The sequence below is a fragment of the Podarcis cretensis genome (assembly GCF_951804945.1).
Source record: "Podarcis cretensis genome assembly, chromosome: 2".
Lineage (NCBI taxonomy): Eukaryota > Metazoa > Chordata > Lepidosauria > Squamata > Lacertidae > Podarcis > Podarcis cretensis.
Genome location: NC_137171.1, coordinates 70,198,761 through 70,259,708, shown reverse-complemented (window position 1 = coordinate 70,259,708; position 60,948 = coordinate 70,198,761). Strand labels below are relative to the sequence as shown.

At 46.0% G+C, this 60,948-nt stretch overlaps 6 protein-coding genes across 6 annotated transcripts; 1 reads left to right on the top strand and 5 right to left on the bottom strand.

Moving 5' to 3' along the window:
• The first annotated feature begins 1,658 nt into the window (after positions 1-1,658).
• LOC307210601 (uncharacterized protein) lies at positions 1,659-9,102 on the top strand. Its single transcript, XM_079966596.1, has 5 exons — positions 1,659-1,855; positions 2,921-3,271; positions 5,593-5,803; positions 6,918-7,020; positions 8,553-9,102. Exons 1-5 carry the CDS (start codon positions 1,806-1,808, stop codon positions 8,990-8,992), a joined length of 1,155 nt encoding a protein of 384 aa, XP_079822722.1. The 5' UTR covers positions 1,659-1,805; the 3' UTR covers positions 8,993-9,102.
• A 409-nt stretch (positions 9,103-9,511) lies between these two features.
• Positions 9,512-16,113, bottom strand: B4GALT7 (beta-1,4-galactosyltransferase 7). The gene is made up of 6 exons (XM_079966600.1): positions 15,963-16,113; positions 14,385-14,735; positions 12,264-12,489; positions 11,842-11,925; positions 11,587-11,691; positions 9,512-10,363 (listed from the first exon to the last, which is right to left on the bottom strand). Exons 1-6 carry the CDS (start codon positions 16,010-16,012, stop codon positions 10,208-10,210), a joined length of 972 nt encoding a protein of 323 aa, XP_079822726.1. The 5' UTR covers positions 16,013-16,113; the 3' UTR covers positions 9,512-10,207.
• A 378-nt stretch (positions 16,114-16,491) lies between these two features.
• TMED9 (transmembrane p24 trafficking protein 9) lies at positions 16,492-22,539 on the bottom strand. The gene is made up of 5 exons (XM_079966601.1): positions 22,303-22,539; positions 21,886-21,986; positions 20,799-20,924; positions 20,517-20,663; positions 16,492-19,463 (listed from the first exon to the last, which is right to left on the bottom strand). The coding sequence occupies exons 1-5, from the start codon at positions 22,454-22,456 to the stop codon at positions 19,314-19,316; spliced, it is 678 nt and encodes a 225-aa protein (XP_079822727.1). The 5' UTR covers positions 22,457-22,539; the 3' UTR covers positions 16,492-19,313.
• Positions 22,540-24,973: 2,434 nt separating this feature from the next.
• Positions 24,974-32,003, bottom strand: LMAN2 (lectin, mannose binding 2). Its single transcript, XM_079966599.1, has 8 exons — positions 31,712-32,003; positions 31,040-31,158; positions 30,795-30,912; positions 29,957-30,036; positions 29,362-29,523; positions 28,728-28,842; positions 28,364-28,483; positions 24,974-25,940 (listed from the first exon to the last, which is right to left on the bottom strand). Exons 1-8 carry the CDS (start codon positions 31,986-31,988, stop codon positions 25,780-25,782), a joined length of 1,152 nt encoding a protein of 383 aa, XP_079822725.1. The 5' UTR covers positions 31,989-32,003; the 3' UTR covers positions 24,974-25,779.
• Positions 32,004-34,061: 2,058 nt separating this feature from the next.
• Positions 34,062-41,085, bottom strand: LOC307211214 (ADP-ribosylation factor-like protein 3). Its single transcript, XM_079967669.1, has 6 exons — positions 40,454-41,085; positions 39,226-39,369; positions 38,041-38,157; positions 37,237-37,287; positions 36,536-36,721; positions 34,062-36,401 (listed from the first exon to the last, which is right to left on the bottom strand). Exons 1-6 carry the CDS (start codon positions 40,469-40,471, stop codon positions 36,354-36,356), a joined length of 564 nt encoding a protein of 187 aa, XP_079823795.1. The 5' UTR covers positions 40,472-41,085; the 3' UTR covers positions 34,062-36,353.
• A 2,509-nt stretch (positions 41,086-43,594) lies between these two features.
• On the bottom strand, positions 43,595-59,532 carry LOC307211212 (uncharacterized protein). The gene is made up of 18 exons (XM_079967667.1): positions 58,618-59,532; positions 58,020-58,198; positions 56,609-56,814; positions 56,107-56,244; positions 54,494-54,677; positions 52,744-52,837; positions 51,855-51,953; positions 51,558-51,648; positions 50,573-50,779; positions 50,111-50,213; positions 49,736-49,832; positions 48,504-48,598; positions 48,155-48,279; positions 47,723-47,882; positions 47,399-47,511; positions 47,208-47,301; positions 45,974-46,048; positions 43,595-44,995 (listed from the first exon to the last, which is right to left on the bottom strand). The coding sequence occupies exons 1-18, from the start codon at positions 58,718-58,720 to the stop codon at positions 44,948-44,950; spliced, it is 2,211 nt and encodes a 736-aa protein (XP_079823793.1). The 5' UTR covers positions 58,721-59,532; the 3' UTR covers positions 43,595-44,947.
• Positions 59,533-60,948: the final 1,416 nt, after the last annotated feature.

Below are 60,948 nucleotides of genomic sequence, written 5' to 3'. Positions count from 1 at the left end.
CTGTCTGAGCAATTAGAATAATAGAATTGTTGAGCTGCAAAGGACCCAAAGAGTCATCTAGTCCCGCCCCCTGAAATACAGGCAAGAACTGAACTTACTTGGCCACAAATCATCAGTGACATAGTAAATTGATGCCAACCCTAGGTTATCTGTTAACAAAGTTGTTTCCAGCTCAATAATTACACAATACTTGCCTCACCATGGGGCTAAACACACAGAACATTAAGATAATTATTGTAGCCATGGCATATCGTAAATAGCATTCTTTAAAACATAAAATATTATAATTACACATCTGGAAAATATACGCATAGCTCTGTATTGTTTAGGGTTTGCGTTTTAAAGATTACAAGCAGTACGAAGACTCCAGAAATCCAATAAAAACTCCCAGAATACTGGTGGTTTTATTTGCTCTTCTGCAGTTACAAGTGGAACCTTCAACAAAATTGTGCAATATTTCCTCCTTCCTAAGCAGAGTGTTCCTATTGTGGGTTACAGGCAATATTCTCTCTGAGCAGGGCATTCTGCTACACTGCACCACCACTTTCCATTTCCTGACATTCATGACTACTGAGCATGCTCAGTCCTTATTTGGATGAGTTTTTTGTTTTGGCAGGGGGCGACAGTTGATAGCTTTTGGTTGTTGTTGATTTTTTTAAATGGTTTTGTACTTCTGTAAATTTCAGGGTTCTTCTGAGCATGGTGAAACACTCTTGTTTTGCCATGACTCCATATTGACTCTAGTCCTGTAGACACTGATTTCACTGTTTGAGGGAGTGAAGATTTCAGTTTTCATTGCAGAAATGACAGAGAAAATAATACTATGTATTATATTTTTCCAGAATTACTCTTGGTGGGGGGGCGTTAATTGTTTTGTTTGGTTTTCTTTTTACATTTATCTTGTAGGGGATTCTAATTCAGCTAAACCAACTTGATCTCTAAAGCATCACATCTCCATTTGAAACACACACAGCTTTTTTTCAGCTGGAACTTACCAAAACTCAGTTCCGGCACCTCTCAGGCAGGCTCCATTGCCATTATAAGAGAACAAGGGAGGCGTTCATGGTGAATTCCGGCACCTCTTTTTCTAGAAAAATAGCACTGCAACACACATATGGGCATACAGACTTTCCCCTGAAAATCTATGCGAAAATGTTGGCCTAATTTTATTTTATTTTAGTTTTTTTTGCTCTGCTTCTTCATACAGGTTTAGAACTGTTTTAGTTTTTATTTTAAATAAACAATCACCATCCCTCAAGGCAGGGGCTAGGATTTAAACTGTGATTACTGAGCATCACCACTAGAACCCTTAGCAGCTGAACGTTAAGTAGAAAAGGTGGGAATTTTGTACTAACAACATCCAGAAGCGCATGTAGGTTCCCTTGTGCCCTTGGCATGAGCTGTACCAGCACCCCCTGCCCCTGGGTCCCTTTTGCCTTGGCAAGGAGATGTATTGGCATCTCTGAAGCTGCAAGAGACTATGGACCAAAAACTCAAAAAGTTTGCTTTTTGGGTTCCACCAGCGCCTTCCTGTGGGATCGTGTAGTCAGGCGGACTCCTAGTGACTCTAAGTCAGAGTGGAGAGGTGCTATTTTCATGACCACCAAGGCCTGCGCCCTGACAACAACAGAGCAAAACATACGGAATCAGAAAGAAGAAGAAATTTGCTGGATATAGGGGTGTGGCTAATAAGAGCTCCGCCCACCTGATTGTCAACCTCAAATTCCACATTCTCGAATGGGCATTCCTTGCTTTACTCTAGGTGCCATTAAGGCAGTGACGTGGATGTCAGTTGAATTGGCTACATGGAGCTGGATGCAAACCAGGAGGGAACAAAGTCCTTGCCGGTGATCGGGTAAAGAGTTGTTCCATTTCTCTAGATAGCTATATGTTGACTCAGTCCCACCTCAGCCTAAGAAGACCAGCTATTATTATGTTTGTAACTTCACCCTCAAAGACTTTCGGGGCAGCTCCAATGGAGTTTCCCCAGGTTAACCTCACACTAACCCTGCAATTTAGATTAGGAAAGGAGATTTGGATGGGGAGAGAGCTGGGTTCAAAGCTCTGCCGCAACAGGAAGCTCACTGGGTGAACATGGAGAACTGGGCCAAAACTAGCGAAATGAATTCCAATAGGGACTAATGGAAGGTTCTGCACTTCTGCAGGAATAACCACCTGCACAAATATAAGAGGTACATCTGGATTGCCAGTAGTACAAATGAATAGGGAGGGTATTTGTAGATCACAAGCTCAACATGCGATGCAGCAGCAAAAAAAAAGTGAATACTATTATAGGCGATATCAACATGGTATAGTGTCTAGATCAAGGGAACTAATAGCACTGCTTTGTTCTGCCTTGGTCACACCACACCTGCAGTACTGTGTCTATTTCTGGGTGCCACAATTTATGTGAGGAGGATATTGACAAGCTGGAATGTGTGTGGAGGAGGGCAACTAAGAAGATCAGGGGTCTGGAAACCAAGCCTTATGTGGAACAGTTGAGGGCGTTGGGTATGTTTAGCCTGGAAAAGTGGCAACTGAAAGGAGCTATGATATCCACCTGCAAATATCTCAAGGGTTGTCACATGGGGGATGGAGCAAGCTTGTTTTCTCCTGATCTGGAGGGTAGGACTCAACCAATGGATTCAAGTTACAAGAAAGGAGATTCTGACTAAGCATCAGGAATAACTTTCTGCCAGTAAGAGCTGTTAGACAGTGGAACGGACTCCCTCGGGAGGTTGTGGACTCTCCTTCCTTGGAGGCTTTCAAGCAGAGATTGGATGGCCATCTGTCATGGATGCTTTAGATGAGATTCCTGCCTTGCAGGGGGTTGGACTAGACGACCCTTCAGCTCCCTTCCAACTCTACAATTCTACGATTCACAACCGCCACTAACTAATAAAAGGATTTGTCTTTGCAGGGTGGATGAGGACACAGAAAAGGAGCATGCCTGGCACCCTACACACCTGCAGCTGACTGTCCTGCGTGCCTGCTCTCTACGCTCCAAGGGCGCCACTGGCACCAGCAACCCCTACGTTGTGATTCAGCTACAAAAGCAAAAGTTCAGGACCTCTGTAGCACTACACAGCCTAAGTCCCGAATGGCATGAAGAGTGTACATTGCAGCTGCCCAGTGTGCTGGATGACTCAGAAGAGAATGGCCTCATCCTTACCGTCATGCACCAGTCCTTGCATCATTTCAACCAGTTCCTCGGCAGAGTATGCTTGCCTCTTGCCCAACTTTTTCAGGACAAAACAAAGAGAAGAAATGAGTGAGCATCACCTGCCAGCCCTGCATCCATCTCGCGAAATCAGGCTATGGATAACCAACACAGTGTCTTCCAGATGCAATTTCCATCAGCTACAGCCAGTTTGGCCAGTGGTCAAGACTGATGGCAGTTGTAGTCTAGAGGACACCATGCTGGTTAAGCCAGAGTTCACATTTTTGAGCCATGGGGTGGCATCAGGCAAGAAGTGTAGGAAGATATAGTTTGGAGGTGATGGTCCTTAAGAAAATGGTCAGCGCCATATGCACCAAAAATGTGGCAAAGCCTTTTAAGAGGTGCATCATTGCACAGCCCAGGCAGCAATGCAAATGTCATGCACACACAAACATGTGCATACAATAAGATATTGAACGAAAACTGGCTGCAAACTAATTAAGCCATAGCTCCCATAAAAATGCACATATATTGAAGGGCTATGTAAAAGTGCCAAATTTTAGCTGGGATTATAATATTAGTAGTACTTGGGAGGAAAGGAGAGGGTCTTTTCCATAGGGGCTCCCCATTTGGTGAATGCTTTCCTGCTGAAGTCCACCGGGTACCATAATTAACATTCCTCTGGCTCCAGCTAGAAACTTATCACTTTCCAGGCATTTGATAGCAAAATTGTAATAATCTATCTATTGATGGTGTGCTTTTGCTGCTCTTTAATTGGTTTTATTGTATGGCTTTTCTTGTAATGCATTCCCCCCCCTCCCAATTTTGAGCCATGCTTTATGCTTTTAACATTTTGTAAATCACTCGTAGGCTCCTTTTGTGGCAAGCTATTAATTAATAGCTGATTGGAGAAGCAAGAGGGAGGATTCTGTCTTCTTCAGAGCTGGTAGGGAAGTTTAGCATATGGATGATATTTAATACACTTATCCAGTCACGCTCTTTGAAATGCCCAGTTGCAGAATCTGGCAGGCTCCACCTTCAGCAAACCACCCAGGCACACCATTTTTTTTGCATCTCCAGTGCAGAATAAGGCACTTCACATTTTCCAAAATGTAAGTTGCAGCAATTAGCCTGTAAGCAAACAGGAAACTGGTAGGCCGAAAGATCCAGCCAAGTGCTGAGGTCACTGCAACACACACCCAAATTTGAAATTTAGAGGAGTTGCAAACTTCTCCTCAGCAGCTGCCAAATGACCAGTTTACAAAATGGTTACAGTCACACTGTGGTAAGTTACAACTTGGTCAATATTCAACCGCAGCACAGTGGTACCTCGGGTTAAGTACTTAATTCGTTCCGGAGGTCCGTTCTTAACCTGAAACTGTTCTTAACCTGAAGCACCACTTTAGCTAATGGGGCCTCCTGCTGCCGCCGCGCAACCAGAGCACGATTTCTGTTCTCATCCTGAAGCAAAGTTCTTAACCCGGGGTACTATTTCTGGGTTAGCGGAGTCTTTAACCTGAAGCATATGTAACCTGAAGCGTCTGTAACCCGAGGTACCACTGTATATGACAGGGGAAACCAACAGTGCCCTCCAGATGTTGTGTCGTATGACTCCCATCACCCTCAGCCAGCACAACCAAAGGCCAAGAATCGTGAGTGTAGTCCAGCAACATCTGCAGGGCACTGTGTTGGCTACCCCTGCTCTAGAGCATCCTTCTGCAACCCAGTGCCCTCTAGATATGTACTGCAACTCCCTTTAGCCCAGGGTTTCCCAAACTTGGGTCTCCAGCTGTTTTTGGACTAAAACTCCCATCATCCCTGACTGCTGGTCATGCTAGCTAGGCATGGTAGGAGTTGTAATCCAAAAAAACAGCTGGAGACCCAAGTTTGAGAAATACTGCTTTAGCCCAAGTCAGTCGCCGTAGTACAGGATTGTGCAAAACATCTGGAGGACACCAGGTTGAAGAAGGTTGCCCTATTGTGTTACCACATAGGTGCCAAGAAACAACCTGGTGGCTATATTCTGTCTCTTCTAACCTAGACAGTACGCCTCTGAATACCAAAGGCAGAGAATCACAAGCAGAGAGAGCTCTATTTGACTCTGCTCCTGCTTTTGTGCATCTCATAAGCATCTGGTTGGTTACTGTGAGAACAGGATGTTGGATTAGATGAGCCTTTGGCTTGATCCAGCAGGGCTCTTGTTAGCTTATTGGTACTGCAGTGGTAGCCCATAGAGCCAGGGTAGACTGTGTGCAACTCTTCCGATCTTTCAGGCTACAGTTTGAGTCACCCCTGCTCAGTGGCCAAACTGGCTGGTTCTGATGGGACTTGTGCTCCACAACACCTGGAGGGCACCATGTTGCCTCTCTCAGCAGTAGAAGAGTGGCAAGTTAGACACCTGCCATAGAGGTCATTGTCTTATCTCTCTGCAGGTGGTTTGTGCTGCAATCTCGACCTGGCAAGAAGGAGAAGACAAGAGGACAGTTGCAGCTGGACATTCAGTTCTTACAGATCTCATCACAAGCCAGTGAGCCAGCGTTAAACTCTCGTGGGCCCTGGGCTTTCTTCTCCAGATTCTATGGGAGCAGGAAGGGCAGACGGTACAAGGTGTACAAAGAAGCTCCGTCTCAGTCACCCAGCTTGGTATGTGAAGCAGGACAGAACCTGTCCCAGTTACTGAGTTCTCTTCCGCAAGGGGTGCAGGCACTTTCCTTTTTCAGCCAGAAGAAGCTGAATGCTCTTGGGCCGTAAACTCCGCTTTATAAGTAGTTCTGTAAAGAACTTGCATAACAGGCAAAGTGTTCCTAAAATGCAAAGGCAACCCTGTTGGCCCACAACCATCATTCAGAGGGCCTTCTTGGTGGTGGCGCCCGCCCTGTGGAACACCGTCCCACCAGATGTCAAGGAAATAAACAACTACCTGACTTTCAGAAGACACCCAAAGGCAGCCCTGTTTAGGGAAGTTTTTAATGTTTGAAGTTTTATTCTGTTTAATATTCTGTTTGGAGCCGCCCAGAGTGGCTGGACTATAAATAATATTTATTTATTTATTTATCAATAAAAAACCCACATTAGGATAATACTGTTATGTGGCCAATCAATATGTCAAAAAACGGTGTGCAAGCTTTTCAGTTCTCCAGAACTCTTCATCAGGCAGACAGTAAGCAGAGCAAATGGTGGGTGGGAGGAGGTGGCGGCTGGTGGTAAAGTCATCACTGTATGAGTCTTTAGATGGAGTGAGGTATGAAACCGCAGACGTTCAAATGAGGCTGCATTAGGTCTTATGGAGGCATCAGGTTGCACTATGGCCTCTTGGGAAGCAGAAAACCCTCTTGGTCTGCTGCCTGAGGCTACAGTCCTATATACCCACTGACTAGTGGTTAAGCATCCCTGGACTTAGGTGTGCTGGTCAGCCAAGTAATCCTGTTCCTCAAATAGAATAATACTGAGCAAGACTTCCTGAATAGTGACTAACCGCCAAGGCCCACTTTGTTTCCATTCCTTGCAAATAGTGACAGACTTTGCTTCCCTTTTTGCTGGTTAAAAAACCCAAAACATTTCTCTAATAGGGATAAGAACATTGGGAAGAGAGGAAGCCTAGTCAACCACGTCCTAGTTCTCTTTATCAAGCATCTCACTATAAGCATCATTTCTGGCTGGGGATGGTAGGCAGTGACCCTAGTTGGGCATATTTGAATAGTGGTGAATTAAGCTTCAGAGCTGCTGCCTTAACTCTGTATGCTTCCCTTTTATACAGACAAATGACGAGGATTCATCTTCCTCCAGTATGACCACTGAGCTAGAGGCCTCATCAATGAAGTCTGGATCCAAGTGTGGCAGCTCCTTGCACATGGTAGCAGGTGACTACGGAGAGGAGGAAGTGCCCAAACTGTATAAGGCAGCACTGTGAACACCTTACCTACTGGAGGGAGTTACCTCCATGTAGCGGTTGCCAATGTAGTACCTTCCAGATGTTGTGGACTAGATCCCACCATCCCTGGCCACTGACCACGCTTGCTGGAGCTGATGGGAGTTGGCATCCAAAATGTGGAAGGCACTAGAGTGCAGGAGGCTGCCCTGCGAGATCGCTTATCACAGGCATGCACTAGTTCCAACCTTGCTTTAGAAAAGGAGTAACTAATGTAGTAGACCTTTAAGATCTGCAGTACAAACTGAACTGAAACATAGCTGATCCTCTTTCTCTAGGGACGTAGACCCAAACTATCGCTTAGCTGATCAAATGATTGCTAAACTGTGTTATCAGTGGTGAGCCCCTGTTTATTTCTTAAATGAGACAGCACCCATCTTCAGCAACTGGCCATTACTGTCGGCAGTGCATCTTCCATTACTTTTAGTGTCAAAGTGCATCATCAGAGAACTTATGGTGACAACAGTCTCAATTCTAGATCAACTTCCACCATTAGCTCCCAGCAACTGCTATAGTAGCTTTACATTGCTGAAAAGTGCCACCAGGGATGTCACCATGAGAGGGATGGGCCTCAGAAGAAGTATTGCTCTACTTCCTTTGTGTTAAGGGAAGGATTCGGATGACAGTATGCATGAGGGGCCATGTAGGCTAGCCCCACCCACCACTGCTGGCCACATTCAGCAATGGAGAGGGTCTTCAAGTCAGTGCCAACCCCGTCACATATCTCTGCCTGCCACAGGTGCTCTATGCTAATCTATGCATCCGCCTCACATGTGGTTTCAGCACATGAGGGTTTGCTCATTCAGATCAGTACCTACTTCTCTAAAGTTTGAGGACAGGCTGACAAGCCAAGAGTTCCACTGTGCACTCTCCAATTTTGCCCTGGTTCTTTTAGCTACAGGTAAGTGGAAATTGTATGACATGCCTAAAAATAGCAGTTTGTCACACATACACACAGTATGTGACATGGGAGAATGTGTGCTAAGGGAACTTTGGTTTTGCACTCGGAATAAATTATGCATATCAGTTTGAGTTGTGTTACTCAACTGCACTGTGGATTGTCTGTAAAGTCTGGAAGATTTAGACAAGGACTAGATTCGTTGGGAACAGCAAAGCAGTCAGCACATATAGAAGCCTAGAAGTGAGGGGAAGTTGCTAAAGGTGCACCACAGCCAGCTGAAAGTCAATCTTTGATTTCCATGTACCCGCATGGAATGGATTCTTTTTTTAAAAAAATAATAATGCCCTGCACTGTATAGCAGATATTGGGAATGGGCACACTAAGACATGTATGGCATATTTTGGGAGCTCTTTTCACAGGGTTCTAGAATCTCACACATCATCTAATACATCACACTCCAGCTGCAAGCAATTAATGAAAAGTTTTGTTAAGTGGGAACTGCTTTTGGGCTGTAGAAAATCACAGTTCTGTAACCCTTTTGGCTCTACCCCCACCCTTTACAGCAACCTCGGTTGGCAAAAAATCTACCTCCAAAACTCAGCTGCAGAAGCTTATTTCGTGCAACTACAAAGAACTCGCCCCTGATGCTAAGAACCTGGCAGCCAACTCAAGTCAGTCTGAGCACCCAAGTACCCTTGAACAGTTCAGCAGCATATTTACTCAACAGCTCAAGAAAAAATCTAAGCCTCTAAAAGAGGAGAGGAACCTGGAGGCGGCAGGCATTTCTATGGAGGCTTGGCAAACATCTCTTCCACCTCTCCACGTTGCAGGGCCCAGTGACATCCCTCCACGAGCACAGACCCTTCACCTGTCCACAGTCAGCCTCCAGCAGACAACCAGCACTGCTACAGCCAGCTCTGTGACCCGGCACTTCCACAGATGCCGCATGCACCTAAGTAGGAGCTATCAGTTCTTTCGCAGGTGTTTTGGCCTGGTTCCCTGATGCTGGGGGGGTCTGTCTTTTGTCTCTTGTTCTCTTGGCGAAGGAGATTTATTGGAATAGTCACAGTGTACAAATGCATCATATTCAGACAATATATCTCTTTACTTGTGTGGCTCATTTTTTTGGCGTGCCAGGCAACATCAGGGCCAATCAGGGATCTGACGAATGGGTTTGGATGAGGGTTCTGGATTAGAAAGTTTAATGGGCCAGAAAAGGGAGAAGGTGCAAATCAAAACGCCAGATACAGTGGAACCTCGTGTTACGTACCGTCCTCCCTGCAAATGCTTTGGGTTATGAGCTCCGCTAACCCGGAAGTAGATGCTCCCGGTTGCGAACTTTGCCCCGGGATGTGAGCGGAAGTCACACACCGGCAGCAGTGGGAGGTGCCGTTAGCGAAAGTGCACCTCATGTTATGAGTGGTTTTGGCTTAAGAACAGACCTCCGGAACGAATTAAGTTCGTAACTGGAGGTACCACTGCACTACTTACAGCAATGCCTATGTGCACACACGCACACTGATTTCCTTTCATGAGGCACTCGCCTTAATGGCTTTATTGAAGCAAACCAACAGCTTTCAGTGTCTCAAAGACCCCAATAACAAGACCCTTTACCACGATGGGTTTAGGTCCGGTGGTAAGTGACGATGCTCTCTGAGCCAGAGCACAAGTGTCCACTTAGCAGGAGACCTCATAGGAAGAGATGGGGTGCACAAGAGCTTCACAGCAAGTCTCTATACATATTTTGAAATAGGAGAGCAGCAAACTTCCAACAAGTTTACCTGATAGTGATTCTGTAAAGTCCTTTAAGCATCAGCCTGGGCAACAAGTCTATAGGTCCCACTGCCTTGTTATCATGTAGTATTGGAGCACTGGCTGATATAGGCAGGATGATTCAGTCACTGACCTGCCTCTTAGTTTCATATTTTCTTCCATCCGTTGAGATGTAGGCTGCCAAGTCAACATCCTTCTGAACAGGCGCTCAGCCCATTTAATCTTGCCAGTGTCTCTGCCACCTTGCCTGCATCCACATGGAGGTCATGCTCTGCATCTGACCTGTCAACTGATGTGGATCCTCAGACCTTTTGTTGTAACCATTGGACCACAGGCTTCCATGCCCTGTTGCTGGCTCCTGCAGAAGGGTCTGCCTTTGGAGAGTCCAGGCACAATTCTGATAACCAGCTGCTGCAGCAACGCAAGAGTCTATGCAGGAGTCGGCTCAGCCAAATGTGCACCAGGGAGTCTCACTGGTGTCGCATTCTAGGAAGATGTTGAGGACTGTACAGGGAGATTCTCCCACAGTCAACCGAGTTCGTGACTCCACTCTGTACTGGAGGTTGGTCAAGCCTCCGTGACGGTCCACCTTGAACTGCTCCTACATGGGAACAAAAATGCCACACATCATACACACAGGTCCAGAGTAGGAGAGCAAAAAAAAAAAAAAAAATGACATCATGAAGAGGGCTTGTGTGAAGCAGAGCAAGCAGGGAAGGAGGCTTAAGTGTTGTGAAGGATAGAGTCACAGACTTAAACCTCAGTTATGGCAAAGGGAGGGGGTCTAAGACGATCACAATCAATGGTTCTTCTATTCTGCAGCATCAGAACACCAAATGTGCAATCAGTAAGTTATGCAAGTCTCCATAAATTCATTGGCATTGCACAATTCCTATTACTTTGTTTATGGGAGACTTCTGCTGAGTTCCTTTTAAGAAAAACTAGGGAGAAAAGTAGAGACACACTTACACCCAGCTGAGAAGACCTGACCATAGACTATTAGGAACCTTGGACTTTATCTACTTTCAGCAAAATCTGCCAACTTTGATTCAAAATCTTTCCCTATAATCATATGGATTTTAAAAGGGTGGAAGAGGGGAAGATGAAATTCTCAATATTTTGTCCTATCCCCAAATCTGCTCCATAGGGTTGGGGAAGCCTTTAGAACAGATTTAGGGGATATGCAGGGAGAGGAGGAGAATGTCCTGTTGTGCAGAGAGAAATATGTGCACCGATGTAACATTCACCATAGCGCTATACTGAATTCCACCCACTGTTATTTATTTCATTTATGTATCACTTCCTGTGAGGCATCCTGAAGCAATTTACAACACAAGCTGAATGGGTGGGCATCACTTTTGAAATTTTTATTTCATTTCATTTTATTTATGGCACTCATAAGGAAGGGAAAGCTGATACACATGAGCACTGGGAAGAAACAGATCAGAGGCACTAAAGGACGGAGATACTGGCTGCAAAAGGCACACTCCCTGGTTTCATTTGTTGCTTACCTTGTAAAGTTTTTATCCACAGTCATCAGGGATAGAAATGTACGTTTTAAAATTAAATATTCTGAAAAGTCAATACTGTCTACATTTTGTAGAAAAAAGATCTATAACAGATTCATGAGTTCCAGGCCATACCTATTTCTGTGCCTTCTGATGTAACCATCTTGCTCAACGCTGTTCCCTCCAGGCTAAGCGGAAGCAACAGTGGAGGACTTACTACAGAGCTATATGGCCAGCTCCACGTAAGAAAAACAATATTTTTAGTTCCAACCCCCAGCCACCTGCTTCCCCCATCTCCCACATGAGAAACTCCCACCTGCTTTTGGGAAGCAATGCGCTTCTGGTCTCTCTTGCGCCAAGCTGGGTCATGAAGATGCTGGAATGTCTTATATCCACTTTTAATTCCTGATGGCCGGAACAGCTGAAATAAAAAGTTGGAGCCTACATTGAAGCCAGAAATCTCTGTCCAAAACAGAATTCACACACCATGGCTGAATAACAGGCTCAAATCTCAACCAGATCTAGAGTCCCAAGGTCTCCAACTACAGCAAAAGCCATTCTGCAGCCTCACCTGAAGTCCAGCGCCTCTGATGCGGCGATAAAACTCATCATCCTCACGGCCCCAGCCCCAGAAGCGGTTCGACATTCCATTACACTGAAACAACAATAAAGGCACAGTTTAAACCAGAAATATTCTCCCTCCTTCAAGTCTTGGGACTGAGACAGTAAAATCTGCTGCTGTCTTTACTAAGCCACAGCTAACACCATTACTGCAAGACTCTTCGTCTTCAGGATTAAATGGAGTAGAGTGCATCAAAACCCATTAAATGTACAGTGTCAAGTCTAACCCCCTAACTGATTCTGAGATAGCTCAGAAGGTAGAGCACAAGACTCTTAATCTCAGGGTGGTGGGTTCAATGAAAATAACTAGCAAGGACTTTGTCCTTCTGTGGGTTGTATAAAATATCCCAGGAGAAAGAAGTTAGGTCTTACCATTCGATAGTGCTGCTTGGTGAGCAGCAAGATGCCACCTACGTAGGTGTTATAGTGATAGAGAGGGTGCAGCTCCGGCGATGCCACATGGAAAGGGCCTGCAGCTGGGAAGCCGTAGTCCAATTCCTCATTAAGAGGTAGCAAGTCCACATCATGCATGGCAATGTAATCTGTGTCATTGCCACTTTCAAGGAAGCCCACATTGATCAGAGATGCTCGGTTAAACCTGCCCAAGAGACCAATGCAAGCAGATGGGACCTATGTCAGAAAATTCTATTCAGGAAAGCTCAGCCATCACTGTCAAAAGTGTTCAGCTTGTGCACCCAGCCACTGTTTGATGATCTACGCTGTCCCTAGGAACTCACTGGGAGCTGTCATCTGGAGTTTTGGAGTCACACTATGCAGATGACACCCACCTCTCTCTCTCTCTTCCATCTGAATCATGAGAAGTGGCTTAGGTGCTACATAGGTAGCAGTGGTTAGTTGGATATGCACCAGCTAATTGATTATGAATAGGCATAGGTGGCATGTGTACCGGGTTCTCAAATCCATTCTGGTTTGGATTGCACTCCCCTAGAAGGAGCAGGCTTGTAACTTGAGGTACTCCTGGATGCAGCATGGTCACTGGAAACCCAGGTGGCCTCAGGAGCTATAAATGCTATTTCCAGCTACAGTCCCTGTCCTGTTAACTTCCAGACTGGATCATTGCAATGCACTCTACATGGGGCTGCCTTTGAAGAGGACTTGGAAATTTCAACAGGTTCAAAATTCAGGAGCCAGATTACATACTGGGGTTGCCTTTAGAACTCATATAGCTCCTGTTTTAAAATAGCTGCATTGACTGTTAGTTTCTGGGCTCATGCTACTGTTCAAAGCTCTAAATGGCTTAGGCCCCAAATAACAGACACTGCCTCCATTCCTACAAATCGCCTCAGGTGCTGAGAGAGCCCTCTTTGTAGTCTCACCACTCTCAGAAGTTGGTGGGGTAGTGGCTCAGAAGAGGGCAATCTCTGTGGCAGTCCCTGAGTCATGGAATTCCCTCCTCACAAGTGTTCTGGCACCCTCACAATGCAGCTTTTGGCATAAGCTGAATATGCACCTTTGATACCTGAGATGTGTATTTTCAGGACCCTGATTTGTTTTACAGTCTGTTTTAATTCTGAATTTTAAATTCCCGCTCTAGGACCTGCTAGTGAAGGGTGGGTAATAAATTTCAAAATAGTAACAACAATAATAGTACTAATAGTCAGTGAACAGTCAGAGTTAAAAGAGCAAGCATTTTGCACTATTGGTGCAGACTTAATATTATATACCCTTTCTGATCATAATCTTCCTATTGAAGGAAACTTTTATTTAATTTTAACTTTTAATTTGGTTGGGAGAATTTGCAACTATGCACTTAAGTGCAATAGCAGAAATGCATTATTAGCATATATTACCAAAAACACATGCTGGAAAGGCAGGAATTCTGAAAATAAAGGGATGAGAATGAAATGAGGTATGAAATTATAAGAGTGATGGAGAAAACCAAAACTTGACTAGATAGGCCACTGCACTGATCCAACCATCTCTTCTTATGTTCTTATAAAACAAATCCAGGAAATACATTTTGTTTTCCAAGACCGTGTGTTTAAGCACACCACAGCATTCATCATATCACGCTTCCTTATGGTTTCAGAAAAGAAGAGGAACACCCTTATGGAAATGTATAAAAAGCAAAAACTTTCCCTCTGAAAACACAGTATCAGTTCTGCTCTATAGATGAGGCAAGAAGGAAAGCTGGGGCTGATAGGAGTTGTTGAGGGCCCCAGTTCCCATGCCCTGAGCTAGAGGAACCTTGGAAAGTCAGTTCCTTGAGAATATTTTGTATTATCCAAGCATTGTTTAAATGAGAGATGGATACGAGAGACTTCAGATATGATTTCAAGGTTACACATCTCACAGGTGGGGGAAATGCAAATATCTATTTTAGATAATACAAAGGCCCAATGTTTCCTTCCATATCAATATCATGTCCAAAGTCACCCAAAGAAGAATGTAATAATTTGGGATACAGGTTAGGTTGAAACACTGAGGGGAGAGCACAGCATGGGGTTCACATTCACCCATACCTTACAGTACCTGTAATGATCCACCTGGTTGAGTATGAAGATATGATGGCGAATTTTCTTCCTGCTGAGGAAGCGATGCATGTGAGGCACAAAAGCCAGCAGCTCTTCAAAGCGCTCCCGGAAAGGCACCAACACTGCTAGACGGTGGGGTCCCCATGATGGGTCATCAGGAAGCTGAGGTAGAGGCTCCAATGTGCAGGGTTTCTGAGGCAGTGTAGCTGCAGCTCTTTGACTTCTAGTCACATCCCCTGAACAACTGAGCTGCAGCCACAACAGGGAGAGAAAACCCAGCAACAGTGCAACAAAAAAGAGTTGAAAGAGAGAAAATTTCCGGGGTAGGATACCAAACAGCCGACAGGACCTGAAGCAAAATCAGAATAGGGCAAGTCAACACAGTGAAACATGATAGATAATTCCATGTGCAAAAGAAGGCAAGACAGAAACAAACTGCCACAAGCTTCTCTTAGGCAAGCATCACCTGTTAAGGCGGGGATCATGACAGGCTGGGATTCAGGTCCCTCATTCAACCCATGCCACAACAGCAAGAACTTTGGAAAAATACCACTGTCACAATGTGAAAATAAAATAGGTAAGACTGGAACAACATGGAAAGATACATGGCCCTTTCAAATCTTAAAAGTACTTCACATACCATTTCAGTTATCCTTACAAATATTCATGTGAAGTAATTCAGTCTAATTCCTATAATGTTGTTTATTTTGGGGTGGGGTGTGGTGGGGTGGGGGCAGAGAAATAATGGCTTGCCTTAGCTGCCTAGCAAGCTTATGGCTGAAGCACTTTTTGAACCAGGGACCTCCCAGCTCTTAGATCAAACTACACACTTACCTGGGAGTAAGCTTCACAGAAAATTGTTACTTACTACTGAGTAAACATGCATAGAAATATGCTGTTAAGTTTGCCCCCTATGTTACACCAACTCCAAGAGCTCATCCTATCCCCCCATATTCATTCAAAATGGGCTCTTTAAAAGCATTGCATGTATCTTGTGCAAAGTGAAACCCGCCAACTTGAAAACCCTTCTTCCTAACAACTAATGTGTTGCCAATTGCCAGTTACTTGGGAGGAACTTCTTCCTGACTCAACAGACAATATGGATTCCGTTACTACATCTCTAGGTAAAAAAAAGATTTGCTATATTTGAGAAGATGAAGGGCAGGGTGAGATAAGGGGAAGTATACAGCCCTCTGAGACATCTCTCCCAGCTCAATCTCCATAAAACGCCTCCAGTACAAGCTCCCCTATATGGTGCTTTCCATTCATTCCTATAGGGGAAGTAAACTATTCGTGGAGAAAAAAGCAAAGAGATGTGCCACTCGGTGTACAGTGAAGGCGGGAACGAAGCTTGTTTCTCAGCCATTCAGATTCACGCCCATCCTAACCTCCACAGCACCATTTCTTGACCGCTCAAAATTGCGACAAAAAGTCGGAAGATAAAACAGGTATTTCAGGACTGAAGCTTAGACGCTGAGCCTTCATGGTCCCCGAGCGCTTCTCATCCATCGCCCCCCCCCCACCTTCCTAGTTCTCCTCTCCCTCGCATTAATTTCCTCTCCCTTAGGATACTTACCCGCTACCCGCGCGGCGATACATAGTAGACTTGCGCCGGGACGGGAACATCCTACTGCCTTGCCGGCAGGACTCCCCGCCCAACCCGGCCGGGACACGTTGGCGAGGACACCAGGTCCGTCGACTAGAGCGGTCCTCTAGAAACGTGCTCCCCGCTGGCTGTTCCGCCTAACACTCGTTCCTACACGAGGACAGCTACTGTACTCCGAGGAACCGCAGATTCGCCGGTTTCCCGGCAGAGGTGGAACACACAGAAAAAATAGAGGAGGAGGAAAACGAGGCAGTAGATCTCAGTGGTATCAGGCGGCTTATGGGGAGCTTCTAGACAGTACAGAATGAGCAAATGAATTCACGAAGTTGGGGTGAGATGAAGCATGTAATATGACTAGTTTTTGTGATAACTTTTTTTTTTTTAAAGTTGTAGTTGGCAACAAAGTATTGATACCCTATTACCAAAACTCTTATGTACATGCATTTTGGGACTTCTGAAGAAAGTGTAAGATCTTGACATGAAATAAATTTAGCAGTCATTGTTAGAAGGAAATACCATCTTTATTGACTTCTCTCTCATTTGCTTTACAGTAGCAACCAGGGCTAAAATAGCCACAATACAAAAAAACAAGTATGTGCCACTCATTAAAACTGGTCCTTCATCCATAAAGCTTTAGTTGTTTAATCTCCTACATAAAAGCTTGAACTCCTACACTGCAGCATCTAAAATTGTCACCCCATTAAGTTGTCTTAGTTGGTCACAGCAGAATGTAAGAAACAGGCAACTTCACTTGTTTCACAGGAGCACAGTCAAGGTGGCTTTAGGGAAGTTGGGATCTTAGACCACTTCAATTGGATGGTGTAGTCAGTGGCACAAACACAGACCATTGCAAATATCACAAACCTGGGAAACTAAACAAAAACAAAAAACCTCAGATGAAAGAGAGCCTTTCCAACAAACCCGGTTCCAACAGAAGGACACCAGCATTCACTCATCTAGTGCAGCAATATTCATTCATTCTACAGCAGGTCTAGGAACCTTTGGCTGAATCTTTGTTACTGAACTACAAGTCCCATCAGCTGCAAACAGCCTGGCTAATGGCCAGGGATGATGGGAGCTGTAGTTCAGCATCATTTGGAGAGCCAAAGGTTCCCCACACCTAGTCTAGAATGTGCTTTCCTGTGCTCTCAACTGTTTTCTTTTTTAAGATAGATATTGGCACAGTGATGAAGCTTTATAATTAAACCCAGTTTAATGCCCTCAAAGAATTATTCTGAACATCTTCAGCACTTCAATGTTTAGCAAGTTCTGCTATCTGAAAATCAAGACAGTTCAGGCCAGAGCAGATTATGTCTGGCTCAGAACTCCTTAGCAACTTGAGGACATTCACAAGTATCTCAGCAATATACCACCACCACCCTTTCGTAAATCTAATAACACAACATATTCAAAGCAGCAAGGGGGAAAAAACCATTAAATTTTAGAAATTGGAAGGCTGGTGCCATTTGAATTGCAGAAGTCACTGCAGTTGTTCCCTTGCCTCTAGTAAACAATTCTGGTTTTTGTATGGCAACAAAAAAAATCCCTTTCACATTTAGGGAAGTGTACACTTGTCTCTACTTTCATGTGAAATCAGTATGGTAATTGTGAAGCCAAAGCGGAGCAAAGAATATGCTACCCTTTTAAGTTTTCTGCTCAGCCATCATGACACACAAAATATGAGCTTCAGACCTCTATAGCAAAAAGAAGGCATGGATAGGTGCTGCTTTGATGGGAATTTAACCATATCTGCACTTTCTCTGTCTCCAATGTGTCTCCTAAAAATCCATCTCAGATACGCCAAGCCAACACAGCCACTTCTCCAAAGGCTTAGTCACCAGTAACATTTACAAACAAAAGATTACAAACAAAAGACATCACTTAAATAGTCTACATATGGTGCCTAGGTCACCCATAGTGATATTGGCCTGAGAACAAGCTGCATGCCTCCCAACACACATGATCCTTACCCCTCTCATGCACCCAAATTGGGGGCTCGTTACAACAGTTTCTCATAACATCCAAACTTAGGCTTAAGTGCTGCAGCTCACAAGTGTTAGGTTTCCATTCCTAACAAGCATGATGGTAAGTGTCCAAGCTGGGTGCAATGAAGGGAGAAGGGGAAGGAAGAGTGTATGGGCACATGGTTCAATCTTAGGCCAATAATCCATGGTTGACCAGTTCAAAATAACCAGGGGCTCTCCCCCTAGTTTAAATGTAACAGTCTTCTGGGTCTCCTCCCTCCCAAATAGCAATCTCAAACTTTGATAGGGCAGGAGTCATGAGAAGATGCTTTAATAATTTTGGAATTATAATCAAACCATATGAATTTGTTGGATGTCCATAAATGTATTTAGCAAAACAAACCCCTAGGAGACCTGGACTGTAAAGTTCCTTGGGAAAGGAATTCTATTGAAACCAACAGGGTTTGCTTCCAAGTAAATGGGAGTTATGATTGGGCTGGTGGAACAGGTGGAAAAAGCAAGTCAGCACATGTTCCTGCTGCAAGAACAGCAGCGCAGAGCCAAGCTTACAACCAATAAGCTCACATTCGTAAGAAAATGAGGCATCTGATCTGCCAGAAGAATAGTGGTTGTGTATATACAGGAAAAGCCAATTTAATTCTAGCAAGCTACAGAGGAAGATATAAGGTCAAGTAAATTTCAATACTTAGCTATCCTCAGTTAATAGCCCAATTATTATCACATATCCCAACACATACATACAGAGTGTCCCAATATTATTCCACCAATCTCACAGCAGTTAATCCCAAAATCATTCCAGATCCCATTCACATTAAGAATATACAGGACAGGAGAACTGCAGGCAGAGCTTCCAGCTCTTCTTATTCAGTGCTTTTCTTCAAAGCAACATACTGGCGGCATCAAGAAGTCAGAGCTAGTAAAAATACAGCAGGGCTCAAAACTGGCATCAGTTTCTTGGCTTTGTCATTTGTGACGCTGGCTGGAAAAAAAGGTCCTGGGTGCCCTTGCGAAGAGGCAAGAGAACCCCCCCCCCCAGCTCCTCACACAGAACATGAGTGACAGTGAGGGAGGGCAGGTCTGGATTGTCTGGAGAGAACACAGTGCCTTAAGAGGCGAAGCTGCTGCCCTGGAACCACAGCAGGCTGAGATGTTGGCAGGGAGGAAGAGAGATGGAAGGACAGAGGCAGAGAGAGGTAGATGATACTGAGCCTGGACAACAACAAGTCTGGTAGAAGAAGACTGAGGAGAGGAGAAGCACCCGTGCAGGCACTGAAGAACTGGGAATGGCTCCTGTGGGAACTGCAGGCCTTTTGCTGATATCAAACCACACTTTTTTTTATACCAGCTTCTTGGCCTCAAAGAAACTTTTAAGATGCCTCATCTGCCAGACTCCAATGGCTACAAGAATGAGGGTCTGGACAATGGACCACCAGAGAACCCGCTGGTTTGTGCTCTCACTAGTTTGCCGGAAGCGCTCTTCTCGCCACTGAGGAAAAAAGAAGAGGAGAAAACAGTTTATGAGTAGGAAAGGGGAGAGGATTCATCAAAAGCTAAAAGGATACTTTTTTAGCATGTGTTGGGGGGAACAGCTGACTCTGGAAACCAAAGTTTGACCACAGTCACACTACACATTTAAAGTACTATGATACCATATTAAACAGCCATGGCTTCATCCAAAGAATTCTGGGAGTTTATTAAGGGTGCTGAGAGTTGTAGGCGGCCTCTATTCCCCTCACACCGCTACAATTCCCACAAATCCCTATGAAGTGGGATTGCTTGTTAAACCACTCCGGGAATTGCAGCTCTGTGAGGGGAATGGGTCTCCTATAACTTTCAGCACCCTTAACAGCCTATTGTTCGGGGACTTTTTGGGAGAAGCCATGACTGTTTAAAGTGGTATCACAGTGCTTTAATCGTATTGTATGAATGTGGCTGAAGTCTACCTTCCACAAATAGCACAACCTTAACTAATAAGGGTGCATATTCCCTTTAGAAAGAAGCCCTCTTCCCCTTGTCAGAACTGTATGATGTGAGCATGTAAGCAGACCACTTCCTTTCCCAGCCTTATTATACAGAGAGCATTACTGGAGACCAGCTGAGAACCTCTTTGGAAGCTACCCATGCCAAGACAGACTAGTTATCCATCTAGGCTGGTACAGTCTACTCTGATTGGCTGGGGCTGTCTAGGGTCTCAGGAGGAAATGTCTTCTCCATCATCTACTGCCAGAGTCTTTTAACTGGAGGCATCAGAGAATGAACATGGACCTTCGGCATATGAAGCAGGTGCTCTGCCACTGAAGTACAGAGCTGGATTCAACCAAGATGTTGCACTAGCAGAAGCCAGCACAGTGAGTCCCATTAGCACACTGGGACTTCCCCCACCATCCCTGCCCTCTCAATGGGTTGCAAGAATCCCCAGAGTAGTGCATAGAGGGAGGAGAGAGTAGATTGTTCCATTTGGCAAGCGGAAAAAATTGTAAAGCTGGAGCTATCACCTTAACATGACATTAAATTTCGCCCACAGTCCCCCTCTTTTTACCCGCTGGTAGTTCTGCTCTTTCTGGATCTGTTCAATCTGCTCTAGGAGCTGGCGTACACGTAGCTGCAGCTCACTCAACTTGTCTTTGGCTGCAATCTCAGCATAGTCGTTGGCATGTTCCCCAACCTGGATATCGAGATGGACCCTCTGCAATGAAATTTGAAACGTCAACAGTGAAAACTTGGGCCTGAAGATACCCACCAAAGCATGATGCTTCAGGAGCTGGCTTGTCAAGTCAAATGAACCCAAACACAAATCTTCCCTTTGCATGAATCCTCTTACCAGCATGCCTCCCGCAAAAAGGGAAAACTTTGTAGAATTAGAATGTAGGCAGATCTGATGTTCCCCAGGTGTGTGTGAAGTAAAGGTGAATCTGCCCTCTGACCCATACTGTCGAGACAACACCACCTACAGAACAGAACAGAACAGAAGGAAATGTAACGTATGAGTCAACCAAACATAGCAAAACCATTTTGATACCAGGGTTCACACAGCCATAATCAGTTAAATTAGGAAACACTGAAAATTTGTAGTACCAGTATTTTAGGTTGATTACACATATGCTTCTGGAAAACTCTGCTCTGTTTAATTAAAAACTATTAAGATTTCTATTGTGTACCTGAAGTCTTCTGGATAAAGTCTTCAAGTTGCATCTATTCCACCATGCCTGTTCTACATATAATAATATATCAACATGATACACTGCCAGTTCTGCAGGCTATAAAGCCAACATCTGTAGCTCCAACAGGTGTGTGCTGAGTGGTTTTCCACAGCAAAAGGCCATGACAACAAATCAACAGCATGAAGTTTGAGATCCGCATTGTTCTCTCAACAGTCATGCACCCAGACTCTTCTTTGGGGATGAAAGAGGTGGTCTGCAAATTATCCAAAGCTGTTCACAAAACACTGATGTAGTGAACGTACCAGTCCTATTGCCACACAAAAGGGCACAAGGGACCAAAAATACAACCCTGCTTCTTCATATCAAGTCTGGGGTGCCAACTTGAATAAAATATTGGGGAGGCCCAGGTAAGCCCTACCCTGAATAATCAATCACAAGAGGCAGCACATTCACACAATTTAAATGGCAATGCCCTGACTCCCTCAATTATTGTATTGGAGAGGCCAAAGGGACCTTGGCCCCTAGAAGTTGGCTCCTATGGGTGAAATACTTGCATATCAGCACACCAGACAACAGACCAGGAGAATACAATCAAAATAATGGCCCTTAGGAGACCAAGATCAGAAAAGGAAAGACCCCTTTCTCTATACTACTGAGCAGAAATAGTCTGTGGTTACACCATACACCTGAGACACCCATCTGCCCTCAGAGGAACAGAGCACGTGGGTTTCTTCTGTGTCCGTATACCTTTTCATCAGGGTCCTTCACTTCCACAAACATGCCCAGGCCAGGAGTAGCCGGAAGGTACTCTTCCCGTTGCTTATCAAACAGCTGCGTCCGGTAATTCCCTGTGATATAGAAACGGAATAGGATGAGGGGAAAGTTGGCCGCCCAAACAGTTAAATAACTTAATTTCCCAGCTGAATCTCCATCACCATTTACATATACACAGGTAAATCTCCTCCCATGTTCCCATCTCACCCCCAGTTTCATTGCCTAACTCTCTTCCCGATCGGCAGCCCCTCAAAAGCCTTTAATACCCGCAGTCCCCCAGTTCATTGCGCCCCAGATCCACCCCCTCTTTACCCTTCCCGGGCCATGAACCCGACCCCCCCCTAGCTAGCGCCACTTTCCCCGCTCTCTCCTCCGCCCCGCCAGACGCACCGATGACCATGGTCTCGTCGGGGATCTCCTCAATGAAGCACTTGCGCTCCGTCTCGCCCAGGTGGAAGTAGAGGCCCCAGCCGGGCGAGGCGAGGCTGGCCAGCAGCAGCAAGAGCCGCAAGAGCACCGAGGGGCTGCGCACGGGAGCCGCCATCACGCCGCGCCTGCGGGGTCCCGCCTCTCCTCTGCTCCTCGAGCCACGTAATCGCTCCAGCCGAGGGCTGAGCAGCCGCGCGGCCTTCAGGAGGCAGGACTACAACTCCCAGCAGCCCTCGGGAAGGAAGCGGCGTCGGGCCGTTCGCTGGAGAACCTCCCCTCTCCTGCAGGAGAGGTGCTGGTGTGCCATTGGTCAGAAGCGAAGGCGTATGTCGCGGGGGCGGGGATCTGCGCCTTGCCAGGTGTTTTTTTTAAATATATATATAAAATTATGCTTTTCAGGTTTATACATTTCACTAATTTCACAGTCATTTTAATATCATTTCAAATCATTTATTCATCTACTTTAAATATACACTGTACTCTTATAAAAAACTGCAGGTTATTACAATAATCCTGCCAGTTTTGCCAGATGTTTTGGACTAGAATACCCATCGTCCCTGGCCACATGGGTTATGCTGGCAGAGGACTGATGTGGGTTCCAGCACATTTGGAAAGCATCACCTGGCTAGCGGCATCCGGTCTCCCTTAGCACCTCCAAACCCCTTTAGACACTGTTGTCATAGAATATGCCTCAGGCTCTCTCCCTGACTTCTGGAACAGAAACTGCTGCAGCCAGAGCATAAGCCTGAGCTAGTTTCTCAAGTATTGGGAGTGCAGAAACCCAGTTCAAAATGCACTGAAGATGTGATAACAGGAATGGCTTGGATTTTCTGTCTTGGTCAGACCACACCTGGAGTACTATGTCCACTTCTGGGCACCCCAATTTACAAAGGATGTTGACAAGCTGGAACATGTGCAGAGGAGGGCGGCCAAGATGGTCAAGGGTCTGGAAAGCAAGCCTTATAAACAATGGTGGAGGGAGTTGGGTATGTTTAGTGTGGTAAATAGGAAACCGAGAGGAGATATTAGCAGCTACCTTCAAATATCTCAAGGGCTGTCACATGGAAGATGGAGCAAGCTTGTTTTCTTCTGCTCGGGAATATAGGGCTTGAACCAATGGATTCAAGTTACAAGAGAGGCAATTCCAACTATGTAACATCAGGAAAAGCTTTCTGTGGTAAGTGTTGTTTAACAATGGAATAGATGACCCCAGAAGGTGATGGACTCTCCTTCACTGGTTTTTTTAGCAGAGGCTGGATGAGCATCCATCATGGATACTTTAGTTGAGATTCCTGCACTGCAAGGGGTTGGACTAACATGCCCCTTGGGGTCTCTTCCAACTCTACAATTCTAAGAACAAGCACAGAGGTGGGCAGAAGTGTGTCAGCAGGCTCCTTCTATGCCAGCTTTTAAATATCTGCTGAAAACTTTCATATTGAGCCAGGCCAATGCAAACAGTTAAGATTAAACGCCACACAATTATTATTAATTAGATTTGCATACCGCCCTACACTGATAGATCTCAGGGTGGTTCATAACATATCAGGGGAGTTCACAACATGGTCTACTGTTGTTTGTTTTTAAACTTTTTATGATTTGACTGGTTTTATATTTTTACAAACCACTTTGATATATTTTTATGATACAGAGGTATATAAGTATTTTCATAAATCAGATATCAATGCCCAGTGGAAAGTTGTTATCATTATACTTAACATACTTTCAGGCTTTAGAGAAGAACATATTCCTTTCATCTGCCCTGCTAAGAAGCCATCTGCATCTGGTCTTCCCTCAACTATTACCTAATGGCAACAATATTGTCAACTACCTAAACCAGGCTTCCTCAACCTCAGCCCTCCAGATGTTTTTGGCCTACAACTCCCATGATCCCTAGCTAGCAGGACCAGTGTTCAGGGATAATGGGAATTGTAGTCTCAAAACATCTGGAGGGCCGAGGTTAAGGAAGCCTGACCTAAACTGTTTCCATCTTAGCTGAACTATAACTTTAAGAACTGATGTATGAGTGTGTTTTCCTCCTCCCTTTTCATATTTCTTCCTTGTGTGTCATGTCTTTTAGATTATAAGACTAAAGGCTTGGATTACCTTAAAACTGCTCTTCAGAAGCTCCTCTTTTAGAAACACCTGCCTGGCTGTAGTAAAAGACACTGACAAGAGTGTAGGGCCAACAGCAGAAGAGCCTTCCATAGCAAAGGAATAAGCAGCTGGCAGCATTTGTGTATATACATGCCCTCGCTTTATCATTTATTTACTTAAATAATTTTAATCTTGTTCTTTAAGGGAAAGTGATCTATGTTAAGTAACGTCTAACTTTTCCAATTATTAAACATGAAGAACACTTAGCTTACTTAATGTGTTGAGAAGTGAGCAAAAAGATTGCAAATCTTTCTGTACCTAAAAATGCAGTTAAGAAATAAGGCTCTTTTTCTTACTGAACTCCTTACACACCTACATTTTTAGTAATTCACTGAAAATAATTCACCCCCTGCAGTGTGAAGTGATACATACTGAGTCCAACATGAGCCCAAGCCACAAGGCTACATCACATTAAAGGCCTCTTTAACCCACCATTCTTACTCATACTCCATAAAATTAAGACAAACAGCAGCTGAGGTCAGTTTTCCACTTTTATTTCACACACCCTCTCTTTCACCCATCATCTTGCAATCCACACGCAGCTATGTGGCTATGGCAAGGTCCCACCACCAGAACCACCTAGTTCAGAAGTTTAACGCGATGATTCAGAGCAGGACCTAATGTCTGTGACCAAATTTTGGCATATACTCCACAGTAACTGGAAAAAAATAAAGTTCCCACTCTCTCAGACCAATGTAATCACAGGTTCCATCACCAAAGAGGGGGGCGGGAGAGATCACATTTGATAGTCACCAGTTGTTTTGGTGTAAATTAGTCTCACTTTCAGCAGTAGAGAAAGAGCTGGTACTAAAAGGAAGTACCAGGGCCAGTGAGATTACAAAATACATTCAGTTCAAAACACGCACCTTGAAGGCGGCTTACGGGCCAGGCAAGAAAATTGCTGCCAGCAGTTAGCAGGACTCCAGAAATATTGCCCTGTTCGAGAAACACCAGCACATACTAGCTGGGATGCAGAGTCATGCCCCACAGAGGAGAAACACCCACCTCTAACCACAGTTCTTTCCCCCCCTTTTTAAAAAAGGTGTTAAAGAGGGGCTAACGGCTCTGAATATTATTCAGAAAAAGAGAAAAGGTGCTCCCCCTACCTTCCTGATTGTTCTGACATATGTTGTCGGGCTTGTGCTGCCAGGTGGGGGGAAAAGATATGAAAATAATCCCTGTATTTCTCTGAAAGAGCCTTTTCAAAGCCAGAGTCTATACAATTCTCCCTCCCCCCTGTAAAAAATATTCCCAAATGCCCAGAATGTGGGCTTGCTTCCCCCTCTAGTAAAATCGCTTGTTCCGCTCCTGGCGTTTCTGAAAGACCACGGCTCCCACCACGGCACAAACAATGATGCCAAGCAGAGAACACAGGAGCAAGAGGAACACCTTCCAACCCGTCAAGGGCCCACTGCGGAAGTTTCCTGTCGGGTCATCCACGTTATCTGAAGGAGGGGGGTGGGAAAGAGAAGTGGAGAGAGAGAGAGATTTTACAACACACATTATGCTCTCAGGCTAGACAGGAAATGGGTTAATACAATCCCTATGAATCAGCAGTCGAAATTTGCCAGGAGCTAGGCGCATTTTGCACCTGGCTATTGGCCACTTCTGACCAAGTGAAGATGCCCGGGTGCCAGGATGGCGCCTGACGTTTCCCTTCATCTGGTGGTGCATGCCTGAGGATCCTTGGATCCTGTTTTCACACACTAACAACACAACCTGCATTGCTATATTTTATCTGCACAATCAGAATGAATTTTAAGAACCGAAATGTTGTATTGAAAAATACGAATTTCAAGCCATCTGGCCCCAAAATGTCAATGAGGCATTCTATTTTGGTGAATGTAACCCTAGTATTAGGAGCCATTTGGTGCCCAGTTTATATATCTGAGTTTCTAACACTGCCAAGAATGCACAGAGTGTGTAGGGGAAAGAGGAGAAGGCAGGCCTCCTGTCTCCAAATATTGCTCTGTTCCACCCTCAGCTGTCTTGCATTGAGCAGGAAGGCCTGAAAAGGGGCTTCTAAGCATATTTGGCTGAATGTACTTGGAAATCTCCCTGTGATCAGCTAGCCTGCGTTATCAAGGTTCCTGATCACAATAATGCTTCTAAGTATGCTCAGACAACGGTGATAAAATGACGTTCTCAGTGGTGCCACCACAGAGGCAGACTGGTTGGCATTAACCCATGACAGGGCCTTTTCATTGGTGGCTACTAATTTGTGGAATGTCCTCCCTAGTGGTGTGAGCCATTCACTAGGAATCTGAAAACATTCCTGTGTGTCCAGGCATTTAGTGACTGAAGAATACCGCTCTTGGCAACTCTGATACCATGGGATGAAATAATGTTTTTAATTGTAACTGCTTTTAGAATCCCCACCCCCAATTGTGGATATGTTTACCGCCTGGGGAGAGAGGGTGGGATAGAAATATAATAAAATAATAAAAATAATTTTAAAACTCCCTTCATATCTTTACACCCATGGATGATGGAGCAGATGGGGATCACTGGGGTATGGATGGCACATGCATACATATATACATTTTAAAGTATTTTTTAATCAATTCCAACTTTTATTATTATTATTTTATTAAATTTCTATACCTCCCTTCATCTAAGGGTCACAAGACAGTTTACAATATAAAACACAAAAATACGTAAGAAACTAGCAAACAAAGCAATAACTCCCACCTACAGTTTAAAAGGACATAGATTGGCTAATTAGGCAAAGGCCTGGGAGAAGAGGAATGTTTTTGCCTAGTCCTAAATATATTCAAGAAGGCACCAGGCAAGCCTCCCTGAGGAGTGTTGGAATCTTCAAGCCTAGTCAGAGGAATTTGCCACTCTCCGGGCACCCGGCTTGAGTTCCTTGTTGACCTCCCTGTCAGCGACTCCCGGCAGGAGACAGGCAAGGTCATCTATCGGCGATTCTCCTCTGACGTGAGAAGAACACACCACTCTTCCCTCCTCCCTGTATTCCCCAGGAGGGGGAAAGAGACAGACAGAAATGTATTTACATGCCTTTATTTCTGTCTATGCAGCAGTACAGAGAAACACGTCTGTACTCTCCAAACACCAACAGCAGAGAGAGATAAACTCCACCCCTGTACTTCCAGTACAGGTCAGATGACACACTGAGCTAACATCTGGTGCTCAGTACAGTGAATAGGCTGTCCCTTCGTTCCCACGGTACAGCCACAAACATCAACATCCTGTTTGGCAATCCAGCCAGCTGCAGCTCGCTGCATTGCTCCTTTTTCGTAACAAGGAGAGCATCCCACAGGAGGGGAGCCACTGCAGAAAAGGCCTGTTCTCATGTTGTCACCCTCTTGACCTCTTGTGCTTCCAACATGCACCATAGCACATTTCTTTACAAAATACACATTGTTTGAATGCAGGAACAGGATTACAGATTGTCAAAATTCTGAGCTGCAGAAGAGAGCTTCTGGAGAATTATACCCAGAATTAAATTCAAGCCAGCAACGTGATACAGATTGTACGCCTATCCAAGTAAACACATTTTACAACAATCCCAACTTGGGACCTTCAGATTACAAATGTTCATAACACATGAACAAATATTTACTCAGAGGATTCAACTGAATTCGGAAGGTCATAAATACTAGAACGTATGTTTAGGATTATAGCTGTCATTACACTGGGATTCCTAAGTGCTCCCTAGTAAAAGGGATCAAGATTTTCATTTCAGTCTACCGCTTCAAGCTAATCAAGGGTCAAGCACAGCTCCATGAAAGTGAATGCTGACTATTTAGCATGCCCTGAAGAGATATGGGGATGCTTCCTCACATGAGGGAGCAATCTCCTGTTTGCTTCATGAGCATTCAAAGCAAAAGTACTAAGAACTCACCTTTTGGTGACTTGAGAAGGCTGACACTAGGCTCAATTTTTGTCCAGTCAATGTTTTCTTCCTCTGGTGGATGTTCTACCATCAGCTGAAATAACTTCATTGAGATGATGTCATGATTGTCTAGGAAACAAAGACTTCAAGTTGCAATGTGGTGATACAGCTTATTTAAAATGCCATCTCTTAGAGAAAGAATATTTTTTTAAATAAAGAAGCTATTAATTCAGGAAGTTGACTTAAGATCTCATAGTACCCAGTTCAATAGTACAAATGTATTGTCTTCACTTTACCTAAAAACGGCTCTACTTTACCTATAATAGATCTGGGCAACAGAGCCAATTCCACCTTTTTGGTAAGCAGCCCTTACCAGATAGATCGCCTGTACCAGCAGAAGCCCCAAAGAAGTAACCAGTGGGCAGGCGGACTCCAGCAACATCAAAGCAATTTTTCCATTCATTTTTGTCCTCCACATCAGTCATCACCTGCAAAACAAGTGTCATCTTGGATGCGAAGAACAACCCAAATTTCACTCTCCCAACCACATAAAAAACCTTACAAGCACACTAAAGCTTCAATTCTGAGGAAGACAAATTGACCATTCCATACTATATTGTCTGGACAATCGGTTCTATATTTTGTATCTTTCTACCTTCCCCAAACTGGACCTCTCCAAATGTTGTGGAATACAGCTTTCATCATCCTTGACCACTGACTACCCCAACAACACCTACTGGAAGCTGATTTGCAGGCATTGTTGATTCCCATTGCATAGCTTTTCCGAAACACCCAACTAGGTGGTTGTCAGGCACTTGAAAACAACTGTACAATGCATTTTGCAAACTCAATGCTTGGTACTTCCAAATGATTGAAAGGCAAGTTGTCAAAATTGGCCCACGGAGTTGCAGGGGAAAGATATGAATCTGGCCCACTGGGGCAAAAAGATTCCCCACCTAAGGCAACCCATGAAGAATGCATTCAACGTAGTACCCCAGCCAACTTACTGTCAGACGTCCCCGGGAGTAACGGATAGCCAAAAAAGTGTCATGGTTCCGATTACGAATGTCAGCTGTGCAGCCTGCCAGCTCTGTCCAGCGACCATCTTTGCTATGGTCGTATGCCAGGGATCCATTGTTCACCATGGCAGAGATGTATGGAAACACACGCTGCACAATAAAAGTAGCATGGTTTTAAATCTTCTGCATGTAGCTCTTACCCTAAATACTTGTGAAGCAAACATATATGCATATGGAAGCTCCACTTGTCTGTGAGACAATTCCAGCTAGTTAATATTAAACCCCATAAAGTTGTACCTTGGATTCCAAATGCCTTGCGAGTCGAACATTTTGGCTCCAGAATGCAGCAAACCCAGAAGTGCATGTTCCGGTTTGCAAAAGTTCTTTGGAACTCAAATGTCCTACGCAGCTTCTGATAGGCTGCAGGAGGTTCCTGCAGCCAATCGGAAACCATGCCTTGGTTTCCGAACGTTTTGGAAGTCGAATGGACTTCTGGAACGAATTCCATTCAACTTCCAAGGTACGACTGTACTTGGCTTGCAAGTACAAGCAACCCTCAAAGCCAGTGTGTGTCATTACTTACCTCTGTAGCTTCATCATTTGGGTAAGTGTCCAGGAAGATGGCCAGTCCATGGAAGTTATCTTTGCTGCCAAAGACAGGGCCTGAGCAGGACAAAGCAGAGTATGGTGACTAGAACTGCATCCTTGCACCACTGAACAACATAATCCAGCCTAGCAGAACTCTACAGATTAATCTGTAGAGAGCATCATTGCTTCCATACAGTTTGAAGCACTTGAATGTTGCCAGCAAACATTGTAAGAAAGGTTGTATTATTTTCAAACATTCTTCACAAAGAATATAACTATGATCAATGTCCCCCAACTTCTTGAACAGCAGCTTTTCTACTATGGCACATGCATTATCTCCTATAGAAACATGTCAAGTATGTAAGAATTTAGATCTAGTTGTGAAACAACAATAAAGCATTTGCACACGCATTCTTAAGCAACAATGAGCTGATATGTAATTAAGAATTCCCAGAAGACCATGCAGCTGTGCTCACCCAACATTCTTAAGAGCTTACTATGAAGGCCTAGTTTTCACTGAGATGGCAAACCTGTCTGGGCTGTGCCACTACAGACCGCAGGTAGGAGCTCACATGACTGAATGTTTATCCATTTAAAAACATCCCTCTACACAAATATATATGGGAATAGGCATAAGGCTGCAATTCCATATATATATATATATATATATATATGGGAATAAATATCACTGAACTCAGAAGGACTTGCTGCACCTTATAATGCTATGCTAGTTTAAGCAATTTAGCTCAGAAACTATCCACTCATAACTGCATTTGGGGCCTAGAATTAATCACAGTGGGATACCACGCTGACTATTCAACCCACTTCAGTACCTGCGGTAAGGCGCTCCCGAGTATACCACAGAGCAAAACCATCTCCGTGCAGATTTTTCTTGCCTATTCCATGGATCTTGAAATGGACATGGAGCTCCCAATCCTTTAGGAAGCAGGGCTAGAAGACAGAATATAGCAGCCCTAAGCACTTTTGAGAATGATTCACACTTTGGGTATTGTTAAGTAGGCACGATCACTGCTAGTCTCATCCCACTACCACTTTTTCCATGCAGAAACACACTCACCACTCGGTTCCAGATTGAACCCTCCTTACTGCGCTCATCAGGGGTCAATCGAACATACTGGCTGGTCAGCATTGTACTCCCCTGGAAATCCCAGAGGGGCATTGAACTGGAGCCGACCCCTAAAACAAAGAAGATACCATGGAAACCAGAAGTTACAGACTAGGCACAAAACCACCACCTCACAAAAATGGTGGGAACTGTGTTCACTTGTTCTCCCCGTTCTTTGGCCATGAATAATCAGCAGAAACCGATTATTCATGGCAACTTGTTGGACATGACTCCATTAATTTATAATATATTATTTACCAGGCAACTGGGGCTTTCCTCTGGATCTGTAAGATCTGTGTATTACACAAACCACAGCCTCCAATCGACCCCCGCCCTGCCCCTCCTGGCCTTCAAACTGAAGGGGCTGTCCTGGGCCCAGAAAGGTCCCGCCTGGTTATTTATGAGGGTCCTTCGAGAATGTGTGCAAAAGGAATAGTACTGTCTCCGCGGCCCTTTGGTTTTCCTCTCTACTTCCAGAAGTGTCAAAACCAAGTCTTCCCCTTGGCCCAACGCGACCTGAACGTTAACCAGGGGCAGCCAGGATGGAGAAAGGCTCGAGAAAGGCGGGCGAGAAGGAAGGGGCAGAAGAGTCGGGGGGCAGCAGCCCCTGCCCACGCCACGCACCCTGGTAAGGCTTGATGAGCGAGTGCTCTCTTTTCAGGTGCTCGCTGTTGCCGTCTGTGAGCTCCGCAGCCCCTCGAGGCACCGACGCGGCCAGGAGGAGCTGGAGGAAGAGCAGGGGCGGCAGCGCCATGGCGGCCGCCGACCCCCGCAGGCACCGCGCGGATCCACCGCCTCCCCGACCCACAACCATCGTACTCCCTCCTGCCCTTCTTCCTGCTTCCGGTCGACCCTTCGCCCGGAGGTAAAAAGGAAAGGGAACCAAGGAAACCGAAACCATCGGCGTCGGAAACTCTCCGGTCTCTGTAGGCCGGAACTCCGCCCCCCCCCGAGGCTTTAGAGATAGGAAAAGTGAAGAGTGAAACGTATCCTCCTGCTACCGCCTTCCGGGGTTCTGAGAGCGCGACGTGTCTGCTTGCGAGTGGTTGGAGCGGGGCAGTTAGAAGTCGCGCCTCCTCCTCTGCTGCCTCCACCCCCGGGAATATCGGACGCTGCAAGGTTTTCGTGGACTGCTCGTTCTCAGCCTCAGCAGCACCTGCCCTCCAATTTGCAATATGGGGGTTGTTAGCAATGGAGTACCTAGCAAGGTTGTTGTGAGCTGTTTCTCGGCTGACTTCTTCTCTCCGCTTCCCTCCTGGTTGAGTAAGGGAATAACACTGAATTGAGGAGTGGGTGGTTCTAAAGCCTGCTTAGAGCTCCAGGGCAATCCTCAGGGATGCCCCCATCCGCAGCTTCATTTCCCAGCACAGCTCTTCACGAGCGCAACCAAAGCAACTTCCAGGCCCCCAGCCCAGTGAGAAGCCGTAAAGGTTCTTGGGAATCCCCACCACTCAGTAACTCGTGTCTTCTCTAACACCTTGTTCAACTTTAAACTGGACTCTATCTGTCTTTTGGGGGTTGTTTTTTTTAAGGAGAGACCCTTTTAAGGCAGGAGGGCTTGTCCCTCCCTCCCTTAAGGAAGCATTTAACATCTATCAGACAAGACAGCTCCCCTCTCAAAGATAGGTGTCAAAACCACAAGTGGTGGGGCTTGCATCTTGTCAGAATCCTAGATCTAGTCACAATCCTCTCCAAAGGAGCCAACTCTTAGAGGCCGTGGGGGCTTCGGCCCCCACAATAAAATACTTGCAGGCCCCCCAAAAGTTGATGGGCATTCCCTTTCAAATGGTGTGTTTGAACTGTGTCATATGATCGATTATGCAGGGCGGGGCTTACCTGGGCCCCCACAATCTTTTATTCAAGTTGGCACCCTGATCTTCTCAGTAACTGAATGTGGCATCCAGGTCCAAAGGAATATAAGTGACTTCATCCGCAAACTGGAGGACAAGCTGAGTCCTCCTAATTTGGTTTGCTCTTTTTTCACAACTTAGACTGGCTAACCATCCAAACAACATTACTTTGCATCTGGCACTGAGCTACATGTGACTGTGCCTCTTTTGTTGTTCCAATAGGATTCTAATGTATTGTTGCATGCCATCCAAATCGAGAGATGTGAGATTCCAGGGATTCCAGGCACTTACCCAGGGTTCGTGTTTCGTTTTGGGAATGAGGCAGAGTGGAGACTGTGGTGCCTTTAGGATATACAGTTTATTTACACATATATACAATCTTAGCCTACAAAGGAGGGGTTCACAGCATTAACATCCCAAAAGGCTCTTGTTTCTCCCATAGCCACAGCCTTGGAGTTTACAGACATCCAACATTGCTCTGCCTCTCTGTCTTCTCCCAGCTTGCTGCTTTACTCTCTAGCTCACATCACTACAACTCAACTCTAAACTCTGGCTTCATCCTTTTAACCAACCACAAGCTGGGGGGGGGCACTCATGTGCCATCTCACACAGAGCCCCTTTCCTTTGTTTCTCTTAATGGCCCATCACCCAGGCTATCACCTCAGCCAGGAAGCCAGCTTGGCTTATATTTTAACCCTTGCTGGATCCAAGGGATAGAAGGAACTCACATACAGTCTAGGTAAAGGTAAAGGTACCCCTGCCCGTACGGGCCAGTCTTGACAGACTCTGGGGTTGTGCGCCCATCTCACTTAAGAGGCCAGGGGCCAGCGCTGTCCGGAGACACTTCCGGGTCACGTGGCCAGCGTGACATCGCTGCTCTGGCCAGAGCCAGAGCCAGAGCCAGAGCCAGAGCCGCACACGGAAACGCCGTTTACCTTCCCGCTGGTAAGCGGTCCCTATTTATCTACTTGCACCCGGAGGTGCTTTCGAACTGCTAGGTTGGCAGGCGCTGGGACCGAGCAGCGGGAGCGCACCCCACCGCAGGGATTCGAACCGCCGACCTTTCGATCGGCAAGCCCTAGGCGCTGAGGCTTTAACCCACAGCGCCACCTGCGTCCCTCACATACAGTCTACTTTCTCCCAAACCAAACTCATAACAGTATGTATCTATATGCCTTTCCCTTGGGTATTCATTGTCTTTTCAGCTAGAAGTTAATTTGACACTAGTGCTACCACGGCATTACTTAACTACAGTCAGCTGGAAGCAGAAATAAAAATTATGGTTCCACACAGCACTTGACATAGTGCTATATTGTCCATAAAAAAAAAAAAAAATCTGGCAAGATCCTATTCTATCTTCACTTAGAGGGACGTTCCCCTGCAACTGTACCTTTAATGAATAGGTTTCTCCCTGCCCCTTTCTTTTAAAATAGCCAATTAGTTGCTTCTTGTTCTCTAGTAGCAGGGGCCCAGAGAACTGACCCTTAATTGGTTCCCGTTCCTTTAAATGGCTTTAATTGATTTCCTTTTTTGAAGCCACAGCAATTTCTTCTTCTTCTAGAGAGCCAGTGTGGTGTAGTGGTTAAGAGCGGTAGACACGTAATCTGGGGAACCGAGTTCGCATCTCCGCTCCTCCACATGCAGCTGCTGGGTGACCTTGGGCCAGTCACACTTCTCTGAAGTCTCTCAGCCCCACTCACCTCACAGAGTGTTTGTTGTGGGGGAGGAAGGGAAAGGAGAATGTTAGCCGCTTTGAGACTTCTGAAGGGGAGTGAAAGGCGGGATATCAAATCCAAACTCCTCCTCTTCTTCTTCTTCGTCTTCTTCTTCTTCTTCTTCTTCTTCTTCTTCTTCTTCTTCTTCTTCTAATTATTGGTACAATTACAATAGCAGAATAAAAAAGTAAAATGTAACGAGCTATTGCTTGGACAGCAATTAAAGCTCCTTTCCAGGAAACAAGAACTGACTAATTAAGGGCTAACAACACAATCATAATCACGTCTACAAAGAAATATGTCCTATTGAATTTAGTGTGGTTTACTTCCAGGAATTCCTTGGCCAGGAGTGAGCAAGAGCAACTAGCCATTTTCAAATGAGCAAGGAGTAATCTATTGACTAAATGCACGGTAGCCCTTAGAAGCCTCAGGGATATTGTAGTTCCATTAGTGCAGGAACTGCATTTTGAGACAAAAAAATATCACTACAAACCAGGAATGGAAAAAGATGGAACACAGAAAACCCTGATGTGCAATGGGTTGGCACTAGTGATAACACCATAAAAACAGAGTTTGCTTGATGTACAATCAAAGAAAATGGCTAGTGTGGAAACAACCAGAATCTCCCTCATTTGATCTGTGTATCCTGGTATTGAAGACAAACAACTCCAATATAGCAGTGATAAAGATGTCCCTGTTAACCCATCTTTTGAACCAAGAATTCAGAAATTGCCAGCCTAGAGGCTACAGGCCACTTCATTGAAACAAAATTGCCCCTGTTATGGCTCCACCTCTGGACAGGATCTGATGGGAGTTCCTAAATGAGCAGGAGCATATTCACGTTTAGGGTATGCAATCTTTCCCCCTGCTTTCCCCTACAAAGATCTTCATGGGTAGATAAAACTTTGGCAGGGTGGTGCTTTTGTTTTCCAGTCCAGAGAAGTGGACAGTCTAATTTTTCTCTGTCTTTTGTAGGAGGCTCAGGAATCGCACATAGTTCCACTCCACAATTTTCAGGGGTTCTTTTCTGCAGCAGCTCTTCCAGGTCAATTCTACAGGAAAGGGTATTAACACATGGAAAAATGTTTTCCCTAGAGATCTGTGTGCCTGGCTTGTTTCCTGTGGATTTTGTGGCCCAGTTAGGAATGAAGGAAATTGTAAAGCTATTTAGCCTTAGAGAACTTTTGCTGTCATCAGTAAATGCAAAAGGGAATGTAAATAGAAGTGCAAGGCTGGAAGCTGTAGAATTCATTCATGGAGTCCAGTGATGGCCAAGTGCAAACGTTTTGTATGCTTATTTGAAAGTAATGGATGTATCTAGTATATTAGTAAAGTGAGCTTATCATACCAGGTTGTTTGCAGAGTCAGTAGTCAGTATCTGTCCAGTGAGAATATGGATCTTTTGCTTTAAGTTCATTTTCGCCATTTTGTGACATGATCACAATTATAGTTCCAGGATGATTTTCAAAAATCTAGCGTTGCATTCCTTATTACGGTATGCTTGCAGGAGGAGATTTACTTAGGTCAGATATTTCAGAAAACTCAGGAAATCATTTCAGTTCAACATCCTTTCTCATCTTTGAATTTTGGGCCAGGTCCTGATGGTACCTTCTGCTATGAACTTTTGTGCACCACTAAGACTGAGGCTGTGGCCTCTGGGGATTCTGTAGATATGAAAATCCATTCCTGTGCTCAGCATTTTCATTTTTTCCGACTTGTGATCTCGCTGCAAATCCAGTTCATCCCATCCTAGGTAGATAAAAGAGAGACAGTGATTGGCAGCACTTTCTGGGCTCTGATTCCAGCCATGATCACCTCACTTTCCCATTCCCTACAGAACTTCACGATGTGCCACAACAGAGACACAACACACCCCTTCATACCTGAATGCCTTCACCAGATAGGGCTGAGCAAGCTTGGATTTGCCATGGCCGGTCTCGGTATGTGTGCAGGTTGAGCCCTTCAGCAATCTCTGCTGCGGGGGATGCTGTTGCTAGATCCTGCTTGTTAGCAAACACCAACAATGGGACACCCGTGAGATTCTCATCTTCCACTAGTTCGGACAACTCCTGCCAAAGATAAAGAGAATGCAGTGGATTCTGAACAGGCTCATCGTATGAAGTTACATAAAGACCCACCCAGAGGAGGTTATATTGCTAGCTGTGGCATTCAGGCACAAATTGTTATCACCTCTACCTAGAACTAGTACTTGTAATGTACTCTGTTTCACAAACTCCTTTTTTGAAAGGTAAACCCAGAGGGGTAGGGCCTTGTCCTTCTGTGTCATAGCAGTCCAGGGCGGCTGCCTGATGATGGTGGTGGTCATAATACAGTTGATTCTCCCATGATCCATACCTTCTGAACCCGCTAAGCTAAAGGGGGTAAGGAGAAGGAGATGTGAGGTTAAGACACCAAGCAAGCATTCTGAACACTGGGTTCTACTTCTAGACTCTGCTATTATTTGACAATATTTTCACCCCTCACAACACTCATTCCCAGTTGTTCAGTTCTCCACAGTCCAGATTACCAAATTCCTGCCATAGGTAGAATTATGGGATTGGAGGAGGTAAAGTGTCTATCCTACCTGCCCAGTCTCCTCAAAGCGTTTCTGGTCAGCACTGTCAATAACATAGATCTGAAATGAGGAAAAGAAGGGAATCATCTACAGCCCACCATTATTCCTTTGGTCCCAGTTCCTCTTACCAGCTCCTAAAGGCAGCCTTAAGGCAGCCCCAAGACATCTTGCTTTCCAAGGTATGAAATCCAAATGGTGCCCTGCCCACCCCCTCCACACATAAAATAACAGACAGTTAGTTGTCCTCTGATAATACCTTCTAAATTCTGGAATCTGAGGCTGGTCAGCTGGCATTGCCTAAGGCCTTCCAGATTGGTGGTTCCATTGCATGTGCAACATGTCATTGATACAATAATAGCACATGAGAGGTGGATTTATGCTTGAGCATCCACACATCATTCCACTTTTATTAGTTGTTCTGTAATGCTTGCTCAGTGCTACCACACTATTGCCATCTGGAGGCGAATGCTTGCATTACAACAGAACAAAAGTAGGACCAAAAAACCACCCCAAATCCGGAACATTTGTAGCATGATAAGTTAAAGGCTTTCAGCTATGGGACATGTATTGATTGGAAACAAAGCAGTATATCCACCCCAAAACTTTTGCAGATGTAACAGTATTGAACATGGGATCGTGTGCAGCCGTCCCCTGTCCCCAATGGTGAACATAAGCCTTCATGAATGTACAGTGAAAAGGCTGTCTGGAGGACCCTGGATATTAGGGCTAGCCTTGCCTTAATTTGGTAACTTGTGTGGTTCCAGCAGACAAATTTCTACAAAGGCAGTTTTAGGGGCGGAGCCCCACACTCACCAGAAGGTCTGTGCTGCCCAGGTACTTCTTCCAATAGGCCCGGATCGCCCGCTGTCCTCCTATGTCCCAGACATTGAGCTTGAAGCCATGAGAGTGGACACTCTTGATGTTGAATCCCTTCACAAGAAGAAGAAGAAGAAGAAGAAGAAGAAGAAGAAGAGTTTGGATTTGATATCCCACTTTATCACTACCCGTAGGAGTCTCAAAGCGGCTAACATTCTCCTATCCCTTCCTCCCCCACAACAAACACTCTGTGAGGTGAGTGGGGCTGAGAGACATCAGAGAAGTGTGACTGGCCCAAGGTCACTGTTATGTACTGAGTCAAATAGGATCCAAAAGGCAGCAGTCTGATTGGTCCTAGAACAATAGGATTCAGAATGCAGCAGTCTGATTGGTCCTAGAACAATGCAGCAGTATGATTGGTTGGCAGGAACCACCCAATCATGCTCCAGATTGAAGTGAATCCACAACCTGATTGGCTTACAGTAGAATTCCGGAATTAGCCAATCATGTGCAGCCCATTGTGTAAATAATGTATATAAAGCAGATACTTTGAGGGGACTTGCATTCATTCCTCCTCACCAGTATGAGCTGAATAAAGAGCATGAAATCACTTTGCGACTCTGAGTATATTTCAGTCACCCAGCAGCTGCATGTGGAGGAGCGGAGACACGAACCCGGTTCCCCAGATTACGAGTCTACCGCTCTTAACCAGTACACCATGCTGGAATCAGAAGAGGTGGGTAGGGGAGAGGCACAGCAGGGACCGCATGCTTCCTATGCCCAAGAACCCCCACCCCGTTGCTCTGCTGCAAACTACCCAGAATTTGCATGTGGCCCAGTTGGTGATGAGAACTCAGAAGATGGGCAACCTTTTCATCAAATATGCCAATATATTAGAAACATAAAAGCAACTCCTCCTCCCTCGTCCCAATGCAATGTCTTAGCTACAAGGCTTGCCTGAAAAGCACAGGGGATGGGTTGCTCTGAGAGAGCCAAGGTGCTATTGCTGGTGTGTCTGAGCTCCACACTGTGGGGATGAGAGGAGCATAACAGCAGGGGGTTGGTTAGGATCCTGACTGCCAATCTGCTCCATTGACTTTATGTAACTGGTTATCCAATTCCTTCTTGCCGCACACCCCATCCCAATCCCTCAGTGCTGATCTCCTTTGCCGCTGTGCTTACCTGTGTGGGGGTAATGGTGCTGACTTCTTCCGATGCTAGGCTCTTGAGCAAAGTAGTCTTTCCGGCATTGTCCAGCCCGAGGAGGACAATTCGCAACTCCTGCTCTTCAGAGCCTTTAAGCTTCTGGATGACGGAGAGAAGGCCCTAGGCGCAAAAGCAGCATTTACTGGCTGGGATCTTTATTCTAGCTGCTGCCTCCTATAGAGGGCCCATTATGTTTTTAGAGCCTTCATTCTTAGACAGTCACTTGATTTTACCCACCAGTCTTCAGAGCTGACAATGGGGCCATTTTACCAGCTTCAGAGAAACATCTCAGAGTTCAGCTCTCTCAATTTGTGATGATGATTATGTAATGTTTTATTATGTTTTTATATATGTTGCTCGAGAATGTGTGGGCAACCCAGTCAGATGGATGGGGTACAAATAAAATAACAACAAAAACAACAACAATTTACATACCATTCACAACAACAACAATTTATATACCATCCCTTATCAAGGCTATGTAGAACATTAAAAATACTTTATAGAACATCAGTGATAAAAACATAATAAAAAGCATACTGACAGCCCAATAATAAAATAGTCATCATAATAAGTCAGCTCCCCCACACTTTCACAGGCCTTAGATTATTTAATAGCCATGTTTTGACCACCCTCATTTTCCCTGCTCCTCTCACACATGAAGGGTCCCACCAGCCTCCACCATGGTCACCAGGGTTGCATCCTGCAGCTTCTGGTTACCATTCCATTTGCTTTGTGTTGAGAGGTTGAGTGCTGTTGCTCATGTAGCCAAAATGGTGCCATCCATGAACAAGAGGGAGATTATTGGCAGGAACCTCAAGGTTTACAGAAGTACCAGAAATATTTCGGTGGTGGCGATGGAGATCCCCAAAACAGCCCAGTGAGGACAGATGGTGCAGCAGGCACAGAATTCTGGCTGACTTTCAGTAGGGGGGGGGAAGGGAAAAACAGGCAACGGAGGAACAGAAGGGAATATTGCCGTGGCAGGCATGGCTGACTGAAACAGTGAACAGCCACAACACATTGTTGCAGCCCCCATGTTGCAGATATTAAGTGAAGATAGTAATCATGGTGGGTCTGTAGAACCAGTTCTGGGGAGCAGACTGATAGCAAGTCCTGCGAGAGAGTAGATGCTGAAAGAGTCATTCTGTGAATGCTACCCCCCCCCCCCCCAGTATTTGTTACAGGATCAGAATTCACTCACCTTTTGCACTTCACCCATGTTCAGGCTCTCTACATCCTCTGCAGAGCCAACCGTGGAAGCGCTCTAGGCTGGTAGCTGGGTCCCCACTGCGTGACTGACATGCCTCACTCCAGCTGGGGGAAGGAAGAGGATTAGGACTCCAGAATTAGCTTGTGTTTCTCAATTTACCCAGGGTGTTTAGTAATACCCTAGGTAAATCCCCCTACTGCCAGCTGTCGCCCTGGCTTGACCCAGTCCACTCCTGAAGCTCCAGGCAAAAGATGCCTGCCTGCCCAACCAGATTTGAACATGTAACAAGGTGCTTGAGTATTTTTGGTTAGCATCTTAGCTTACGCAGTTCAGGGTGGAAATTTTCTCTATCTGGGTGACTTGATGGTCTGACGAAGTTGCTCAGGTCCTCCCCGCTCCATCCCAAAGGAATGGTAGGCCCAGCAGTGGAAGAAAACTTGGTGTGGAATCTAAGGCTGCAGACTCCACCACACATGATTTAATGCATATTTAAAGCACATGGCATGCCCTAAAGTATATTGGGAACTGTAGTTTGATAAGGGTGTTGGGAATTGAAGCTCTGTGAGGAATAAACTACAGTTCCCACGATTCTTTGGAGGAAGCTGTGTGCTTTAAATGTATCGTGTATATGCACCCTTGGTTCAATTACTATACAGTATAGGATTTTCTGCAGCCATTTCCTCATCTTGCTTGAAAAAAAACATTCTTGCTGCGGCCTGTATTTTGTTAGCTCAAAAATGGAAAACGAGCGAGGTCCCAACTAAAGAAGAATGGCAACTTAAGCTGACAGAATATGCACAGCTTGCAGACTTAACAAATAGAATGAGAAAACAAGAACATATGTATAGAGAAGATTGGAAAACGTTTATTGAATACATAAGGGGAAATTGTGTACACTTGAAAACGTTGGCAGCATTAAGATAAATTCAACAGTATAAATAAGTTTTGATGGATGTAATAATGGAATACTTAATGGTTTAGTTTTTGTAAATGCAGGGGTTTATGATATGCACAATGAACCATGGAAAGAGAAGGAAAGTCATTGATATTTTAAGGATGTTTAAATGAGTATTTTAAATTGTAAAACAGAAAATTCACACACACACACACACACGGGGGGGGGGGAACCACTCTTCTTTACATTTTTTAATGCTAACCAGAGCCATTTTAATGTTTTGTGGGGCTGCTTTTCTTGGAAGGCGTGCTCCTCATAGATATATTGTAATACTAATTATTGTGAGACCACTGGACATAGTAAAAAACCAAGGAGCAAGATTCCCACAAGACCCACCAGAAGAATATGTAAGGCATTCCACTTTTTCCTCAAAATAATTTTTTTTGTCACACGTACTTTATGTTCCTGCCTTCCACAGCCAACCACCCTCCATGCATCTCTGAATTCATGTAATTGCACAAAAGACAATTTGACCCAGCTTTCATTTGAATAGATTTACTGGGCTCTCTGAACTTGTAGGAGCATTCTAACTGACAGGGAGTCTGAAATCCCATTGCTTAATGGGATGCAATGGCTACTTGGCATTGTTCTTTAAGAAAAAGTTTCAAGACAGACCTGGTGCCAACTGATTTTCTGGATCTACTTCAGTCACCCTGATGACTTATGCCAGGAGAAAGGAGGAGTGCTGCCTTGTTTATTCTTCTTGACCTCTCAGTCTGGACAGACTGTCTGGACTGAGAATTAGAGGCACAATTTTACAATAGTTCCACTGCTACCTGGATAGCTTATGCCAGAATGTAGTGCTTGAGCATTTGTGCTACATTTGTGGGTTTCAGTCTTGTTCCTTGTGCTTTTCAACGTCTACATGAAATGACTGAGCGACGTCATCCAGAGATTTGCCACCAGGAGTCATCAATAAGCAGATAACCCTCAGCTCCACTTCTCTTTGACAGGTGAGGCAGGAAGCCCAATTCATCTAATTCCATCTGCTTTGAGGAAGTGCTGAACAAGTGCTTCTTCAGCATAGTCATGGACTGGATGTGGGCCAAGAAATTGAGGTTCAATGCAGATAAGACCCAAGTCAATCCTGGTGAGTGGCTTGTCTGCTAAGGGGAGTGGTATTCACCCCACTTTTGATGGGGTTGCATTCCCTCTGGAGGATCAGGTTTATGGTTTCAGGGTGCTTCTTGAACCGTATTTTGTCACCAGTGGCACAAGTTTCCTCTGTGGCACAGAGCACTTTTTTTTACCGGCTTAGGCTGGTTAAGCAGCCTTGGCAGATATAGAGTGGCCTCAGCGATGCATGCTTCCATAGCCTCCAGGCTAGGGCTAATCTAGATAGTACATTTGGACTTGTGTGGCTGATTTTTTAAAAGAAGGAAATAAGTGCAAAGGGGGGTGTTGTCTCAGGAAGATGAGCTAACACCCTTTGCTCATACTATGATCCTGATCTGAATTCCCCCTTCCCCAGCACCAGCCACGCATATTGAGAGGAAAGCTCTCATCAGTGCCCATAAGAGATTTCCTTCCATTGTAAAAAAAGCAGGGATGGATTTACAGGATGCTGACCAGAGTGATGGATGGTGAGGGCTGAGGATTAAAGCCCCTCTCCATACTCCTTAGCTGCTCCACCCACTATGTGCCAGCAATGATACCCCAAGAGCCACACAAGGTCAAACCCTGTGACAAATATCTTGTCTAAACTGGTACTGTCAGAAGGTTAGAGTACTGCGGGGCTGCCTCTGGTGAGAAACCTTTGCTCAACATATGTGAGAATGGGTGGCAGATGCTTAGTGAAGAAAAGGCATGCCCTGCAACAGGGCTGAGGACCTGTGTTTGGACCCAACCCTCATCAGCCCCAGCCAGAGATGATGGGAGTTGTAGTCCAATAGCATTTGGAAGGTAACATGTTCCCCATCCCTGATCTACTTACTCAAAGGATATTTACTACTAGAGAAGTTAAAAGAGGCTGGGGGGCAAGAAATAGTATTAAATTGGCAGGGCAAAGGGATCAGGCTACATAGCCAACAGCACAAGCTTTTGGAGTGGAGTACCCCTTCTGCACAGCAACAGGAGCCCCTAAAGTTTGCAAGTCACTTGGTGGTCTCAGTTACCTGCTTTCCAAACCCCAGAAGTTTGGATCCATCGCAGCAACAAGAGAGTGTACAATTCATGAGTAGCGAAAAGAGAAGAGTAAGTTTATTGTACAGCTGTAGCACTGTCCAGGTAGAGTCGCACGTAGAACAACTGGGCAAGAAATACAGAATCCCCTTTTTCATGAATCTTTGAGGGGCAATACAAGGGAATTTAGCACTAACACAGTTAACAGAGATTGCATCCATTAGCAGTGTAGATGGATACTCTCATTGCAAGCACCATCCTGAGACTGGTGGTCAGCATTGCTTGACCAGCTGGTTACCATGGGCACGTGATGTTTCTTGGTTACTCTGCAATCAGCTCTGTTCTCAAAATAGTAAAAATGGAAAAATCCCTGATAAGGAAATAGCACCGAAAGCCACAACGTAGCTCTCAAAAGTGGCATGTGGTTCCCAAAACAAGTATATGCTGATATTAATACAACTGGACAGCAGAGCTGATGTCAGGGGGAAAGCACTTGCTGTTTTGGCCTGTGTGCCTCTGAATGCCAGCTTGGCATACCCAGGCGCACACAGGATGGCATTCTGGCACAATAGATTGTTTTTCTTCTTACACCACTGCCTAGCAACCAAGAGGGAACAAAAATAGGCTTCACAGAGAGAATTTGACTCCATTGTCCTAGAGCTTTTAGCTCTGGTTATCAAACTTTATATGCAGCCTAACTGGTGCGTTCAGTTCCTCATAACAAGCATCAATAGCAGCACCTGTGTCACTCAAAGTGGGATGTGGCTGTAGCTCCATGGTAAGGCATCTTCTCTGCATGCAGAGGGTCCCAGGTTGAATCCCTTGCATCTCCACATATGGCTGGGAAAGGTCCCAATATGAGACCCTGGAAAGCCATTGTTTGTGTGCAGTGCTAGATGGGTAAATGGTCTGACACAGCATGAAGCAGATTTCTGTGTTCTACATCAGGCTTCCTCAACCTCGGCCCTCCAGATGTTTTGAGACTACAATTCCCATCATCCCTGACCACTGGTCCTGCTAGCTAGGGATCATGGGAGTTGTAGGCCAAAAAACATCTGGAGGGCTGAGTTTGAGGAAGCCTGTTCTACATGCTAGGCAAATGTTTGCAAATAGATACGTAACAAAATTAAGAGGAAAGCCACACAATTGAACAGACAGAAGCAGTGTGGGAGTTATAATTGCTCATCACCATTCTCATTGCCAGTAAGTAGGTGCCCCTAACACTTATATAATCACATTTCAGCAATAATCGCAATAGTGGTGCATGTGCTATCTGGGAGACAAAATTAATTTTCTCAGATACAAAGTATGGCATGTACAGAACGGGGAATGTGGTGTTGCTGCAACTGAAGCACATCCTGGAGTGAAGTTGTCTGGGCTCTGCCTAGCCCAGGGGTCAGCAAAATTTTTCAGCCATGGGCCAGTCCACCCTCCCTCAGACCATGTGGTGGGCTGGACTATATTTTGAAGAAAAAAATGAACGAATTCCTATGCCCCACAAATAACCCAGAGATGCATTTTAAAATAAAAGCACACATTCTACCAGGTAAAAACACCAGGCAGGCCCCACAAGTAACCCAGGGATGCATTTTTTTAAAAAGGATACATTCTACTCATGTAAAAACACGCTGATTCCCGGACCGTCCGCGGGCCGGATTTAGTAGGCGATTGGGCCGCATCCGGCCCCCAGGCCTTAGGTTGCCTACCCCTGGCCTAGCCAGTGGCTAACAGCTGCATGTTTACTGCGCTAACAACTTTGATCATGTGTCCGGAAAAGAATTTCAATCAATATGCATCAGCATTTACTGCTGTTTTTAATTTTTAACCTTTCCTGGCTAGGCTGCATTATTTCTTAGAATATGAGTGTAAATTGCTTATACAGAGATGACTCATTGACATGAAAGCTTCCTGCCACATTTCAGGCTGGCTGGGGGCACCTAATCACTGGCTGTGCCTGGCCTTTTGAAGTTCTTGCATTCTGCCTTGAATGTGTAAGCTCAAATCTAATTTAAGTACAGCAGGACATGGGCACGGGCAGAAGACAGCACCAAAGAAAAGATCACAGTTAATTATCCACATTAGCTTGTATGTTCTTGGTCGGCACAAGTTATTCTCATTGCAAATGTCATTTCACAGAATATGCTTGCAGGGACTGTGACGGCAGTAAAAGGGGAGGAAAGAGAGACACAGAAGCAAGGACTATGGGGAGGGGACAGGAAGCAGCAGAGCACAGAAGCCTCACCCTTGACCACTGGAAGCCCCACCTAGCTGTTTCACTAGCTTCTGAGCATGCTGAACACACGACTGATGTCTTTTGAAGCTTTCCTGCACAACCGCAAACGATGGAAATGTGCTCTTTGTTAAAATGGAAGCTGAGAGTCTCAGAGTCTAGGTCCTGGGTAGCACCCAGCAGGAGAATGAAGTCACCACCTGACCTGGGCCTCGAGCTGCTCCCCTGGGCGATAGGCCTTCCACATGCACACTGTGCCATCTAGAGAGACCGACACATACTGCAGGGAAGCAGAGAGGAGAACACGTCAGGGTGCAACAGCGTCAGAACCCTCTATGGGGCTGGATTCAGTGTCTCCATGCAGTGCATCGGTCACCGATGGTCCTCACTCATGTGGATCTTCAAACTGCATTGGTCTCCCATCCAACTGCATAGCAGACTAGAGTGGGCGGCACCAGCCTGGGATCCACGATCAGTGCAAGCCAAGCTAGGATATCAGAACAGGATTTCCTCCTGCCACATTGCACCTTCCTGATACGCATGTGGGTGTGTGGGTGTACTTCTCCACAACTGACAAATCTGCATTAAAGCAACCAGTAAGGAAGCTGCTTTTTTTAAAAAGAGTATGCTAAAAAAAAAGTTAGTTGGCCAAAGACCAAGTGACATTTGGTCAGACACCCAGCACGATTCAAGGAACAATGCTATAAGCCACATATGTATTCTGCTTCTGGCATGGCTGGCTGTGCACAAATCAAGTCTGTGCCCCAGAATCCTCAGCAATATCCTCAGGACTCTGAGAGGCACACTCATGGCTTAAGCAGTGAGCCAACTCACTGTGTTAGCATCTGACTTTCCATGTTCAGCTTAAGAACTTAAGAAGAGGGCCTGCTGGACCAGACCAAAGGCCCATCCCATCCGGCATTCTGTTCTCACAGCTGTCAAGCAGGTGCCCATGGGAAATCCACAAGCAGGATCTGAGTGCTTCCCATGTGAACAGAGAATACACTACAGAATCCTGTAGCAACTTCTGAGGCATATTCTTAGCTTGTAGAGGTCGCCCTTGCCTGCCCCACAAAGGATGGCTATTGCTGGCCTAGATACAAGCTAGAGGGGGGCAGCCATGTTTGCTCCCTCAGTAGGATTCAGCTTATTGTCAGCCGCTGTTAGTGAAGCCAGACAGAAGCAGAAAACAGGTAATTATTTGTTCAGTCCACCCCTTAGCTGTGCTATGATAGGTAAACGTCTTGTAAACTGCTTTGAATTCTAAAAGAAAAAAGGATACAATTCCCCCTCTCCATTAAGTACTAGTTTATGCACCATCACAGTATATGCATTGCTTTGTGCTGGTCCATTCATGACTTGGACCTAAGAGTGGGGAAACTCCCAGCCCCCAGCTTTCTTGACCTTTTCCCCTAGTGGGTGGTCCCTGTCTCTCCTACCTGCTCCATTTCTGGGACATGAATGAGTCCCTTGACGGAATCTTGGTGCCCTGTGTAACTTTGCACCTGCACTCCAGAATTTGGATCATAAACCCTGCAGGGAGAAAAAGACAGAGCCATCAGCCTGTTCAAAGATGTGCTGCCTCTTATCCCTTTCCTTTCCACCATCAGCCTCCTTATGCAGGCGCTACCTGATGGTATCATGGACCCCTGCAAGAATGCAGCCATTGACCTGGTCGATGCAGAGGCAAGTGATCCCTCTGGAGGCTCTCAGGTTCTGCACACAGCATCCACCATCTTCGCTCTATGTGAATCATTAAAAATAAAAATCCCATCATCTCTGCTGCTGGAGGAAGACTTTCTGGTCATTCCCCGGAAAATCCGTATAACTCCCCAAAAAACTTATTGGTCCAGAAATTCCACCAAGTTCTTCAGCAACTAGCCCAAAGTTTTCCTACCTCCCTGCTAGTGAATATACCCAACATATGAAAGTCACCACCTGATTAAGGGCTTACCCAGAGCCGAATGGAGCCATCTTCAGCACCGCTAACCCACTTGTCCTCTAGTGGGTGCCAGACCAAGGCTACGACAGCGGCTTTGTGCCCACAGAGCTCAGCCAAGAGCACCAGATCAGTACAGTGAGGATTGAAAGCGCAGATAAAAACTCTGCCAGTGCTAGAAGAGAAAGCAAATTGCCTCCTGCCCGGTCCAGGAGGGTGTGGGCTGTGGATGTGGGGATGGCAAAAGACATGGCAAAATCGAATTAGCGGCCCTGAACCCAAAGATTAGGTTCCTGCAGGAGTGCCTTCATCCTTTCTATTACTGTTGTCCCCCACCCCCACTTTTCAGCAATACATCTCTCCTCCTTGGGAGGCCTCAAAGTGCTGTTTGAGAATATTCTGTGGCTTCCCCACCTTTCAAATGAGCAGGCAGACAGAATCACCCACCTCTTTGGGGAGTAGGCCATATCCAGGATGGGCCCGTTGTCCTCAGGTAGACTGGAAAAGGCATTTTGCAAAGAGTGGTTGTGCAGGTCCCAAAGACACAGCTTTCCATCCCATCCTCCACTGAGCTACAGTGAAATACAGCAAGGTGAAGTCTTGCTTTGCAATACTGCCTCCCCTCCTTGCAGTGTGTGTTCTCTCTCTGGCACTGGCACTCACCCACATCCCCTCTCCTCCCTATATGTGCCATGCAGGCTCTTCTTACAGCATCCCACTCTCTCCCTGCTGCCCATCAACAGAGACTGGGCTGTCTCATACAATGCCATCCAAGTCCATTCTATGGTTCACTCACCAGGTAGGGGGAGTACAGTCCAGCATCGCCAGCTGCCACGGCAAGTGCCGTCACCATGCCCGTGTGCCCGCACAGCACCGTTCTGCAGGTGAAACCTATTTAAGGCAGTACTGGCATGAGAGAGGCAGTAGCAGGATGGAGAAGAGGAAAAAACAGGGACTGGAATCTCTTACACACTCAGGAGGTGACTTCCCAAAAAAAACGAGCCTGTGGTGCTTTTAATCCCCATCTTGACCCTACTCCAAGAGGAAGAAAGGTGGGGAGGCACCAGTACCAAATGAAAACTAGAGAAACTAGATGAAATAAACTAGAGAAACATTCAGTGCCCCAGCATGGTTTGAAGGGAGATTTCATCAGGGACACTGAGGTGTACAACAAGTGGACTCAGTGACTTTTTCGTTTGTTCTGTTTCCGGAAAGCACAGGTCTCAGTGGTTTTCTACTTGTTCAGTGAATTCTAGGCATGAGTCCAAATGATTTTGCCTGTACCCTGTTGCTTTACCCTGGAAAACCCCTGGAAAATTGGAACAAATGACAATCCACAAAAAACCTGATTGCCTTGTTCTGTTTCAGCACTAAACCATGGGTTTTCTGCGGGGGGGGGGGGGGGAGGGAGGGGGGAGTGGCAGAGCAAGTGGAAGTGAGGATGACCCCAGTGTCCTATACAGTGCTCTGGTTCATTTGGTCCCGGACAATGGTATAGGCCTGCCAGGACAGCTGCCTTGTGTGGTGACTCCAGGTGGTAGCTTCTCAGGGAAAGACTCCGCCCACTCAGGCTGACTATTGGAGCCTCCTAGACAGCAAAGAGTGTAAGGGGGCTTCCTGGTCCAGTTGAGGCTTGCTTGAGCAACAAAGTCTTCCTGAGCTCTGGTGGGTTCCTGCAGCCTTGGCTGGTCTTTGGCCCTGACTCGCTTGCCACTCCTGATCTGCCTTCTAGACTCTGACTCACAAGTTTTCATTTGGTTCTGGCTTACTCTTCAGTCCTAACTACTGGCTTGTCTCAGACTACCCTTGATCCAGCCCTGCCACACGATGTTTTCCATCTAAGCTTGCAATCCTCACCCCACTTACTTGGGAATAAGCCCCACTGAATTTAGGATTGGGCTGTGAAGTGCACTTATGGAAGGATACATTCAAACTGCATTGAGCCATTCAATGTTTACTTTTGTGCACCTTTGAAGCATCATCTCTTTTTCTTTCCCCTCTGAGTTTACTCCAAACCACTTTCTTCACCTGCTACACAACTGCTTGAAGTGCCCTGGGTCTTCTCATCTTGAACACAGCTTGATGCCAATGTTTCAGAATTTTGATCCAACACAGGTGGGCATTGCTACAGCATGGGATGAAAATAGCAAACCATTAAGGGAACCTTTCTCTAGGAGAAATGTCACCCACTTCTCTTTTGTTTGTAATCCAAGGGAATTTTCTGATCCAAAACCTGTGCTGCCATGCGGCTCCTAGTTGGCTCGGTTAAATAAATGTGGTTGGCTGGTTTATCTTTCTTATCTTGGAGGACAGGGGCCATTCACTTCCTGTGGCTTACCTGCAAGCACATGTCTTCTGTCTTCCATCCAAGAAGCAGAGGGTAGGACAGCGGTTTGCACTCACCTGGGCAGAAGGTTCCGGGATGAAGCTCTCAAACTCCCAGAGATAAATGTTCCCGTCAGCTGCTGACACCACCAGGATATTCAACTCTTCAGCAAAGAGAGCCCTGGCAAAGGCCCAGGGCTTCGTTAGCAAGGCAGCAACTACGGTACCTTTCATCTGTCATTTCATAGCCAACATTACAGAAGCCAACTCTCTCTCCAAAATTAAATCATGCCCTGTTCTGGCCAGTTTGGTCACCATAACCCCTGACCATTAGTCATACTAGCAAGGGATGATGGCAGCATGGCTCCAACAATCTCTGGAGCATCACAGGTTGTCCAGCCCTGCTGCAAAGCAAATGGTGAAGGTCTGCCTGATCCCCAAGGAAGAAAGGGCAGTCCCTCGGTCTCTTCAAGACAAATTATGCTGTTGCCTCTCTGCTACAGTAGCACATACTCTTGGGCAGAGCACAATGACAGTTACCTAGTGAAGCCTATGCTTCCTTTTCGCATGTCTTTCGCTGCACTTTGGAACCTGGTGTAGCCACTCTGCTGCCCAACGGAGGCCTTTCCTGGCTTTCGAGGGGAATCTGGACAAGGCTGTGGCTTCTCCTTGCCATCCTCCTCCCTCTGCTGTGCCAAGGGGCCTCTTCTTTCCAGTTGGGCTTCACTTAGGTGGAAGGACTCCCTGCTGAAAGAAACAGAGACACACAGGATGTGTGTGTGGGGGGGGTGTAGACCTGTGGCTGTGGACAGGGTGTGGTTGAGGATGGGTGAGAAGGCTGGGAGCTCACAACGGCATGAGGGGCAGATGGCTGCATGACTGGAGCAGGCGGAGAATGGGCAGCTGCAGAGGGCAGGGAGCACGAGGGACTAGGATGGGCAGGTGTCTGCTTGTCTGCAAGCATCTCATCTTTGTACAGCACTACTAACCATGACACGGTTAGAGCCAGATGCTGGAGAAGAACAACTTTTTGAAACTCCACTACAGAGATGGGAAATTTGTGACCCTCCTGATGTTGCTGGAATTTTAAGTCCCATCAGTCCCAGCCAGGGTGGCTGATTGACAGGGATGATGGGAGTTGTAGTCCAACACCCCCCTGACTTAGTGAGAGATGACAAGGGAGATTCCTCTCAGATCACAGCATTCCTCCAACCACATCTATTCCAGGGGCTTGTGTTCTAGGCCAATGGCAGCTAATGACCAAGGGTAACACATTTAGTAGTTAAGCTCCTCTATTATTCTGGACACTAGTAGATAGCTTCTATCTGGACACCAAATAGCACAGACCTGCTACACTACAGAGTCTCCTCTGGCAGAAGCTGTGCTTCTTCTTCTTACCAAAAGAAATCTGCAGCTCTTAGGCCAGCCTCTGCTCACTGCTGTACCTTGCAATAGGAGCTTCCCCAACCCATGTCACACACCAGGGACTGGCATCTCTTCTTGGTCTGTGGGGATGAAACCTTACCTGTAGATGAAGGGAGAGATGTAGCTCTTCTCCCACTTCTGTAGCATCCCACTGCTGTCCCCACTGAAGAGCAAAACGGGCTCCTTTTTGGCTGGTGGAGATACATTCAGAAGGTCAAGCAGGGGTAGCAGGGGCTTCGGAAAACCAGACAAAAGTTTTATTGCTGGACACATAGAACTCAACCCCAGCCCTTGTCCCAGCCAGATAAGGCTCTTCTAGCTTTGAACCTCACCTAACGGAGCTTGTGCATCTGGGGCTGGAGCTGTTGCAGAGTTAGAGATATATATGGCTGCTTACCATAAGCTAGGCACTCTAGGGGGTGTTTGCAAGGCAGCACTGTCAGGCATCCCAACTCACTGTAGCGCCAGACGAGTATTTGCTGCGGCTTTGCTGTGCCTGGAAGAAGGAAAAGTTCTGCGTTTCTTAAAATTACTTGGGTTATTCTAAAAAGCTCTTGTCATCCACTGAGCCTCATAATATCTCTGAAGAAGCTGAGTGGGAAATCGCCTTGTGTTAAATTAGAAAAGCATGCATAGATTCTTACAACACCTGTTTGCATGAAACTGGAATCTCTGGATATAAATCTGGGATCTGTGGTGGGAACCAACAGGAACATAAGAAGAGCCTGCTGGATCAGGCAAAAAACCTGTTCCCACAACAATTAACCAGATGCCCATGGGAACATTTAGTCTCTCCCAAGTGCTATACCCACACTGGGTCTGAATGCAATAAGCACACGAGCCTACCAAGGTCACCACCTGGTTCTGTGATGAAAGCCCTTTTTTTTGTACTAATTAATCAATTTTTTACTACTTTTATATCATGCCTTTCCTCCAAGGGGTTCAGGGCAAAAGACCTAGTTTACTCACCCCATGTTTTCCTCACAACAATCCAGTGGCATAAGCTAAACTGGGAGAGGGTGATTGGCCAAGGAGGCCCAGCAAGCTTTGTGGCTGAGTGGTGGAATGAACCTGGATATCTCCAATGCCAATTCAATGCTCTCACCACTGGGTGCCATACTGTTCTAGTATCTTCCACTAAAGCTATTTTCTCCTAACTGCATGAAAGGACATGGCCTACAGATAAGAAGAGATGCTGAATCTAACATTGACGGCTGAGAGACCAGGTGAGGCCTTGTATTGCAGATATTGGGGGGGGGGCATCTGTACTCTACTGGAGAACTCACCTATCACATGCCTTGAGTCTGGCAGGCTGAGAAGCTGCTGAAGAGCAGGCCCATCTTTCTGTTGGCCTTGGAATGTGGATATGAACTGTGAAACCTGAAAGCAGATCAGCACAAAGAATTCAGAACAGGTTGGCCATTTAATACCTGTTTCTCCTTATTCTTCCTATAAATGTGGAATGGTACACAAGAGCCATCTTTACTTAGGGGTCAAAGACCTATCAAAAAGAGCTGTGCTAGGGGCACTTGTTCAGTGGACTTTTTAGCTTTGGTGAGCACATGACAGTACTTGGGATGGAATTGTGAAATGCAGTTGGATCTGGTATTGAAAGCTACAAATAAATGTTATTTTTGAGTATGTTTTGGGGTGAGTTTGCAGATCCAGGAATACAGTGTTAGAGGCGCTAATGGCTTTTGAAGCATCTACCCAATGGAAATAGCAATTGAAAAACATGTTCAGGAAGAGGCCCTGAGAATGGGAGGATACAACAGCTAAGGAAATGAGAAGAGACAGGATTTAATCTTCAGTATATCTGCCATCTGACATTTGGAAGAGGATCAGAGTAATTTTTCAATATAAAACGGCTGTGTATAGTTTTTATGTCATCTGTATCGTGTCATTAATCAGGCAAAATGGGTCTGATCTGTCAAGGTAAGGCAGCTTGTTAAAAGAAACGTGCTCCATCAAAGAGTGTTCTTTTTGACATGGGTAATTTTTCATATGATAAAAATTAATCAATATGAGGAGCTGAGGACAACTAAGGACAGGCAATTCTTCAAGGAAAAATCATCCCATAGAACAGCTCCCATAGGAACAGGGGACGTTACGTATGTTGTTCCAGGTCAGGCTATTTATCTATCTATCCAGCCCAGTATTTAATACTCTGAGTGGCAGCAGCTCCTTCAGGTCTCAGGAACTGATTGCTCCCATTACTTAGGTCATTTTAAGTGGAGATGCCAGGAACTGAACCAGAGGCCTTTTTTTGACACGCAAAGCTTATTATTGTGCCCTCTCCTCACAAGGCACTGGTCCCCAGGCATCTTTTGCTGGTTACCACCAATAAGCCAAATAATGTCATGCATGGAGGACTAGGCTGTATGGCAGGCTTTAAATTGACTTCCAAGTCTGGAAATCTGTCCCAGACAAAATGGCACCTTAGCACATTCTGCAGAACCAAGTGATAAAGCTTTTGTGAGCCGCCCTGCTTCAGGCTGCTATGGGTTGAGGATGGCACACTTAAATATGCCCCATGCAACTTTCACTCCTGCAGTCTGAAGTAACAGCCCATGAAAAGGCACCCTACAAAATCCTGCTTCATGTGTAACATGGGTGAGCAACAGGATCCTGGGTGAGCAACAGGATCCCATTTGCACAGCATGGCCAAACCCTTGGCAGCAATTGTTTTCCGCTAGGACTGTGGCCTTGCTGGAAGAAAACAAAAAACTGGACAATGCTAGCTTATATAGTCTTAATGCACATGCCTAATATACTAAGACTGCGGGCAAGTGTGGGAGTTGATTGGCGCAGCCTGGCAGCGCATGTGGAGAGAGTCAGCTGGCTTATCCTCTTGGCCACAATTCACAAAGACAGAAAGGGAAAGAAAACACACCGGGGGCCTTTTGCCCTCCCTCCCTATGCTAGTTGAGGCGGACGCAATGCTAATCCATCACCAGTAGAGGGCTCCTTATAATAACAAGTTCATTGATCTTTAGGCGGAGGTGTACATGGAAATGCCACACTTAAGTCGCTCACTATTTCCCCAGACTGAGGCTCATAGAGGGTGGGCTGGGTTGTGCCACTGGTGATCCAGACGATGCCAACAGATGCCACGTAGCAGAGTCCAGTAATGTTCCCGGTGAAGGGACCAAGGCGCTGGATGAGCTTCCCATCCTGGGACCAGATGCCAACTGTCTGGTCAAAAGAACCTGAGAGCACCCTGCAGAGGAGATCACAGACCAGAGGGAGGGTCAGGGAAGCAGGACTTTGGCAGTGCAGTGGAGGAGCAGGGCAGCGCTTACATTTCCAAAGCAAAGACTTCACACCCTCTATATAAACCCAAGGCTCCCTTTCAAGTGAATCATTGAAAGCAGGAGAAAATATAACATTTCTTTTTTCTTTAAGCAAAGTGTTCTTATTTTACACTTCCCCAAGCGGAACACACTCAAAGCCTCTCCCTCCTGGCCAGAGGTTCGAGTAACATCCTGCGGCTTCCAGTTCCTCTTTGTGGTAAATGTCATCCTTCCAGAGCCCTCTGGCTCTAGATCTGCCACTTAGAGCCCCAGCCTCTGCAACAGAAATCCATTCAGAGAAGGAGGCATCTCCTCCTGCTTCTCCTTTCCCCATCTCCATGCTAACTTCTCAGGAAAGGAAGGAAGCTGCAAAGGGAGGGGGAGGGAATGGAGGAGGGAGCAAAACCCAAATAGTATTTTTTTATTTAAAAAATGGAGAAGAAATATAACCTAGGAAACGTGAATCAGAGGGGGTGGAAGCAGGAATTAAGGACTGTAAGGGAAGAGAATTTATGCAGAGTACATTATAAAAGGTGGTAGGTGTGCATTCAGCGCACAGTGATTCTCGCTTTCTATATGTGAGAGTGAATTTAGCTCATCCTTGTCCTCCAATTGTATGCTTCCATCCACACCACAGCAGATCTCTTTGGGAAGCAGGATTTGCCCTTTTGAAGTGACTAAAGAGGGAATCCTGCTTTGTCTCGTTTCCCTGTCCTTATGCCAAAATGAGGAACTTTTTTCAGCCCGAGTGAGAGGCCACATTCTCTTCCTGGGGCCTCATGCCAGCAGTGGGCAGAGTCAGAGGCAAAAATGGGCAGAGTCATTGGTATGACTCCTACCTTTCCTACAGTAAAAGCCAGAGGTTTCTACGCATGCCCACATCCAGGCAAACAAGAGGCATTGTCGCAACTCAACAGCATATTCTTGCCATGCAAAAGCACTTGAGGGGGATGCAGAGAAGGATCAGTCAAGGGCACAGCTTCTGGATGGAGGTGCGTGGCCTGGGACAAGTCCCAGGAGTCATTCAAAGAGGCCTGGAGGTCTACCCCTGGCCCCGGGTCTGAGGTTTCCCACCCCTGTTGTACATAAGAATTGTGGCACCAGGAAGCTGCCATGCAAGTACAACATAAGACTATCCTTCAGCACAAAAGTCTCCCCTCAGTCCACTGCTGCTAGTACCTAACTGGCTACTCTTGCCTAGTACCTTCCTGTTCGGGGGCAAGGAGAGTCAATTAGATGCTGACCGGTCATGGGTCACGTAGCAGGAGAGCACCTCTTGACAAATGCCTTCACACACACAACCCATTATCCAGATCCCACGGCCTAGGTGGCCTGCCCTTTGCACTGAGCTTGTACCTTGTGGTTTCTTGCTGCCGCACCAGCAGCAGGTGAGTGATGGCTGCACGATGGGCACGTGGGATGCAGTGCTTGGTTGTCAGGCCCTTCCTGCCTGGAGTCTGATAGGTGTCAAAGATCAGCAGCTTCTTGTCATACCTGGGAAGGGAAGGGACTGTTGGATCTACTGAAGCTGGATTCTGAGGCTGGTGTGGCTTAAACCTCCCCATGGTGGGAGAGAGGGAGCTTTGGTTTCAAAGCAGAGCTGCAGATTCCCTCCTTGGGAAAATGTGTATGACTCGCTGCTTTGTCCTTCACAGTCATCCAGAAACCACATTATTACTGTCACCTTGCAGGAGACCATCTCACTCCCTTCCAGCAGGGCCTGTTTGATAAGGTTCTGCATGACATGAGTAGCATATGATAGAAGCATTTCACAAAGCTGTAAGTATCACAGGGGGTCTGTACTTTGAACCCATCTGCAGACGGAGCCCATTCTTCACTCCCACAACTCCCAACTTACCCTGCTGTGTATATTTGGTTGTCCAGGCAGGCGATGCAGGACACGATGTCTGTGTGTGTGTGCTCAGAAAAGCCCTGGGCCATGTGGACCACGTGGCCAGATTCTCTCCTTTCATCCAAGGGGAAAGCCATCAAGCGTCCCTTGCTGCCACAGAGCAGGAGATGCCGAGCCAGGCTGATGGACAAGGTGAAGATAGGGTAGCCTAGCTGGAGGGAGGGAAAGCGGGGACTGGCTTGAGCGCAGGAAGACTGTGCACAAAATAATAGGCTCTAGGGACTCAGGGAGGCAATACTGCCTAGTTCTCACCCTGCAAGACTCTCTGGAAGGGCCTGGTCTTACATAGATTTTATTGGAGTTAGACCAGCAGGGCACTTGAGGCCCAGAAGACAGCAAAATCTATTCCTGTTTTCAGTGCTTTTTTTTAAGAAATAAAAGGTGCCGGTACTCACCATGAAGTTGTTGCAGTAAGTGCCACACTTTTAACATTTGGTGTTGGGGGGGAAGGTGTGGGCACCGAAAACCCTTGAGTAGCCCCCAGAAGAAAGCACTGCCTGTCTTGCAGAATGAACATGACACTTCAAGGCTCAAATATTTTATTTATTCATTACATTTCTATATGGCCCTTCATCTGAAGACTGCAGGGTGGTTTACAAAATAAAAACACAAAAATGTACAGCATACTAACAAAAACAATACCCCTCCCCCAGCTGAAAAGGTGATAGATTGTTTAGTTAGCCAAACAATATTTAGGAAGCTGCCTTCTACCCCAGGGACAGGGAACCTGCAGCTTTTCATATGTTGTTGGACTACAACTCCCATCATCCCTGAGGCTTGGCTGGGGCTGATGGGAGCTCTGTAAGGCCACAGCTTAGGCACACCAGGTCTGCACTGACTGGCAGCAGCTTTCCAGGGTGTCAGACAGATGTCCTTTCCAGCGCTACCTGGAGAAGCTGGGAACTGAGCCTGGGGCTTCCTGTATGCAAGGCATGTGCTCTGCTCCTGAGTTGCAGCCCTTCATGGGAATACTGGTTGGGGCAAGTTCTCCTTTATCCTCAGAAGCCTCAGTTAGTAGGTGCAGAAAGTGAGATCTCTACCTATATTGCAGCTGTAGCATTCCAGGAATCCCCAGAATTGAGCAAGAGCTTAGCACAATCACTCTCTGACAGAGTTTCCCATACTTGGGGCTCCAGCTGTTTTTGAACTACAATTCCCATCATCCCTAGCTAGCAGGACCAGTGTTCAGGGGTGATGGGAATGGTAGTCCAAAAACAGCTGGAGCCCCAAGTATGGGAAACCCTGTTCTATGATATCTGATCAATTCCATGCAATGACTTACAAACTTCAGAAAAGCAACTGTGTCATTACTCTTGGCCTGCACTGACCCCAGGATGTAATACGGTGTGGTTCTTACCAGGATGCGGTCAAGCACAGTGCCGCCTACAGCCCACACGAGCACGGTGCCATCATTGGAAGAAGAGAAGAGGAGTCGTGCCTGCACCCAGGACTGGAAGTGGGTGACTCGGCCAGCATGCTCCTTGGCGCAGAGGGACATGCGCCCATTCTCCACGTCCCACCATTTGATAACTCCATCTATCAGGGCAAGAAGGGTGACAATACAGCTTGTTTAGCTAGGGACTCATTTCGGAAGGAACGTCTCCAGCTCATTTGGAGAGAGATGCCTTAAGGAAAAATCTGACGGGTTTTGAATGAGGGCACTGTGCTAGCATGGCATTCCCTGATGAGAACTCAAGCATAAATTCAGAGGTCATATGAGGACATGAGCTGAAAGCATGTAGATGAGACAGAAAGCAGACTCTTGGTTCAGGTGATAGATATACTGTGTTTTGGGCTGTACTCTTGTTGTGGGGATGGAAATGGTGGTCTATTATGTGATGTAACTGTCCAAGATTTGGGCATGTTGTACAAAGCAGGCATGGAAGTTGGGTAGAATTTAATGCTGTAATGCTCACAAAGAACTGGAAAAATGTACCTCCCTAGCTAGGACTCACCTTCAAAGCCGGTGAGGCACTCCCGTCGGGCTGAATGGTAGCCAAGAGCTGTTATGGGGCGGCGATGACGTTCTTTCACCTTCAGATGCTCTTGCATAGCCATGGCTGAGATTAGGGCCAGAGAATGTCAGGAAGCACAGGGTCACCCCTCTGGCCAGCTTTCCAAGGTCTTTGGGGGAAGTCGGCTTGTTTGGCGAGGACCACCCAATCAACAGAAATTGTGTTGCTGCTAAGTAGCAGGCTGGAAGCAGCCTCAGTATAATGAGCCGGCTTGCTAATAGTTTCCCTAGGGAATCTTCTCTGGACCCATTAAAAAACAAGCAAACCCAAGACTTGCCCTATGAACTTTTACCTGCAGAAAGCTTTTATTGACTGGGTGAGAAGAGTTGTACCACCTCAGCTTTTCTCCTCTAACCTGCTGATAAAGGGACCCTTGCCCTCCTAGGGGCTTCGTGTCATCCTATAAGAGCAAAGAGGGTCTGTTGAGTCCTGCACACGCCTCCAACTCTTCCTCTGCGCGCGCCCTCTCTCCGCTCCCTTCCTGCGCCCATCTGAGGAGGAAGAGGCGACGGTTCCCTCCGCAGCTTCCCACCCTTTCTCAGGCTGCTTCCTTCGCAGTCTCTGGGGAAGAAGAGCACCAAGCGGCAACGCAGCACCCTCCGCCTCCTTCCCGAGACTTGCCCGAATACGCAGCGCGCGCACCAAGGTGCCCGGGGACGTTTCTTCGAAGGCTCCGGCTGTGGCGCCTGTGGAGAGAGAGATGAAGTCGGATTTCTCGTTTATACTTCCTGCTCCTGTCTCCATGGAAATGCAGAGAGGGCGGGAAGGAGCCAATGACAGGGCTCCCGCCTTGCTGCGGCTTTTGGGCGTCGTGAGAGTCCAAAGCTGAGCCGCCGAGTCTCCCAGGCGCTAGGGTCGGCCTTCGCCTGCAGAATCGGAGAACCGCGCGCCACGTGGGTACCGTCCCGAAAGGCTGGCCCCTTCAAGGGCTCGGCCGGGTCACCTTTCCCTAACACCCGGCGAGGTGCAGGGAGGGCAGATGCCCCCCCGCCAAGTAAATAAATAAAAATACTTAACTAACTAACTGAGCAATTGCGTCGCATATAGCTCGGTTCTGCCCCCCTAACAAAAGTCCTGCACCCCGCCTTAACATAAATCCTGGCTATGCCCATGACTTGCATTTTAATTTTCTTTCTTTAACGAGAGTAATATACTGCTTAATCGACAAAAACCTCTAACAAAGCAGCGTTGTTGTTATTTACTTCATTTATGAATGATATAAATGGACTTAACGCAGCACAGAGGATGGAGCTCGCTCTTCCTAGGAGGCAGTGATGGCCACCAACTTGGATGGCTTTGAAAGAGGATTAGACAAATTCATGGGAGGAGAAGGCTATCGATGGCCACTAGCCGTGACTGGCTATGCTCTACGTCCACAGTTGGAGGCAGCAATGATTCCCAATAACAATTGCATCTCTCTCTCTCTCTCTCTCTCTCTCTTTTGAAGAACAGGTTCCCTGGGTCTTTTCTCTCTGTAAATGTGGACAATCAGCTTCATAGTCCTTAGAACACAGTCCCTTTTTGTTGCAATAGACTAAGCCCTCTCTGGAAATTGCATAGGCCTTGTATCACAGCACAACTGATAACATTGTGCATAACAGTAACTGCACAAATCTCCCATTATGAGGAAAGACCCCATCTGGTGTATTGTACCTTTGGAGGCAACAACCAGCATGAAGTTCACTGGGAATGTGGATATAATGTGGATATAATTTGAAGCGCCATGGAAGATACAGGTCAAATGAACAGTAAGAGAATGAAAGAGTAAGAAAATAAAATATGAAAAATTTGGCTGCTGCGGTACTAAAAACGAATGCAATTTGCAACCTAAACATTTGCTGGAATATCAGGCATGAATATGAAGTTCTTGCTGAAGTACTATATATAGATACAAAACATAGCCAAGTAGGAGAGAACCACCCACAATCATTGTCCAAAGCCTGAAAAATTCAGACAAGTAGCAGATCCATTCTTCCTGCCTCTTGCATGACATGATCTAGAAAAGTGACAAGATGATTGCAGCACATATGACAGGAAGGAGGGGGACGTGGGCTCAGAGTTTTAGCCTTCATGCCACAGAGTCCAACAAAGCTGGAATCGAAAGCACTCGTATGCATTAATACACTTTCCAGGTGGGTCAGAGTCTTTCTCAAGGAACAGAGGCACTGGTACCTTTCTGACTGTAAGTGTGGAGGGTGAACAACCCTATTCTTCTTTGGGACAACCTTCCAGGGCACAATGCAAATAAGTGGGGGGCAGGTGGAGCAATTA

Bases quoted from the DNA above. Each gene is read 5' to 3' on its own strand.
- B4GALT7 (XM_079966600.1), bottom strand. From the start codon at position 16,012: ATGTTCCCGTCCCGGCGCAAGTCTACTATGTATCGCCGCGCGGGTAGC. The intron at 14,736-15,962 runs GTAAGTATCCTA...ATTTTGCTTCAG, and splicing joins TATCGCCGCGCGGGTAGCGG to GTCCTGTCGGCTGTTTGGTA. The intron at 11,926-12,263 runs GTAAGACCTAAC...TTGTTGTTTCAG, and splicing joins CCAAGCAGCACTATCGAATG to TGTAATGGAATGTCGAACCG.
- TMED9 (XM_079966601.1), bottom strand. From the start codon at position 22,456: ATGGCGGCTCCCGTGCGCAGCCCCTCGGTGCTCTTGCGGCTCTTGCTG. The intron at 21,987-22,302 runs GTGCGTCTGGCG...TCTATATCACAG, and splicing joins CGACGAGACCATGGTCATCG to GGAATTACCGGACGCAGCTG. The intron at 19,464-20,516 runs GTAAAAAGAGGG...TTTTTTCCTCAG, and splicing joins AAGAGCAGAACTACCAGCGG to TGGCGAGAAGAGCGCTTCCG.
- LOC307211214 (XM_079967669.1), bottom strand. The intron at 38,158-39,225 runs GTAAGCACAGCG...CTTCTTGTGAAG, and splicing joins GCACCATTACCCCCACACAG to GGATTCAACATCAAGAGTGT. The intron at 36,402-36,535 runs GTATGAAGGGGT...TTATCTACCTAG, and splicing joins TATCTGGTGAAGGCATTCAG to GATGGGATGAACTGGATTTG.
- LMAN2 (XM_079966599.1), bottom strand. From the start codon at position 31,988: ATGGTTTCGGTTTCCTTGGTTCCCTTTCCTTTTTACCTCCGGGCGAAG. The intron at 28,843-29,361 runs GTAAGTTGGCTG...CTTGTTTTGCAG, and splicing joins ACTCCCGGGGACGTCTGACA to GTGATGACTGATGTGGAGGA. The intron at 25,941-28,363 runs GTGAGTTCTTAG...CCCCTCCTTCAG, and splicing joins CCTTCTCAAGTCACCAAAAG to ATAACGTGGATGACCCGACA.
- LOC307211212 (XM_079967667.1), bottom strand. From the start codon at position 58,720: ATGGCTATGCAAGAGCATCTGAAGGTGAAAGAACGTCATCGCCGCCCC. The intron at 56,245-56,608 runs GTAAGTTGGGAG...TTCCCTTCCCAG, and splicing joins AACCAAATATACACAGCAGG to GTATGACAAGAAGCTGCTGA. The intron at 51,649-51,854 runs GTAAGCAGCCAT...TATCTCCACCAG, and splicing joins CCTAGAGTGCCTAGCTTATG to CCAAAAAGGAGCCCGTTTTG.
- LOC307210601 (XM_079966596.1), top strand. From the start codon at position 1,806: ATGGAGCTGGATGCAAACCAGGAGGGAACAAAGTCCTTGCCGGTGATC. The intron at 1,856-2,920 runs GTAAAGAGTTGT...TTGTCTTTGCAG, and splicing joins AAGTCCTTGCCGGTGATCGG to GGTGGATGAGGACACAGAAA. The intron at 7,021-8,552 runs GTGACTACGGAG...CACCCTTTACAG, and splicing joins CTCCTTGCACATGGTAGCAG to CAACCTCGGTTGGCAAAAAA.